The 72089-nt window shown below is 41.8% G+C and overlaps 1 protein-coding gene across 4 annotated transcripts; it reads left to right on the top strand.

The window, feature by feature from the left end:
- Positions 1-25256: 25256 nt before the first annotated feature.
- RBBP6 (RB binding protein 6, ubiquitin ligase) lies at positions 25257-58463 on the top strand. Of its 4 annotated transcripts, XM_030799592.1 has the most exons (19): positions 25916-26489; positions 31682-31781; positions 34474-34510; positions 39072-39116; positions 41169-41257; positions 41375-41471; positions 41857-41996; positions 43957-44070; positions 45071-45243; positions 47202-47305; positions 47423-47760; positions 48793-48889; positions 49016-49094; positions 49203-49257; positions 50368-50436; positions 52738-53100; positions 53384-53485; positions 54337-56088; positions 56475-58463. In XM_030799592.1, the coding sequence occupies exons 1-19, from the start codon at positions 26324-26326 to the stop codon at positions 58042-58044; spliced, it is 5490 nt and encodes a 1829-aa protein (XP_030655452.1). In that variant the 5' UTR covers positions 25916-26323; the 3' UTR covers positions 58045-58463. The 4 variants fall into 4 exon arrangements, with proteins under 4 accessions (XP_030655467.1, XP_030655472.1, XP_030655452.1 ...); XM_030799607.1 differs by lacking the exon at positions 43957-44070 and having other exon boundaries at positions 25257-26489; XM_030799597.1 differs by lacking the exon at positions 53384-53485.
- The last annotated feature ends 13626 nt before the right edge of the window (positions 58464-72089 follow it).

The following is a 72089-nucleotide window of genomic DNA, read 5'->3' as shown; positions in this document are numbered from 1 at the left end:
CTCGCTCTGTCGCCCAGGCTGGAGTGCAGTAGCACAATCTCAGCTCACTGCAAGCTCCACCTCCCGGGTTCACGCCATTCTCCTGCCTCAGCCTCCCGAGTAGTTGGGACTACAGGCGCCCACGACCACACCTGGCTAATTTTTTTATTTTTTATTTTTAGTACAGGCAGAGTTTCACCCTGTTAGCCAGGATGGTCTCAATCTCCTGACCTCGTGATCCGCCCACCTTGGCCTCTCAAAGTATTGGGATTACAGGTGTGAGCCACCGTGCCCGGCCAAGGGTTTCTTATGTACAGTTGATGGAGAAGGAGAGACCCCAAGCCAAGTTTATGCATGGGATGTCTCCTCTGTTGGTGAGAGCTGAAAATGTCCTGCTGCTACACTAGATTCCCAGGCAGGGGCAGCTTAGGAAGGCTGGACAAGCTTTAGATGGTATACCTGGCCATCGACTTTGTGAGAAGAGAGAAGTTGCCTGACATGAGCGTATATGCAGACTTCTTGGCAGTGGTGAATAGCTTAAATGGTTGGCAGGGAGCCTTGAAGGAGTGAGACTGGAAGACAGGAGAACCTGAAGCAGAAGTATGTAGATGGATTTGTGGGAGAGGTGCCAACCGTGTGGATCTTCAAGTCTCATGTCAATGCCCACCAGAGGGTATCTGCCAAAAGACAGCATTAAACAACTGAGTGGACAGGCTGACTGGTCCAGCGGAGGCCCGCCAGATTGTGTACCCAGCTGTAACTGTGTTGGCACAGTGGGTCCTTGAATAGACTAACCATGGTGGCACAGACAGAGGCTTGCTAAGAGCTCAACAATATGGGCTCCCTTTCACCAAGACTAATCTGCTGGCCGGGCGCAGTGGCTCATGCCTGCAATCCCAGCCCTTTGGGAGGCTGAGGAGGGCAGATTGCTTGAGCTCAGGAGCTCAAGACCAGCCCAGGTAACACAGCAAGATCCTGTCTCTAGTAAAAATAAAAATTAAAAAATCAGCTGGGCATGGTGACACATGCCTGTAGTCCCAGCTACTCAGGAGGCTGAAGTGGGAGGATCGCTTGAACCCAGGAAATCGAGGCTGTAGTAAGCTGTGATTGCACCACTGCACTCCAGCCTGGGCGACAGAGCGAGACTCCGTCTCAAAAAAAAAAAAAAAAAAAAAAAAAAAAAAAAAAAAGGCCATGAGTGGTGGCTCATGCCTGTAATCCCAGCACTTTAAGAGGCTGAGGCGGGCGTATCACCTGAGGTCAGGAATTCAAGACCAGCCTGGCCAACATGGTGAAACCCAGCCTCTACTAAAAATACAAAAATTAGCTGGGTATGGTGGCGCACACCTGTAATCCCAGCTACTCAGGAGGCTGAGGCAGGAGAATCAGTTGAACCCGGGAGGTGGAGTTTGCAGTGAGCCAAGATCACACCACTGCACTTCAGCCTGGGAGACAAAGCAAGACTCCATCTAAAAAAAAGGGGGGGGCAACTTGGCCCCCCAAGGGACCATAGGCAATGTGTGGAGATATTTTGGGTTGTCACAATGGGGGAAGGGATGCTACTGGCATCCAGTGTGTAAAGACCCAAGCATGTGGTTAAACATCCTACAACGCAAAGGACAGTCTCCCACAACAAAAGATTGTGCAGCCTCAAGGTTGAAGAACTATTAGACTAAAGCCTGTTGTGCCTTTTCTTTCTTTCTTTCTTTCTTTTTTTTTTTTGACAGAGTTTTGCTCTTGTCGCCCAGGCTGGAGTGCAACGGTGCAATCTCAGCTACTGCAACTTCTGCCTTCTGGGTCCAAGTGATTCTCCTGCCTCAGCCTCCCCAGTAGCTGGGATTACAGGCGCCCACCACCACACCCGGCTAATTTTTTTTGTATTTTTACTAGAAACAAGGTTTTACCGTGTTGGTCAGGCTGATCTTGAACTCCTGATCTCAGGTGATCCACCAGCCTCAGCCTCCCAAAGTGCTGGGATTACAGGCATGAGCTATCGCTCCCGGCTCTTTTTTTTTTTTTTTAAGACAGGGACTTGCTCTGTCACCCAGGCTGGAGTGCAGTGGTGTGATCATAGCTCACTGCAGCCTTGACCTCCTGGACTCAAGCAATCTTCCCATCTCAGCCTCCTGAGTAGCTGGGACTACAGGCACACGCCACCATTCCTGGCTAATTTTTTAATTTTTGTAGAGATGAGTCTCCCTATGTTGCTCAGGATAGTCTCGAACTCCTAGGCACAAGTGATCCTCCTGCTTCAGCCTTCCAGTGTGCTGGGATTTCAGGCGTGAGCCACCCCACCTGGTCCTGTTGTGCTTCTCTGATGGCCGGTCCAGCCTTGTAATCATAGCGGTGATATTGAAGGCAGATCTTCATCTTGTTCCCCGAGCGTGTGTCCATGCTGCGGGGATGAGAATGTCATTTATCTAAACTCTTGCCACACTGGGGAGTATTAATTCGTTTACCTTCTGCTGGAGGCCAGGTGCTGGTATCCAGCAGAGGTCCTCCCGCAGAAAAGAGCAGACCATGAAAACACAATCTCATGGGAGTCCACTAGGGGGCAGCCATCAACAGCCTCCACTTGCTAAAGTCGCTTCAAATCAAATGAAACGAAAGCTGGAAATCCACAGGCAGAAGGAAAACAGACCGTTATCTCACCCCTTATGCAAGAATGAACTCAAAAAACGGGATTAAAGATTTAAACATAAGATCTGAAACTGCAAAACCACTATAAGAAAATATAAGGGATAGAATGGAACAAAATTAGCCTGGTGCTGTAATCCCAGGACTTCGGGAGGCCGAGGAGGGTGGATCACTTAAGGTCGGCAGTTCGAGGCCAGCCTGGCCAACATGGTGAAACCTCTCTCTACTAAAAATGCAAAAATTAGCTGAACGTGCCAAGGTGCACGCCTTTAGTCCCAGCTACTCGGGAGGCTGAGGTGGAAGGATCACTTGAACCCAGGAGGTCAAGGCTGCAGTAAGCCGAGATCACCCCACTGCACTCCAGCCTGGGCAATAGAGCCAGACCCTGTCTCAAAAAAATAAACAAAACATAATTTATATACAGTTGACCCTTGGACAACATGAAGGTTTGGGGCACCAACCCTCCATGCAGTTGAAAATGCAAATATTAACTTTTGACTTCCCCAAAACTTAACTATTGATACTAATAGCCCACTGTTGACTGGAAATCTTATCAATAACATAGACAGTTGATGAATACATATTTTGTACGGTAAATATATCATATACTATATTTTTACAATATAGTAAGCTAGAGAAAAATATTATTAAGAAAATCAAGAAGAAGAGAAAAATTATTTATGATTCGTTAAGTGTAAGTGGATTATCATAAAGATCTCCATCCCTCCAAAAGTCTTTAAAAAAAAAGAAAAAAAATTGCCTCAGGTCTAGGAGTCTTGAAAAAGAATAATCTATTTAAAAAAAAAAGGATCTTCATGCTGAGTAGACTGAAGAGGAGGAGGAAAAGGAGGAGTTGGTCTTACTGTTTCAAGGGTATTTTATGGTAGTAAATGACAAAATAGGCTACCATCTACATATATTTCATGCATTCATGACATACCTATTTTTTAAATTTTTTTCGATATTTCTAGGCTATGCAGTCTGTCTGCAAATTTCTTTTTTCTTTTTTCTTTTTCTTTTTTGGAGGCAAGATCTCTGTCACCCAGCCTGGAGTGCAGTGGTGTGATCTCGGCTCACTACAACCTTCACCTCCTGGGCTCAAGTGATCCTCCCACCTCAGCCTCCCAAGTAGCTGGGACTACAGGCACACGCCACCATGCCCAGCTAATTATTTAATTTTTTGTAAAGACAGGGTCTCAGTTTATTGCCCAGGCTGGTCTTGAACTCCCAGCCTCAAGCAATTCTCCCACCTTGGCCTCCCAAAGTGCTGGGATTACAGACATGAGCCACCACACCTAGCCTAAGTTTTTTCAAATTATTGCAAATCTCCTAAACGTGTTCCAATATATTTACTGAAAAAAATCCATGGACTCAAGCAGTTCAAACCCATGTTGTTCAAAGGCCAACTGCAGGTAGACAGATGATAGATAGATAGATAGATAGATAGATAGATAGATAGATAGATAGATAGATATAATTTTGGTAGCATATCATACATTGGTTTTTACTGTGCTTTTCACTTATCTATATATATCTTGGACACCTTTCTACAACAGCAAATAGTATGCCATCTAATTCCTTTTTCTTTTTTTTTTGAGAGAGAGAGTTTTGCTCTTGTTGCCCAGGCTGGAGTGCAGTGGCGTGATCTCGCGTCACTGCAATCTCCACTTTCCGGGTTCCAGCAATTCTCCCACCTCAGCCTCTCAAGTAGCTGGGATTACAGTCGTGTGCTATCACGCTTGGCTGATTTTTGTATTTTTAGTAGAGACAAGGTTTCACCATGTTGGCCAGGCTGGTCTTAAACTCCTGACCTCAAGTGATCCACCTGCCTCAGCCCTCCCAAAGTGCTGGGATTACAGGCATGAGGCACTGTGCCTGGCCCATATATAGAACTGGGGTCTCCCCTTCCCTGGATCTCTCTTTTCCAGGATTCCCCCTGCCTCGATCTCCAGAGACTGTGTTTGTGCATACCCTGCCCTCTGGTTTTTCCACATAAAACCAGGTTTTCTTGCAGGGGTTAGGCTACTCCCAGACCTTGGCACAGACTTGCCCTGCCCTCAAAAACAAGGCACTCACCCAGCTTGTCCCAAGTGGCAGCACCACTCTAGCACCTGCCTGCTTGTGCTCACTCTTCAGTGCTTTCAGGTTTTCACATTTTTTCCAGAGTTTACAGTTGTTATCTGCACAGGGTTGATCCAGGATGGGAGTGAATTTTTGCCTCACTCTTTTTTTTTTTTTTTTTTTTTTTTTTTTTAGGAATGCGGTCTTGCTATGTTGCCCAAGCTGGTCTCCAACTCCTGGGCTCAAACAATCTTCCCACCTCAGCCTCCCAAAGCACTGGGATTACAGACGTGAGCCACCACACCCAGCTTGCCTCACTCTTCAACTGCCACATTTCACCTTCAGAAATGTCACAACCCAGCTGGGCGCGGTGGCTCACACCTGTAATCCCAGCTACTTGGGAGGCTGAGGCAGGAGAATTGTTTGAACCCAGAAGGTGGAGGTTGCAATGAGTTGGGATTGTGTCACTGCACTTCAGCCCAGGCGACAAGAGCAAAACTCCGTCAAAAAAACAACAACAAAAAAAAGAAAGGAAGGAAGGAAGAAAGGAAGGAAGGAAGAAAGGAAGGAAGGAGGGAGGGAGGGAGGAAGGAAGGAAGGAAAGAAAGAAACGAAGGAAGAGAAAGATCACAACTCTCCAACCCCCCTGTCTTCAGAGCAACGGGTGGTATGGGCCATCAGATCCCAGATCATTTGAGCAATTTGAGATGGAGTGTGGTTTTGGTTTTTGTGTGTGTTGACAAATAAAACACTGTCAGCATGACCTTGGAAGGGCTGCTTCACCTCAGTTCTCATTTATAAAACTGAATGTCAATGAGCCTTTCCTCACAGGCTGGTGCAGAAGTTCAATGAGATACCACAGTGATGGTCAATGTTTTTGTGGCACTTACAGTGTACAGGTACTGCTGCTCAGGTACCTTATTCCCAGCCACAGCCCATCAGTGAGGTCCTGTGATTATCAGCTCCATTTGATGGTGAGGACATGAAGGCACAGTGAGTTTACATGATTTGCTGAGTACCCTTCATGGAGTATGTGGTGGAGCTGGGATTTGAACCAAGGCCATGTGGTGCCTGCATCTGTGCACCTAATCATGTGGAACCTATAATGTGGGGTTTGTTTTTGTTTTGTTTTGAAGAGTCAGTGTCAGGCCAGGTGCAGTGGCTCATGCCTGTAATCCCAACACTTTGGAAGGCCAAGGAGGGCCAATAGCTGGAGCCCAGGAGTTCAAGACTAGCCTGGGCAACAAAGTGGGACTCCCTCTCTACTAAAAACACAAAAATATAGCCGGGCATGGTGGTGCACACCTGTGGTCTTAGCTACTTGGGAGGCTGAGGCAGGAGGATGACTTGAACCCAAGAGGTGGAGGTTGCGGGGAGCTGAGATCACACCTTTGTACTCCAGTCTGGGTGACAGAGCAAGACCCTGTCTCAAAAAAAAAAAAAAAAAAAAAAATTGCAAAGAGCCAGTGTCTTGCTCTGTTGACCAGACTAGAGTCCTGTGGTGCAATCATAGCTCACTGCAGCCTCAAACTCCTGGGCTGAAGCCATCCTCCTGCCTCAGCCTCCCAAGTAACTGGGACTACAGTCATGCAATACCACTCAGCCGAACGTGGTGCTTCTTCATCCTGGGTCTGCATCAGAATCACCTGGGCTTCCCTCAAAGACCTGCTGAGTCAGAATCTCCAGCCTCTGTATTTGGAAAAATCTCCATGCCTTGGCATTGCGTCAGTGCTAAAATATGAATGTCCTTACCTCCTGGTCTCCCTTTTCCTGATTCACAGGGGAGGATTGCTGCTGCCAGCCTCTTCTGGGCTCTCAACCAAGTTGCAGGCCTAGATTATTAGGGTAACCTCTGACCCATTCCTGATAAATCTATGTCACCAGCCTGAGCAACAGGTGGAACAGGTTCCAGGAGCTTCGGCAGGAAACGGCTGCCCCTGCCCCTTGGATCATCCTTACCCGCCTGGCTGAAGCTGTAACTCTGGTCATGTGGCCTCTGGCAAAGACACTGTGAGTCATGGTGTATGTCACCCAATCTCTACATTCTAAATAAACCACACCTGGCAACCCCATGTTCTCCTGAGCCCCTGCAAGTTCCTGGAACCTCCCAGGATGCTCTTGATGATAATTACAGTTCAGTTGTAACTTGAAGGACTTAGGAACCCATGGTACCAACCATACTGAGAATCCCGAACATTAAAATGGGAATGTCTTCAGTTCTCATACCCTTCTAGAACATTCCCTTCTCAAATCTAAATTCATTCACATGTCTTTTATGATCCTACACTATCTGACCCCTGCTCATCTGTCAAGCCTAAGCCCTACCACTCCCCACAGCCCCAACCCCAATAACCACACTTCATTCAGCCACATTGGCCTTTTGACTCTCCCCTCCCCCTCCCTTTTTTTTAGAGGCAGGGTCTTACTCTTTTACCCAGGCTGGAATGCAGTGGCATGATCAAAGCTCCTTGCAGCCTCGACCTCTGGGGCTCAAGTGATCCTCCCACCTCAGCCTCCCAAGTAGCTGAGACTACAGGCAAGCACTAACATGCTCAGTTAACTTTTTAGGTGTTGTTTTTTTTTTTTTTTTTTTTTTTTTTTTTGAGACAGAGTCTCGCTCTGTTGCCCAGGCTGGAGTTCAGTGGTGCAATCTCAGCTTACTGCAAGCTCCACCTCCCATGTTCACGCCATTCTCCTGCCTCAGCCTCCCAAGTAGCTGAGACTACAGGTGCCTGCCACCACGCCCAGCTAATTTTTTGTATTTTTAGTAGAGATGGGGTTTCACTGTGTTAGCCAAGATGGTCTCAATCTCCTGACTTCATGATCTGCCCACCTCGGCCTCCCAAAGTGCTGGGATTACAGGCATGAGCCACCACGCCCAGCCAGTTTTTATTTTATAGAGACAGGGTCTCACTATGTGCCCAGGCTGGCCTCAAACTCCTGAGCTCCAGTGATCCTCCCACCTCAGCCTCTCAAAGTGCCGGGATTACAGATGTGAGCCACTGTGCCTGCCTAAATTTCTCTTGATCAAACCTCAGGGCCTCAGCACTTGCTGTTCAACCTACCAAGAACTTTTTCCCCTAGAACTTCCCACGGCTAACTCTGTCTTGTCAATCAAATGTCAAGTCAAATGTCATCTCTTCACGGAGGCCTTTTCTGACCATCTAATGTTAAGTCACCCTTGCTCTCTGCCTCCCCGTCACTCTCCATCTCACTACCCTGCTTTATTGTCTTCCCAGCACTTATTGCATTCTAAAGCTGTTGCTGGCCAGGCACAGTGGCTCACGCCTATAATCCCATCACTTTGGGAGGCTGAGGTGGGCAGATCGCCTGAGGTCAGGACTTCCAAACCAGCCTGGCCAACTTGGTGAAACCCTGTCTCTACTAAAAATACACAAATTGGCCAGGTGTGGTGGCGTGTGCCTGTAATCCCAGCTATTCAGGAGCCGATGCAGGAGAATCGCTTGAACCTGGAAAGTGGAGGCCGCAGTGAGCTCAGATCACGACACTGTACTCCAGTCTGGGCGACAGAGGGAGACTCCATCTCAAAAAAGAAAAAAGAAAGAAGGTCCTTGAATAATACATTGTTTCGTTCAACATCAGTGGTTTCACCATAACTCAATCACCAGCCGGGGCCACTATCTGGAATTCGCACATTCTCCCTGCATCTGCGTGGGTTACCACATTAGATTTCCTCCGACATCGCAAAGCTGTGCCTGTTCGGAGAATCGGGCGTCTACATGGTCCCAATGTGAATGAGTGTGTCTGTGAGTGTGCCTTGTGATGGAATGTATCTTGCGGGGATGGGGTCGCATCACGCACCCTGAGCTGCCAGGACAGGCTCAGGCCACTAGAGACTCTGAACTGGAATAAACAGGAAAATAACAATCTTACATGTTTTTCTTAATCTTTCTTAAAAGTATGTATAGCTCACATTCATTTCAATGTTCGATAGGAGAAGTGTGTTTGTCTTTATTGAGAAGTTTGGTGATGTTTTTGTGACCAGAAATATGCCATAGGAATTTAACTCTTGTTAATATCAATAAACCTATGGTAAAACTGGTTTTGTTGTGTGTTGTTTCACTTAAAGTCACAATTTCCAATAACCTGTTAATGACATTAGGTGAGGATTTACTGTGCCTGAGATGGGCACTGGTGTGACAGATACCATTAGGAGCACCTAACAGGGAGGGCGAGCTCACCCCCTGAGTTTGAACCCCGACTCCATCAATACTAGTGGCGGCCCTGGACCCACCTCTGGGGTATATAACCTGAGGCTTCCTTCTGTGAGCCCGGGGTTTCTTCCTCTGTAAAACAGGGAGAAGAATCAGGCCTCCTTCACCAGGTCATCACAAGGATAAGTGAGATAGTACCTGTTAAGCCTGTAGTACAGCACCAGGCCTATAGGACCAGCAACCCCGATTGCAGAGTTGGGGAGAGGGGGGCGGGGCAGATATTAGCCGCAGCATCACTCACAAAGCCTGAGAGATGACCTAGGTAAGCAAAGGCTTCCCCGTGTGCACTTCATCCAGGGAGGCTCAGCAGTGCGAGGGGAGATTCCAGGCCAGCACTCTGCTTTAACCTATCAAGCTCGTCACTGCTGCAGAAGCCAGACAGAACCACTTATCAAGAGTCATTCTGGGGCCCCACAAATAATTCCCCAACCCCTGCCACAAGCTTAGGGAAGACACAGGTGAGGCAGACAAGGTCTGTGCCTTCTAGGAATCTTATCTCAAAGCTGAGACAAGATAAAAACAAAGATAATAGGAGACTCGCTGTCGCAAGGGGATGTGTTGGCCTGTTTACAGAGGGCCAGCTCTGCTCCTGCTCTCCACGGGAAAGGTTAGCCACACGCATTAAAATGGAGTCAGTGGAGTGGGGGAGACACTGCTCTCCCCAGCAAGACACATCCCGTTTTCTTGGAGGTTTTGATGTTGTTTTGTTTGTTTGTTTGTTTTAGACAGAGTCTCACTCTGTCACCCAGGCTAGAGTGCAGTGGCAAGATCACAGCTCATTGCAACCTCCACCTCCTGGGCTCAAGCGATCCTCCCACCTCCGCCTCCCGAGTAGCTGGGACTACAGACATGCACCAACACATCCAGCTAATTTTGTATTTTTTGTGGGAACGGGGTCTCACTGTTGCCCAGGCTGGTCTCAAACTCCTGGGCTCAAGCACTTTGGCTTCCCAAAGTGCTAGGAATACGGGTGTGAGCCACTGTGCCTGGCCTCTGGTTTAGTTTTGTTTTTATAACTTAACTTTTTGTTGTTGTTGTTGTTGTTACAGAGACAGCATCTCACCTTATTGCCCAGACTGGTCTTGAACTGATGTCAAGCAATCCTCCAACCTCAGCATCCCAAAGCACTGGTATTATAGGCATGAGCCACTGCATCCAGCTCACATCCATTTTAAATGATGGCTCCTGTGTGACCTCAACTCTCTGAACTTCATTGCATCATCTATAAAATGGGGATAATATTGGGATGGATTCACGTGTTGCTGGGAGGATTTAAGAATTCAATGCAGTAAAAAGTGTTTGACTCAGGGTATGGTGAACAGAAAATGCATGGTAAATGCAAGCAGTTGTTGTTTTGTTGGTGTTAGGTTTACCAAGTTGGAAGCACTTCAGAGAAACATGCCACATGAATTTATGTCCCAAACAACCCCCAAGTGGTGCTTGTGTACCAGGCACAGTCATTAAATTGCCTTAAAAACTCTATGAAGGACTGAGCACCGTGGCTCATGCCTGTAATCTCAGCACAGGTGGGAGGATAGCTTGAACTCAGGAGTTTGAAACCAGCCCGGGCAACATAGTGAGATCCCATCTTTACTAAAAAAAAAAATTAGCTGGGTGTGGTGGCATGAGTCTGTAGTCCCAGCTACTTGGGAGGCTGAGGTGGGAGGATCACCTGAGCCCAGGAGGTCAAGGCTGCAGTGTGCCGTGGTTGCACCACTATACTCCAGCCTGGATGACAGAACGAGATCTTGTCTCAAAAACAAAACAAAACAAAACAAAACAAAAACAGCTGTATGAGGAAGGTACTTTTGTTATCTTTCATATCATTTTTTTTACACATAACATAAAACTTATTCTCACAACCATTTTTAAGTGCACAGTTCAGTAGTATTAAGTATATTGACATTGTTGTGCAACAGATCTCTAGGACTTTTTTGTCTTGCAAAACTGAAACTCTGTATTTTTTGAATACCATTTCCCCATTTCCTTCTTCCCCACCCCACAGCCAATCCCTGGCAACCACCATTCTACTTTGTTTCTAGGAAGAGACTATTTTACCCGTTTCACAAGTCAAGAAACCAAATCCAAGGCCGGGCGCGGTGGCTCACGCTTGTAATCCCAGCACTTTGGGAGGCCGAGGTGGGCGGATCCTGAGGTCAGGAGATCGAGACCACGGTGAAACCCCGTCTCTACTAAAAATACAAAAAATTAGCCAGGCGTGGTGGCGGGCGCCTGTAGTCCCAGCTACTCGGAGAGGCTGAGGAGGAGAATGGCGTGAACCCGGGAGGCGGAGCTTGCAGTGAGCCGAGATCGCGCCACTGCACTCCAGTCTGGGCAAAAGGGCGAGACTCCGTCTCAAAAAAAAAAAAAAAAAAAAGGAACCAAATCCAGCTACATAACTTGAGGGACTCAGAGTAAAATAAAAACATGTTTAAATTTTTTTTTTTTTTCTGAGACAGAGTCTCACTCTGTCACCCAGACTGGAGTGCAGTGGTGCAATCTCAGCTCACTGCCACCTCCGCCTCCCAGGTTCATGCAATTCTCCTGCCTCAGCCTCCTGAGTAGCTGGGATTACAGGCGCATGCCACCACGCCTGGCTAATTTTTGTATTTTTAGTAGAGATGGGGGTTTCACCATGTTGGTCAGGCTGGTCTTGAACTCCAGACCTCAAGTGATCCGCTGGCCTTGGCCTCCCAAAGTGCTGAGATTACAGGCGTGAGCCACTGTACCCGGCCCCCAGTGTTTAAACTGCTCTAAAGAAGGTCAAGACAGCGACAGTAGAGCATTAACTGAAGCACAGAGCCTTTCTGAATAGTCACACAGGGCGGGTGAAGCCGACCCTGGAGAAAACCACGGGCCAGAGAAGTTGTATAACTTTCCCAAGGTCACCCAGCAAGTGTTGGAGCCAGGATTCAAGCCCAGGCTCTAAAATGATGCGACTCCCTTTACTTATTGAAAACTCCCTGCAGGCAGGGGCTTTGATCTGTTCACCACGGATTGCCTGGCTCCCTCTCAGGTCTTGTCACACATTGGCACTCATGACATATTTCATATTTGGAGGAATGAATGAGTAGGTCACATTCACCCAAGAGCCAAGCAGCTTCTCGGAGGTTCTTTTGTTTTGCCTTGGCTCTGGCACAAGTAACACTCCCATTTCTGCCCCTCCTTCATGTTTACTTAAAGCCTTGAATTCCTAGAAAAAGCAAGACTGGCGTGCCTGTCTACATGTAATGACCACACGCCGGACACTTTTATGAGGCTCCACCTTTCCAGAACATTCCGAGTCTCTGAGTCCCACTTTGATGGGGTGGAGTGAAGCTAGGGGACATGAGATAATGGAAGGTCACTGATGGCATACCTCACTCCAGGCCCCCACATCACCTGAAGTCTGATGGCCAAGTCCCTGGTCTGATCCTGATGCAAGGAAACTAGAACCAACTTATTAAAGCAGAAGCAAAAAATGGGTTTTATTTATGGTTATGGCATTAAGTGAAAAAACAGCTAATGCTGCCGGGCACAGTGGCTCAGGTCTGGAATCCCAGCACTTTGGGAAGCAGAGGCAGAAGGATCACTTGAGCCCAGGAGTTTGAGACCAGCCTGGGCAATATAGTGAGACTGCATCCCTACAAAAAATTTGAAAATTAGCCAGGAGTGGTGGCATGTGCCTGTGGTCCCAGCTACACAGGAGGCTGAGGCAGAAGGATCACTTGAGCCGAGGAGGTTGAGGCTGCAGAAAGCTGTGGTTGTGCCACTGCACTCCATCCTGGGCAACACAGCAAGACCCTGTCTCAAAAAACAAACAAACAAACACACACACACACACACCACCAGCTAATGCCATAACCGTAAATAACTAGGTCAGCCAAGATTAATTAATCTAATTAGAGTAATCTAATCTTAACTAGATTTAGGGAGCTAGCCTGATCATTGTTTCTTTGAAAGGAACTACATTTTTCTGTCTGAATGTTTATAAGATGCTTTGCAGGCAGTCGGTTCGGGGGGTGAGAGAAGGAAACTCAGGAAAACATAAATGAATTAATCATAATCCTAATGTCATAACATCTCATCATTATTGCTCTAGGCATGACTCTCTGTTAGTTTAATTATTTTTTCTTTCTTTATTTATGGTAAAATAATGAACACTTGTGAACTCACTCACTCACCCAAGAACATCATTACTAACAACTCACATCTCTGGGAGGGGACATGGAGAGAGCAGATGGTTTCCTCCTATCTCATCTTTCCATCTCAGAGGTAATCGCCAGCCTGAATTTTGTTTTTTTTTGGGGGAGGGGGTTGTTTGTTTGTTTGTTTGTTTTTCAGACATAGTTTCGCTCTTGTTGCCCAGGCTGGAGTGCAGTGGCATGATCTCAGCTCACCACAACCTCCGCCTCCTGGGGGGCTCAATGATTCTCCTGCCTCAGCCTTCCAAGTAGCTGGGATTGTAGGCATGGGCCACCATGCCCGGCTAATTTTGTATTTTTAGTAGAGATGGGGTTTCTCCATGTTGGTCAGGCTGGTCTTGAACTCCCGACCTCAGGTGATCTGCCTGCTTCGGCTTCCCAAAGTGCTGGGATTACAGGCATGAGCCACCACGCCCGGACTTTTTTTTTTTTTTATGCAGAGTCTCACTCTGTCACCCAGGCTGCAGTGCAGTGGTGCGATCTCAGCTCACTGCAGCCTCCGCCTTCTGGGTTCAAGCAATTCTCCTGCCTCAGCCTCCAGAGTAGCTGGGATTACAGGCAAGCGCCACCACACCCCACTGATTTTTGTATTTTCAAGAGAGACAGGGTTTCACTATTTTGGCCAGGCTGGTCTCAAACTCCTGACCTCTAGAGATTCGCCTGCCTCAGCCTCCCAATGAATGAAATTACATAGAGTATAGGAGTGTTCAAATTTGCTAGAAAATGCCAAATTGTTTCCCAAAGTGATTGTTCCAATATATATCCCATCAGTTCCAATATATATCCCATCACTGGGATACATCCCCCACCAGTGATGGGATGTATACTGGAATAATCACTTTGGGAAACAATTGGTCTGGTCTCCAACTCTCACACATGGTATTGTCAAACTTTTAAATTTTGCAAATTGAATGAGCTTTGAATTAAATGAATAGTGGGAAAACAACGGATTTTTCACATTAATTTTCAGAAAATCTGTTCATATCATGACTTAATTTATTACTTTACATTTCTACAAATTGAATTTTTTTTTTCTTTTAGGAGACAGGATCTCATTTAGACCTGGCGCAGTGACTCACGCCTGTAATCCCAGCACTTTGGGAGGCCAAGCAGGCAGAGCACTTCAGGTCAGGAGTTGGAGACCAGCCTGGCCAACATGGTGAAACCCCATGTCTACTAAAAATACAAAAATTAGCTTGGCATGGTGGCTCATGCATGTAATCCCAGCTACTCAGGACGCTGAGGCAGAAGAATTGCTTGAACCTGGGAGGCAGAGGTTGCAGTGAGCCAAGATCACACCACTGCACTCCAGCCTAGGCAACAGAGGGAAATTCCGTCTGAACAAAACAAAACAAAACAAAACAAAACAGTGTCTTGCTCTGTCTCCCAGGCTGGAGCAGAGTGGCAAGATCATAGTTCACTGCAACCTCAACCTCCTGGGCTCAAGTGATCCTCTCACCTTGGCCTCCCAAGTAGCTGGGACTGCAGGTGCACACCACCACGCCCTGCTGATTTTTTAATTTTTGGTAGAAATGGAGGTCTCCCTATGTTGCCAAGGCTGGTCTTGAACTCCTGAGCTCAAGCGATCCTCTCACCTCATCTTCCCAAAGTGCTGGGATGACAGGCTTGAGCCATCATACTTGCTGAACATTCTTTAAAAGGATGCTGAGAAGGCAAAACAAAAAGCAGTCAATTATAATATTGTAAAAATCTTCTAAAAACTAAAATCATCTCATCTGATTAAACCATCATAAAATATAGTAAAAAAATCAAACAAACTTTTGGTAAATGTTGTAAGTTCAGCTAGTCATTTATCAAACTGGAATGGCTGAAAAATATTTAGAAAAAGGGTCAGTAACTTTTACACTGTTGGTGGGACTATAAACTAGTTCAACCATTGTGGAAGTCAGTGCGGCGATTCCTCAGGGATCTAGAACTAGAAATACCATTTGACCCAGCCATCCCATTACTGGGTATATTCCCAAAGGACTATAAATCATGCTGCTATAAAGACACATGCACACGTATGTTTATTGCGGCACTATTCACAATAGCAAAGACTTGGAACCAATCCAAATGTCCAACAACGCTAGACTGGACTAAGAAAATGTGGTACATATACACCATGGAATAATATGCAGCCATAAAAAATGATGAGTTCATGTCCTTTGTAGGGACATGGATGAAACTGGAAAACATCATTCGCAGTAAACTATCGCAAGGACAAAAAACCAAACACCGCATGTTCTCACTCATAGGTGGGAATTGAACAATGAGAACACATGGACACAGGAAGGGGAACATCACACTCCGGGGGCTGTTGTGGGGTGGGGGGAGGGGGGAGGGACAGCATTAGGAGATAATACCTAATGCTAAATGACGAGTTAATGGGTGCAGCAACCAACATGGCACATGGATACATATGTAACAAACCTGCACATTGTGCACATGTACCCTAAAACTTAAAGTATAATAATAATAATAATAATAATAATAAAGAAAAAGGGTCAGTAAACTTTTTCTGTAAAGGGCTAAATAGGAAATATTTCACATTCCATGAACTATTATTCTTCTTTGCTTTTTTTTTTAACCCCTTTAAAATTTTAAGAAATGCCAGGAGTGGTGGCTCAATCCCAGCACTTTGGGAGGCTGAAGTTGGGAGATTGCTTGAGCCTAGGAGTTCAAGACTAACCTAGGCAACATAGCAAGACTCCTGTTGCTACAAAAAACACACACAAAAAAATTAGCCAGCCATGTTGGCACACGCCTGTAGTCCCAGCTACTAGGGAGGCTAAGGCAAGAGAATTGCTTGAGCTGAGTAGTTTGAATTTACAGTGAGCTATGGTTGAACCACTGCACTCTACCCTGGATGACAGAGAGAAACTCTCACAAAAAAAAAAATAAAATAAAATAAAACATGAAATTTGAAAATCAGTGCTATTGGAAGAATAGTACGTGTTACTTTTGGGGGAAATGATTTTCAGTGAATTATTATACTTTTTTATTATTATTATTTGGGACAGAGTCTCACTCTGTGGCCCAGGCTGGAGTGCAGTGGCATGATCTTGGCTCACTGCAAACTCTGCCTCCAAGGTTTAAGCAATTCTCATTCTTCAGCCTCCCAAGTAGCTGGAATTACAGGCATGTACCACCATGCCTGGCTAATTTTTGTATTTTTAGTAGAAACAGGTTTTGCCATGTTGCCCAGGCTGGACTTGAACTCCTGGCCTCAAGTGATCCACCTGCCTCAGCCTCCCAAAGTGCTGGGATTACAGGCATGAGCCACTATACCCAGCTGAATTATTATACTTTTAATCCAAAAAACACAGTTCACTATTTGGAGAAAAAAAAAATGTTAATCCATGAGAAAACAGAAGACTTATCAAATGACAGGTGCTGAGACATTTGGATATCCATATGCGGAAAGTAAAATGAAACAGAACCTACAGTTCATGCCATAAACCAAACTGAACTCAGCTAGACAAAAGAATTAAATATGAATGGTAAACTTAAAAGCTTTTAGAATAGACTAAATGCACTGCCTGTAAAGGAACATCTTTTAAATTTGACATTATACTTAAACATTTCTATTCATCAAAGTATATCTAAACTAACAACTAAAAAATTAAAAAGGAATGATGGACTTAGAAAAATCACTATTTTGCAACTGCCATAGTAATCATTGTTCAGGTAGGACTCTTCAATAAATGCTAGACTAATGAGTGAAAAGTTGATGAGGAACAAGGTCTTCAAATAGTCTCAAAGTATCTCCCCACAAATTACTTATTAACTACAAAGGGGTAACATCTGTAGAGTGGATAAAACCAGCAAAACAACCTTATTTGAAAATCAAAAATAGGTTGGGTGTGGTGGCTCATGCCTCATGCAAATGTAATGATCTAATTGCAATGCGTGGTCCAGGATTGGATCAAAGGCCAGAAAAAAAAAGAAGTAAATTACATTAGTGGGTGGCAAAATTCAAATCTGAACTGTGGATTGGATAATAGCTCTGTATCTCTGAATTTTGATAAATGTAATGTAATAAATAAATAATAATATAATAAATAAATGTAATGTGTAAGAGAAAATGTCTTTGTTCTCAAAATCCCAAGCTTTGAGGGGCCTAGGCAGGAGGATTGCATGAGTCCAAGAGTTTGAGATTGCAGTGAACTACAATTGTACCAGCCAGGGCAACAAAAGGAGACTCTGTCTCTGAAAAGAAAAAAATAAATAAAAATAACATCATCAATAATAAGTAGCCATCACGGACTCCCTGCTGCAATGATTCCCTGAGTAGGACACATCAATTCTGTGGTTTTTCTGCCAGGTATTCAAACCCTAAATCCAACTATGAGGCAACATTAAATCAAATCAAGAGACATAAATATACATAAATTATCCCGTACTCTTCAAAAATATCAAAAGACTACCGGGTGCAGTGGCTCATGCCTGTAATCCCAACACTGCAGGAGGCTGAAAAGGGAGGATTGCTTGAGGCTGAGGGTTCAAGACCAGTCTGGGCAACACAGCGAGACTCTTTGTCTCTACAAAGAAATTGAAAATTAGCCAGATGTGGTGGCACAAGCGTTAGTCCCAGCTACTTAGTCCCAGGCTAAGGAAGAAGGATCACTAGATCCAGGGAGTTTGAGGCTGCAGTGGTCACGCCACTGCACTCCAGCCTCAGTGACAGAGCAAGCCCCTGTCTCGGAAAACAAAAAAAAAAAATTCAGAAGACAAAGGCTAACGAAATGTTTCAGACTAAGGGAGGTTTGAGAGACATGGCAACTAATTGCAATGTGTGATCCAGGAATGGCTCAAAGACCAGAAAAAAAAAAAAAAAGAGATAAATTACATTAGTGGGTGGCAAAATTCGAATCGGAACTGCGGATTGGGTAATAGTTCTGTATCAATGTTACACCTCTGGATTTTGATAAGTGTAATGTGTAAGTTATGCCTTTGTTCTCAAGAAATATACATGGATTTTTTTAGGGATAAAGAGGCGTGGTGTCTGCAAAATCCTTTCAGAGACATCCAGATATACCTATATGAAGAAGAGCAGGGGACAAATGGTTAACTAAAAAAAAAAAATGGGGCCAGGCACGGTGGCTCACACCTATAATCCCAACACTTTGGGAGGCCAAGGGGTGGGGGTGGGGGACCAGATCACTTGAGGTTAGGAGTTTGAGACCAGCCTGGTCAACATGGCAAAACCTCTTTTCTACTAAAAATACAAAAAATTAGCTGGACATGGTGGCTCATACCTGTAGTCCCAGCTGCTTGGAAGGCTGAGACATGAGAATCGCTTGAACCTGGGAGGTGGAGGTTGCAGTGAGCCGAGATGGCGCCTTTGCACTCCAGCCTAGGTGACATAGTGAGACTCTCTCAAAAACAAAAAAAAAAGGACTGGGACAAGACGGGGCACTTTTGGAGGCTGATCGGGGAGGATCACTTGAGCCCAGGAGTTTGAAACCAGCCTGGGCTACATAGTGAGATCCCATCTCTAAAAAAAAAAAAAAAAAAAAAAAAAATTACCTGGGTGTGGTGGCTGGAGCCTGTAGTCCCAGCTACTCCAGAGGCTGAAGTGGGAGGATTGCTTGAGCCCAGGAGGTCAAGACTGCAGTGAGCTATGATTGTGCCATTGCACTCCAGCCTGGGTGACAGAGCGAGATTCTGCCTCTAAAAAAAAAAAAAAAAAAAGGAAAGAAAAACCAGAATGGGAAAAAATGTAAACAATTGCTGAATCTGAGTAAAGGGTACATAGAGGTTTCTTATGTTCTTGCTGCTTATCCATAAGTGTGAAACACTCCAATTTGAAAAGGCTGTATGACTTCATCTATGATTCCAACTATATGACATTCTAGAAAAGGCAAAACTGTGGAGACAGTAAAGAAATCAATGATTGCTTGGGGTCTGGGGTGGAAGGGAGGGTTGGGGAAACAGTAGCATAGGAGAGCCAGGGTAACACCTTATTTATTTATTTATTTATTTATTTATTTATTTATTTATTGAGACAGAGTTTCACCCTTGTCACCCAGGCTGGAGTGCAATGGCACGATCCCAGCTCACTGCAACCTCTGCCTCCCAGATTCAAGTGATTCTCCTGCTTCAGCCTCCTGAGTAGCTGGGATTACAGGTCCATACCACCATGCCCGGCTAATCTTTGTATTTTTTGTAGAGATGGAGTTTCACCATGTTGGCCAGGCTGGTCTTCAACTCCTGACCTCAGGTGATCCACCTGCCTCAGCCTCCCAAAGTGCTGCAATTACAGGCATGAGCCACTGCGTCCGGCCAGTGTCACCATTTTAAAACAGACTCCATCTTAAAACTAGCAAGGCACATTCCTTGCTGGTCACAGCTCATGGTCATAAGATGTTTACAACTGAAGAAACAGCTTAGTAATGCCTGCAAGGACAAACTCTTCCAACAACAAAATGTCCAGATGTCCCGATCTTTCATAACAATATATGCTTTTACAAGCATTATAGTCATGCTTTTTGATATACTTATGCACTAAAATGCCAAGGATAACTTTCTTTCAATCAACAAGGTAATAAATTTTGTTATGCTGCCAGCCTACTATCACATAGACACAGCTTTGCTTTTACATAGATAAGACCCCTGTATTAGAAGAGTTTAAAATAAAGACAGTGCATTCCTCCTGTTGCTTTCTGAGGATGCCCTACTCTGCAAAGAAGTAGCTTTCAATACACTATCTCTTCTCACTGCACTCTGAGACTCATCCTTAATTCTTTCCTGTGCCAGATCCAAGAACCCTCTCTTGAGGTCTGGATGGGGATCCCTTTGTCAGCAACAGGAAGGAGGGATGACTAGGAAGGACACAGGGGAATTTTTATATGTCACTATACATTTGCCAAAATCCACAGAATGTACAACACAAAGGGTGACCCCTAATACGAACTGTGGACTTTAGTTAATAATGTATCAATACTGACTCATCAATCATAACAAATATATGACATCAGTGCAAAATGTTAATAATAGTGGAAACTGTATGAGGGGAGACGGGCATTTGGGAACCCTATACTTTCCACTCAATTTTTCTATGAACCTGAAACTGCTCTAAAAAAGAGTATATTATGTACTGACAAAAATTAAACATTAAAAAAATTAAAATAAGGCTGGGCACGGTGACTCATACCTGTAATCCCAGCACTTTGGGAGGCCGAGGCAGGCGGATCACTTGAGGTCAGGAGTTTGAGACCAGCCTGGCCAACATGGTGAAACCCCGTCGCTACTAAAAATACAAAAATTAGCCAGGCATGATGGCAGGCGCCTGCACTCCCAGTTACTTGGGAGTCTGAGGCAGGAGAATGGCTTGAACCTAGAAGGCGGAGATTGCAGTGAGCCGAGATTGTGTCACTGTACTCCAGCCTGGACAACAGAGCAAGATATATATTTTGTCCCTTTTCTACATTTATTTATTTTTGATACAGGGTCTCACTCTGTCACCCAGGCTGGAGTGCAGTGGCACACAATCACGGTTCATTGTAGCCTCAACCTTCCAGGCTCAAGCAATCCTCCCCCACCTCAGTCTCCTGAGTAGCTAGTACTATAGGCATGCGACAACACGCCTGATTAAGTTATTAATTTTTTGTAGAGATGGGTTTTCGCCATATTGCCCAGGCTGGTCTCAAACTCCTGGGCTCAAGTGATTTTCCTACCTTGGCCTCCCAAAGTGCTAAGATTACAGGTGTGAGCCACCACTCATGGACTCTTTATAAACAATATACTTCACAATGAAAAAGGGAATACAATGATCTTCGTTCTATATTATACCCTATACAACAAAAAAAATCAAATTGATTACGGAGATTAAAATCATGAAGCTATGTATAAACTAGAAGGAAATATAGCAAAAAAATATCTAAGGTGAGTGCTGAGTGGGCTACAAGCCATTTCTCAAAGCAAAAGCAAAAACAAAAACCATAAAGAGAAAAAGGTCAATGGACTTTGTTTGGAGACAGATTCTCCCTTTGTTGCTTAGGCTGGAGTGCAGTGGCACGATCATAGCTCACTGCTGCCTCAAACTCCCCGGCTCAAGCTATCCTCCCACCTCAGCCTCCCAAAGTACTGGTATTACAGACATGAGCCACAGCACCCTGCCTGTCGATGGACTGTATTACATAAACTGCAAAAAAAAAAAAAATTCCCCAACAACTGTAGGCTGAAATATTAAATAAAATAGAAAGGCAACATAAAAGCAATCAACTATCTGGAGAAAATACAGTGTGATGTAAGGGACGTATCTACCTTCTGTGAATTAGACTGACAACACAGAGGCTTAGAACTTTTTCTTTTTTTTTTTTTTTTTGAGATGGAGTCTCGCTCTGTTGCCCAGGCTGAAGTGCCGTGGCAAGATCTCGGCTCACCACAACCTCCGCCTCCTGGGTTCAAGTGATTTTCCTGCCTCAGCCTCCCCAGTAGCTGGGATTACAGGTGTGCACCAGTGCGCCAGGCTGTTTTTTGTATTTTTAGTAGAGACAGGGTTTCACCGTGTTGATGAGGCTGGTCTTGAACTCCTAACCTCAGATGATCCACCCACCTCGGCCTCCCAAAGTAATGGGATTATAGGCGTGAGCCACCATGCCTGGCCTTGTTGGTGCATTTTTAAGATTACATTCAATATACAAGCATAGAACAGCTTCCATGGGACCAGGCACAAGCTCAGGCCTGTAATCCCAGCACTTTGGGAGGCCAAGGCGGGAGGATTGCTTGAGGCCATGAGTTTGAGACCAGCGTGGGCAGCATAGTGAGGCTCTGACACTGCTGAAAAAACTAAAAATTAGCCAAGCATGTTGGCACAAGCCTGTAGTCCCAGCTACTCAGGAGCCTGAAGCAGGAGGATTGCTTGATCCCAGGAGTTCAAAGTTAAAGTGAACTATGATTGCACCACTGCACTCCAGCCTGGGTGACAGAACAAGACCTGGACTCCAAAATAATACTACTAATAATTAAACAAACAAAAAGAGAACAGCCTCCATGAAACAGATCTCATTCCAACTTCCTGAGCTTGAGTAGTTCACTACAGACAGCAGGCAGGCAGAGCTCCTTGGATCTCCCAATTCCGCTTGCTGCAACTGAACTTTTGACATAAGAAAATAAGTTAAGGGGTTTACTAACTGTCTGTGGTCAGTGGTATGAGGCTATACTGGGTTTGAGAATGACAAAGGTTTGAAATCCTGGGACATGGGAGCTCCAGAATTGTTACATTATGAGAAGCTTAGACAGGAATGCTTCATTCACTGTAGGATAGTACAAAAGGCTTTTTCAGGGCTTACAAAAATATGGTAGGGGAGAGAAGCGGCAGGGAGAACAGCTCCCTATTACCCAAAGAAAACGACAAAATTTACAGTTCAGCTCACTGAAGAAAAAAGAAAATAAAAAGTTTTTTTTTTTTTTTTTTAAAGAAAACTAGGCCGGGCGCGGTGGCTCAAGCCTGTAATCCCAGCACTTTGGGAGGCCGAGGCGGGCGGATCACGAGGTCAGGAGATCCAGACCATCCTGACTAACACGGTGAAACCCCGTCTCTACTAAAAATACAAAAAATTAGCCAGGCGAGGTGGCGGGCGCCTGTAGTCCCAGCTACGCTGGAGGCTGAGGCAGGAGAATGGCGTGAACCCAGGGGAGTGGAGCCTGCAGTGAGCCGAGATGGCGCCACTGAACTTCAGCCTGGGCAACAGAGCGAGACTCCGTCTCAAAAACAAAAAAAAAAAAGAAAACTGCAAAATGAAGATTAGTAAAGGAATTCAGTGAAATGGACAAAATGTAGCATTGTGTCAATTAGTCAGGTAACTCAAGTCATAGGCTTATTGGGGGTGGTGAATGCATTTTGACCTGTTTGATGTGATATGAAGTGAGGCCTCTGCAAATGAGAATATCAAGGTTGAACAAAGTTTTCGGCGGATGAGAACAGTTGGACCAATCGACAACATTCTTTCCAAGGACATCCCCCCCCACCCAGATTAGGTTATGAGCCACTCTGTCATATCCTGAGGGTGTGGCTCCCTTTGAGATCCATGATGCACTGGGCTGATTAAATTTGGCATTCAGTATATAGGGGTCGGCCAAAGACGGGCGAGAGGAACAGATTCATCGCTTCGGAGTGAATTCCACGATGGTTCGCAATTTTCTCGTCGAGTTTTTCTTTCACTAGAGAACAGTTGGACCAATCGACAACATCCTTTCCAAGGACATCCCCCCCTCAGATTAGGTTATGATCCACTCTGTCATATCCTGAGGGTGTGGCCCCCTTTGAGATCCATGATGCACCGGGCTGATTAAATTAGGCATTCAGTATATAAAGGGGTCAGCCATAGACGGGCGAAAGGAACAGATCCACCGCTTCGGAGTGAATTCCACGATGGTTTGCAATTTTCTCGTCGAGTTTTTCTTTCACTAGAGATAGCCCTCGCCCGCTCATTCATACAGAGGCTTTTAAGAAAAAGCAACCAACCTGAAGAGGACCTGGCAGCAATAAGTTTTTCGTGAGTTAACAAAGAGGTAAAAGTGGAAGAAACTTGTTATATATGAAAAGTACTGATGTGTGTGGTTGAGTTAAATTGTAATGGTATCTCTAGAGCTGCCCTTGACTATGGCCAAAATTTTATTGCCACGACATCTCTATGGATCACGTAAAAATGTATCCAGTTATTCAGCACGTATTTATTGAGCACCTACTATGTTCTAAGAGCTGAGGATACAGCAAATACAAATATAAAGATAAGATCCCTATTGTCAGCTGAAGGTAGGGGTTGGGGGAGATAGATAATTAAAAAGTAAATGTACAACTGTCAACTATCTGTAAGTGCTAGGAAGAAAAGACTAAAGGGATAGAGAAAGATCGCCATCTTATTTTAAAAAGATGGCCTTAGGAAGGCTTTTCTGGCAGGATGATGATTAATTTTAAATCAGGTTCAGTAAGAATTTGGAGTGTGCTTGCAGGAAGTCCCTGGGAAACTCTGCTACTTCTTGGCTATAGGATCTTATTCTCAGTTGCCTAAATTCACTGAGCCCAGCCTGTAAAATTCAGAGAGGATGAGGAACATGGATTGTAAACGATAATGACTATCGCTTATGAATGTAATTTTATTATATTATGATTTTTTCTTAATGTAATAACATCCCCATGCCCAAAGGAAAAGAAAATTCCAATCTACTGAGGGGGTTCTTGTCACTGTTTCTGGCATTTGTGCTTAGGAATGGAATTGGGACCCTGCCACTGAGCAGGCATCCCCTTCTGCAAATTCAGAAAGTATGTGATTGCTAGCTTCAGTTCCATCATCTATAAATCGCAAATAATGTCATGTTGACCACGTAGGGTTTTTGTTGTTAAATTGACATTTATTGAGCTACAGCTATTAATATTTCGGTGCATTGAGCCATGTCAATGCACCGGCATGGGCTTAGACTATGGATTTATGTGCATTTATTTAATCCATAACAACCAAGTAAACCAAGTACTATTTTTAATGGCATTTTACAGCCAAGGAAACCCAGGCACAGACAGGTTAAATCTAGAGCCCCACAGCTAGGGATCCAACCCAGACAACGTGGCTGCTGAGCCTGGCAATGTTATTATGCGATTAGCCCTGTGCCTAGCACATAGTAAGCGCTCAATAAATCTGTATGGTGCTAGTGGCTGTTATCAGTTCTCGGCAGCAGCTGCTCCACGATTTCCACTTGTGAAGAGTATAGGGTAGCCAGTTTACTGGAAGCAGCACCTAGGGAGAGCTTGCATAGCAACCACAGTTTTCTGCTTAGCAACCATAATGCTCACTTAAATTGGGAGGCTTAGAAGAGCCGACAGGGCCTGTGGGGAAGGGGGAGTTAGCCGGCCACCCCTAGGCAAGCCACTTTGCAGCGGAAACTGCACGCTGCCCCTGCAAGGCGAGCTCTCCCCACCGAGCCTCCCTGTGAGCCGTTCCTCCTGACGCGCAACCCCCCTCCCTTTTGAAGCAGATGGTTCCTCCCGTTGTCCCTGCTCTTTCAGTTTCCGCGCTCTGGAGTCACAAAGCGCGGGGTCACGTGGGCGGGCCGTGCGCTTTGTGACGTCAGCCGCCCCGCCTCTCGGCCCGCCTATCCGCGCACGCCAGCCCCGCCTCGCGCGCGCCGCCCGTGCAATCCCTGCTTAAGAGACCCCGCAGTGGGGCGCTCGTCCGAAGCCAGGCCGCGTCCGCCATAGTGCCTGGCTTGGAGGTTTCGCCGCCGCTCAGTGAGGGCCCCCCGAGCGGCAGGGGGCAACACAAAAAGGGAGCCGGAGAAGCCTTAGCCGCTGCCCGGCAGCTTGCGGGCGTGTTCTCGCGGTTCCGGGCCTCAAGGCGACGGAAACGAAAGGCGAGCGAAGCGCGGAGGATCCGGCGAGAGGAAGCGTCAGGGAACCTCGGCGGTGTCCCCGGGGTCCGCCGAAGCCACCCGGCCGCCGGCTGGGGCCCGGGGTGGTGAGGAAGTGCTCCGAGGCCTCGCCGAGGCCTAGCGCCAGCTTTGTGTCCGAGGCGGCAGCGGCGGCGGCGGCGGGGGGAGGCGGAGCCGGGGGCGGCCTGCGGGAAGGCCTCTCCTCCGCCGACCGCGCGTTTTCGGCCTAGGCCGCGGGGCCGCTCGTGGCCTCCGGGGAGCAGGCGCCAGGGGTTTGTGTGCGGTGGGGGCCTGGGCCTGGGCCTGGGCAAGCTGACGCCGGTCGTCCGGAAGCCAGGAGGAGGCGTGAGGCCGCTCGTGGACTCCGGGCCTAGGCCCTCTCCCCTCAACCTTCTCCCGGGGCCTGGGTCACCCCAATCCACGGAGAGAGAGACCCGCCGGGAGGTGCGGCCGCGCTATGGACCCCTGACCCCGTGGGGTCGCTCGGACTCTTAACGTGTGGACTGACCGCTACTGACTGCACCGCCTACCCCCCCGTCTCTGCCGGCCCCTTAGCATGAGCGAGGGGGACCCAGCCGGGTGACATTGTGCCCGTTGGCGGATTCTCGATTTCCCCTCTTCCCCGTCCTCGTCCTCCTCCTCCCCCATGAAGTGATTCTGAGTATCGGGAGGGCTCTGGATTATTGTTCTGACGAACCCCTGCTTGTGGTTGGGGGGTATTTAATCTGAGGCCTTAGGGTCCTTCGGTGTCTTTGAGTGTTTTGTGTGTACATATTTTGCTCTTAAAGTTTATAAATATACGTATATTGAGAGTGTCCACGTCTCCTCGCTGAACCTTAGGAATCCCTTGGCACCATGTCCTGTGTGCATTATAAATTTTCCTCTAAACTCAACTATGATACCGTCACCTTTGATGGGCTCCACATCTCCCTCTGCGACTTAAAGAAGCAGATTATGGGGAGAGAGAAGCTGAAAGCTGCCGACTGCGACCTGCAGATCACCAATGCGCAGACGAAAGAAGGTAAGGGCCGCTTGGTCTTAAGATATTTGGTGGCTGGCGAGACATACTAGCTAGAAGGTGCCTGGCAGGAAGCTAACCGCCATTATGTCTCTAGTGGGACTGTTCGTTCTAGTACTTTGGATACAACTTTCATTGATAGCCAAGGTTTGCAGCAGCTGGCCTTGGAGTTTCACTGTTTATTTTATTTCTGCATACTTGGGTCATCTGTAACAGGCTAACCCAAAACGTGGAAGCCTGATTATTATTCTCGCTGTTTTTTAAAATGAGAGAGGGAGGAGAGGGGGATAGCTATCTAGACTGAGTGCTTGTCTTAGGGCGTTTTCTAACTTACTTTCCATCAGGAGGGCAGGAGAGCCTGTGCAAGGCTTGTTTGTTCAATCAGCAAAAAAAAAAAAAAAAAAAAAAAACTACAATTTTCTAGCCTAACAACGTTGTGGAGTTTGATGGCAAATTTTATATCCTGCCTTCCTCCCTCCCCGCATTTTTTTATTTGGAGTTGCTTGCCTGTGTTGTGGAGAAGGGATCTGAACTTTAATATTTTTGAGGATTTAATCAGTATTGGAATTGTTTTTGGATCTTGAAATGTTCTGATGTCACCGCTCTTGTCTTACGTTTCAATTCCAGAATTAGTAATACGGCAACTAAGTAGTTAAACTCCCAGTTCATCACATTACTCTTAAGATTTATCAATTCGGTGAAGATCAAAAGTACTGATTTTTTTTAAAAGTAGTAGTTGCTAGATTTTACATGACTGTTGATACTAAGGTACTGAAAAATAGGCTGCTACCATAGAGTACAAATAAGCCACTGATAAGAATAGTTAGATTCTTTCTCCTTTTCAAAAGTATTTTATAATATTGGGAACTTAATAGTAGATAAATGTGACAAGCAGTCTTTCCTGACTCTGAACTTGTTTTGGTTTCTTTTTCTCAGATCAGTAATGCTGATGTGTATTTTTTAGCAGTTCGGTGTTCTAAAAGTTACTGATGGGATGAGAAGAAGTGAAGTTACAATTAGGTTAGGATATTTTTTTAGTCACTAAATTTTTATCACACTTAAGGTGTGACATGGATTCTTTTAGTTGAAATGGGAGGTCCCCCACCTCCAGCCTGTAGTTAAGGTAGAGTAAATCTTGTCATGTAGAAGACCAGTTTTCCATTTACAATGCAGACCTAAGTATAATTGTATTAGGTTAAGGAACAGCAGTGCTGGCATATCATGACTCAAAAATATTAAGGAAGAATTTATTTGCTCTAATGATATTATATGAAAATACTGTCTGCTTCCCCACCTTTTAAAAACAAGTGTCATACCCTTTGATAATTGGAGCTATGTGTAATCCTCTGCCTAAGGAGAGGAAAAACTGGTGGTGGTCATGAACAGTTGAGAAATAGCTTTATTTAAGTGCCTCACAAGCATCCCTTAACTACAACAGTCACATTTCACAGAACAGATGGGTTTATAAGAAGTTTGGGCCATCTTGATATATTGAGTATTTATGAATGAGAGGAGAGACAATATGAATGGAATTAAAGGATATTAAAGGCAATTTTAATTGTCATATATTCAGGTTTCATATTTTACTGGAGTATTACACAATTGAATCATTAGGGCTAGGCGTTATCCATCTTTTCGACCCAACAATTGAATGCAACTTTTTTTTTTTTTTTTTCCTGAGACAGAGTCTTACTCTGTCACCTAGGCTGGAGTGCAGTGGCACCGTCTCAGCTCACTGCAACCTCCACCTCCGTGGTTTGAGCGATTCTCATGCCTCAGCCTCCCAAGTAGCTGGGACTACAGGCTTGCGCCACTACACCCAGCTAATTTTTGTATTTTTAGTAGAGATGGGGTTTTGCCTTGCTGGCCAGGCTGGTCTTGAACTCTTGGCCTCAAGTGATCCACCCACCTGGGTCTCCCAAAGTGCTGGGATTACAGACATGTGAATGCAATTTTAGACTGGGTAAGTTATAGTTGAAAGAATCCTGTCCAGAAATTTGAGAGTTTTGTGACTTTGTGTAACCAATTTTTTTTTCCTAGTCCAGGAAATAAATGATACGTAATTCAAACCCAGAAAGCCAGGAATGTGTTTTTGCCCAGCACATTTTCTTTTTTATATTTATGTGAACTGCCCTTTATTGGAGAAAGCTTTGATGTTCGGTTTGTTAAGAAAAGGGAGCTTTGAGGGAGAAAATGTGTATTTTATGCAGTCCTCAGATTAAGAGAGAAAGAGATATTGATGGTAGCTACTTAATCTGCCATGTTTCTATAAAACATTTCCTTACAGTTTTGGAATTCTGTCCATGTTTAGGTCCCTTAAATTCCTTTTTTTTTGGGGGGGAGGGGGGGGACACATCCTCACAGGCTAGAGTATAATGGCACAATTTCGGCTCACTGCAGCTTCAACCTACCAGGCTCAGGTGATCCTCCCACCTCAGCCTCCCAAGTAGCTGGGACTACAGCCACACACCACCATGCCCGGCTAATTTATTGTAATTTTTTTTTTTTTTTTTTTGGTAGAGATGGGGGTTTTGCCATGTTGCCCAGGCTGGTCTCCTGAGCCCTAGTGTTCTCCTGCCTTGGCCTCCCAAAGTGCTGGGATTATAGGCTTGAGCCACTGTGCCTGGCCTAGGACCCTTAAATCTTGATAAGACTAAAATGCTTGGGTCAGAATTCCATGGATTTTAGACAAGAATCCTGCTTGTTTCTAGACTATATTTCAAAAAGAATCTCAAGTAATCTTTGTTATATATGAAAAACTTTTCTACTTTTCTGCACACCGACCCCTAAAAAACAAAACATCCTTCGTTCTGAAATTAAAGTGTGAGGTTTGGAAGCTGAATATGAAGTGTTTATAAATGACCCTTATTATCTTTCTTACTCTCCATTTCTCGGATTCATTCTGTTTTTCATTTCATCCATGCCTTTCATGTCTGGGGTCAAAAAAACTGGCAAGCAGAAAGGGTCTTTTGAAGCCAACAGACTACTTGTTAAGGAGGTATTTTAAATGAAATACCCCCCAAAGTGTCTTTATTACCCCTAGAAAGATACTTTGAGGGGTAAGAAATCATTGTAATTCAGGTATTTTAAAAGTCAGAACATCTGTTTTGAAGGGCATTGAGGCACCTTTTAGTTTGACACAGTACAGTGCTAATCAAATTAATAAGCTGTCTTGGAAAGCTCTTGTGAGTGCATTGAGTTGTTACATATTCAGAAACTTCCTGTCAGGTGTTTGACACTAAGTTTTATTTCTAGAATTAGCTTTTAAAAAAATCTAGTCACCCCATGCTCTCAGTTTTTCTGACTCAAAGCTTCCTTGGAATTTGGGACTATCATGAACTGTCCAAGATAAAGATTATAGTCCTACATTGGCATGCCTAAATCTAGGAAATTGCCTACCTCTAGTTGAATACCTGTGAGATAGCACCTTCTACTTGAAGTATATAGAAAATAACCCTTGCCTGAACAATGTCATTTATAACAAGGAATACTATTAGCATTATGACTAAAAATAATTAATATTCATTAAAAGCCGAATATGCCTACATATGTGGTAAGCGTAATAATCGGAAGAACAGAGATAGTCATTTTGTGCAGACTAACTTTAAGTGAAGCAAGTAAACTTAATGACAATAAAAAGGCCTGGTTGTGTGATTAAAGGAGATACATTTTTGTATCTCTAGGTAATTTTTCTTTTTGGTAATTTTACAGATTCATTCTTTAGCAAATCTTTTTACCATAGTTAAGGTCCAGTTTCTTAATTTCATTCTTATAAAAGTATTGCAGATAGCCCAAGGAGTATAAAAATAGGATCCATTCATCTCCCTCTTGGTTTTCCCAGAAGGTGACATCACTGTTTATCTGGTGACTGAAGCCAGGAACCCAGGGATTCCTCTGGCCTGATCTCTCTTTCTCCTTCATCTCCCCCATATTCGGTCCATCAGCAAGCTTTGTCAATCCTACCTGAAAACATTCTGTCCTTATTTCTCGCTCACATCATAACACAGGTCATCATTCTCTCTACCTGGATTGTTTAGTCGCCTGGTTTTTAGTCCCCTGGTTTCTACTCTTGTTCTCCTACAGTTGGTGCTCCACATTGATGCCACAGTAGTCTTTTTTTGAGACGGAGTCTCGCTCTGTCTGTCGCCAGGCTGGAGTGCAGTGGCGCGATCTCGGCTCACTGCAACCTCTGCCTCCGAGGTTCACGCCATTCTCCTGCCTCAGCCTCCCAAGTAGCTGGGACTACAGGCGCCTGCCACCAAGCCTGCCTAATTTTTTTGTATTTTTAGTAGAGATGGGGTTTCACCGTGTTAGCCAGGATGGTCTTGATCTCCTGACGTCGTGATCTGCCCCCCTCAGCCTCTCAAAATGATGGGATTACAGGCGTGAGCCACCGCGCCTGGCCAGTAGTCTTTTTTTCTTTAACAAAAAGCAAATAATCACTTTGCTTAAAATCCTTCAGTGTCTTCCTGTTGCACTTCAAAACAAAATATAAATCTGTATGGTCTATACCTCTCTGTCATTCTTCTCTTTTATTTTCTTAGACTCTTCAAGCCGTTTCGTGTCATTTTTCCACATGCTTTTTTAATCCTCTGCCTGAAATAGTCCTCAATCAGTTTTTTTCCCATATCTGGCTGGGTTCTCAGTCTTTAAGTATCCAGTAGAAGTTCCTCCAAGGGGCTTTCTTGGAATCAACATTCTATCTGAAGTTGTATTCCACTGTTCATTCCTTATTAGAAAACCATTTTCTCTTTATTCATAACGTCATAATTTAATTTTTAGTCTGTCTTCCTCAGTAATAATTTCTGTGAGTGCAGGGATTGTAATACTCAACTAATGTTTAGGGACTAGGAGAGACAGAATATCTTCATTCTGAATAACAGCTTTTTCTCCATTCACATGTTCAGCATTTCGGACTAAACTAAAGAATGACAGTGTTACTGAGATTTGGAGTTCCACAAAAGTAGAGGTGCTAGAGCCAAGAACCTGCTAATGATATTTGTTGTCCTTTGAAAAGAAGCCCTCTTAGGGCTTTGGATGTTTGTTCTGACAATATCAGTAATCTAGTTGCAAGGAACTTGTAGTTAACTGTATTTAAGTTCATTTCCCATGAAATTTATATTTGAAGTTTTCTAATTCTTGGGTACTCACCCAAATCCCCAAATGGAAATTCGATTCTGTCTTTTTATTTACAGAATATACTGATGATAATGCTCTGATTCCTAAGAATTCGTCTGTAATTGTTAGAAGAATTCCTATTGGAGGTGTTAAATCTACAAGCAAGACATATGTTATGTAAGTATCAAATCTCATGTATTTCTCAAAATAGACTTGTTTTTTAGTTTTTTTTAATTTTGTGAGAAAAAACTGTATTTTAGAACTGAACTCATTACTTTAACCTTAATGAATACATCTTCTCAAGACTGTGAGGATAGTAGGTTTCTTTGTTCGTTTGTTTTTGATTTCCTCCCCCAGTTAAATTGACTTAGCCTGTGGTGAGAGGGCCATTATTAGGAAAAATTTTTCTCCATATGGCCAGTATTTACAAATACAAGAAAGTGATATTCAAATTATTTCTGTGCCTTTCTTTGACTACTTTTTTGTGGGGGTTCCTTCAGTTTTCTTCACCACAAAAATTTAGTGTTGTAGACATCGGTCCTAAATATTTTGACAGCATCAAGAGTATTCAGTAATGCTAACGTTTACTCTTTATCAATAAGGGGCTTTGGCTGAGAGGCATAAAGTATATAGGATTTATAATCATAGGCACTGAAATCAGGCTTAGATTTGACTCCATTTACTGCTTCATACCAGTTGTGTGACTTTGGACCTTGGGTAAGTCTCTGTGCCTCAGATTTCCTCAAAAATAAAATAGGGACGTGAGTACTTAACTCTAGAGGGTTGTAAGAATTAAATAGTGTCTGGTACATGCTAAATGCACATTATTGGAGTAGGAAGAGAGCAGTCTCACAACTAGTCCAGAGCTGATATTCACTAACCTGGGGCAGGATTAAAACCTTATATCCTTAACTTTCTCTGCTTTCTTGCAATTTCAGTAGTGATAGCAGAACTATAATATGTGAAAAGGGCAGCAACATAGGTTATTTAAAGAGTAGGGATTTTCACTTAGAATTAGGTAGTATTGTTTGAAATTGGAACAAATTATTTTGAGTCAATGAAAAATTCTAGAATTTGCCAGTGCTAGGGAATGGAAAGTGTTCTTGAAATTAAGGTAAAAATAAAGTCATTTCTTGGAGCTTTACCTCATGTGGACAAGTATTCTAAGATTTTTCTCATTAGTTTGTTGTAAAGTTATATTCCATATCTTAACACTTAGAGGTCCTTTTGTGCAGTATCTTCCATATAGTAGCTACTTTAAAAAGCTGAATACTTTCCTTGTTGTTAATTGCCAAGTGAACTTTTAATGGTATGTGTTCTTAACTTTAAGTGATTCTAAGAATTTTATGTGTGTGTGTGTGTGTGTGTGTGTGTGTGTGTATTTTTTTTTTTTTTTTCCTGAGATGGAGTCTCACTTGTTGCCCAGGCTGGAGTGCAGTGCTGCAATCTTGGCTCACTGTAGCCTCCGGGCTCAAGCGATTCTCCTGCCTCAGCCTCCCAAGTAGCCAGGATTACAGGTGCCCACCACCAAGCCTGGCTAATTTTTGTATTTTTAGTAGATAGTGGGTTTCACCATGTTGGCCTGGCTGGTTTCAAACTCCTGACCTCAGGTGATCCACCTGTCTTGGCCTCCCAAAGTACTGAGATTACAGGCGTGAGCCACTGCACCCAGCCTAAGAATTACAAACTTATGGGGAGAATTAATTCCTACAATCCAGTGTGAAATTTTACTTTAATTTACCAAGTGCTTTTTAAAAAATGGCAAACATTTTCTTTAGATTTTTTGATAGAAACTCAAGAATTATTTGAAGTACATAGCAAAATAAGTTGCCTTTTACACAGAATTTTATATGTTAATATACAATATATAGGATTCTGTTTGTAATAAATTTGCCTCATAAAACGCATCTCAGTTTTTTTTTTTGAGCAAATACTAGAAAATCAAAGCTCAGTTTTTTTTTTTATCTCAAATTCCAAATTATACACACACCTAGAAACTCCTGTTAGATGCTAACATTTCTCTATAGTCAAGATACCTTAAACTTTAAGCATTAAAAGGCTATAGTCTAGCAACTCAACTCCTTCCTTTTTCCTGTGTGGATTAAAATAATTTCTTTTGGGGTTTATGTTTTTTAAACATCAAATTGTCCAGTTCTACACAGCCATTTAAGTTAGTTCTTTTAATTAAAATACTCTGATATATATTGTGTTTTTCTGGGAGTGAGAATTTTTGTGCAGTTTTTTTTTTTTTTTTCTTTTTTTAAGAGATGGGATCACTATGTTACAGCCCAGGCTAATCTCAAACTCCTGGGCTCAAGTGATCCTCTCACCTTGGCCTCTTGTTCAATCCTTGATTATTGTTTTGAGACATTTGAAAAATGAAAATAGCTATCAGCCTGGCCCTCCAGATTTGAAAATTAGTTTTGGGAGCACAGCAATTTCTCAGGGATCCAAATTACAAATGTTAACAACAGTGGTCTTCCTGATGTGTGAAAATTTATGCATTCAGAAACTGGGAAATTATATAATTTAAATTTTTCAGTTTATTAAGAATAAACTACATTTCTAAACATAAAATCCCTATACTACCTTTGAGAAAACATTTGTTTTAAGTGGCAAGGTACACCTATTTTCGAATTCCCTAGTATGGAATTTTTTTCCAAACCACAAATCTATCTTAAAACTGCTCAAAGGTGGTAAAGATTAATCAGAGTAATTTATTCATTCAGAAATTGGCTGTTGTTAAATATTTATACCAAAGGAAAATTAGGTTCCTAAAAATGTATCATTGAAGATAATGTGTTAAAATTTATTAGCACAAAAATTCACAAATAGCTAATTTAATTTTTGTTTTTATTTTGTGTTTTAGAAGTCGAACTGAACCAGCGATGGCAACTACAAAAGCAGTATGTAAAAACACAATCTCACACTTTTTCTACACATTGCTTTTACCTTTATAATGTAGCAGTGAAGTAAATCATTTTAGAACTTAATATCCAACTGATCATAGTACATATTGTAAATAAAATGTATTTTGATGACAGCTCAGTTGAATATGGATATATGTGGCATCACTTGCACACTTATTTTGTAGAAATGGGTAATTTGTGCCCGTAACACTGTTTCATATTAAATATGATAGCATTCTCCCTGTATGACACTGTGTTGTACAGTTAATGTATGATCCTTTTTAGATGGTTTAGGTTTTACACTAAGGAACATGATGACATGTTCTACATTTGTCTGTCTATAGTTAGTATTTTGTATGTATGTACAGGCTGTTGTGTGCTTTTTGTTTCTTGCAATAAAAAATGTTTGGAGTGTATATTTTGCCATTTTCACGTTGTATCACTTAGTTTTTGTTAGTTTTTTTTTTCCTGCCTGATTTATGGCTTCCAAAAACGCATTAGCAACATGCAAAGCTTATATTAAAGTTTGATGCTTTCTCCAAGTTCAAACACATCATAGAAAAGAGCTTTCCAGGGACCATTGATGCAGCTTTATGATTTAGTCTTGCTTTATTTGGCATTTTGAGCTCCTTCTTTTGTTTACATCTGTACTATAAAGTGAAACCTGAACCTGGGGCCCCCTATGAATATATAAATGTCTTAGTGATTTTGAGTTTATATAAATTGATTATATTGTTTTCAAAGTTTAATGAGATCTTCCACTTCTATCTAGTTAGTGCAGATGTCCAAATTAAAATATTTCCCTCTCATAAGATACTAAAATGCTGCGTTAATTGTAGGCCATTGAAAGCTGTACCTTATCAGAGGTAACTCCCTTAACCAGGATAACTGGTTTGAAGAAAGTTAAGCTTAATTTTTGTAATCACAGATTAACTTAATTTGTGATACCATTTTAACTTTGAGCTCTTAAGTAAAAAGTAGCAGCATTCCTAAGTTGTGGGGTGAAGCATCTGTTTCATAACACAAGTCTATCATAATTGGGTTCTGTAAATGTAATGGTTCTCTAAACATTTTAATGCCCAGGCTTGATATTGTACACAATACAAGATGTCTAAAATCTTCATTTAGAATTCAAGGGTATTGCTTGCTATTTCACATTATATACTTTTTAAATACTATTGCTCTTTGTATATGAGGCATTTCACTAACCTTGGATCATTGGATCTTAAACATGATAATATAGAATATCTGAACATTGGACTTGTTCTTTAGAGTATATGGCCTTTAGTTCTTGTGGAACTAAATACAGTGATTCTAAGATCAAAAGTCTTAGTGTTTGGGGTTTTTTTTCCTCTTTTTGGATATGGGGTTTTTTTTTGTTGTTTTTTTTTTTGTTTTTTTTTTGTTTTTTAAAGCATAATGCTGTAAAAACTGTCCAAGCTTATGTTTTGCTGGTGATTGGTTTAAAACTGATTTTTATGTATCCAAATGCTAGCATAAATTAGATTGACTATCCTGGTGACTGTAGTAGTTAATGTAACACATTTTGTATAAAGTACAGTTTATATAGTATTTAAACTAATTCAGTTAAAGTTTTATTTCTTGGAAACAGTTATTTCCTTTTTGTTTATTAGCATGTGTATAAACACAAATCACATGTTCATAAATAAAGTTAACATTCTTTTAGCCTTGTGTGTTCCGGCATGTCTGTATTACATTTATAAGAAGCAGTTTATTTAAGCTTATTTAGGTTTCTCTTTTCTTTTCTTTTTTTTAATACTTCAAAAGTGGCTTTAATTTTTAGATAGAATTATCTGAAATAGAGATACTAGATACCTTGTTGTCCCCATCATTTATTTGCTTGGGGTACATTTGCTGGCATTTAGGATGAGAATATATTCATCAAGCATAATTAGTGCCCATCTTAGAAGATTTAGAGTCACGTGGATTGTACACATTCACAAAAGCAAAGTAAATTAGAGGCACTAAGCCAAATTTTTCTTATCCTGATTAGTAAAGTAAATGTATAGTTTTGGTAATGGAAGCGAACTCTAATCAAGGATGGATGGCTGTTTCCATATTCCCCATTCTTGTTTTTAGTCATCCATCCATGTTGATACCCCAAAGCTGGATGTTCTTCTTGCTAACTAAATATCAGAGTTGCATTTTACAGGATTCTTTAACTTCAAAAAGCTAGTATAATTGGCATAAAAGATTTTAGAACCTTGCTCCCCAAAACAAGACCCCTAATTAGGTACAGGGAGGTGGGTTAATTTTAATGTCTACAGTCTGCATCAGTCAGTTTTGTGAGGACTTTAAGTGGCAGATTTTTTTTTTACCATTAGTATCTTACCAAGAGTCACTATTTTTATTGATGTTTAGTAATACAAATTCCTAATCATTTTTAAACCATTCTTTGTCAACATTTTTTGCTCATTTCTTAACACCTTGCTATATGTAGAAAACATTTGTTTGCTTTTCTAAATTTGAGGTAAATTTGACTTCTTTGTAGACTATAAGATATTTAGGGGCAATAGTCATTATTTGGTGGTAAAAAGGTGATTTAGGTGCATCCAGTTGCATATCTAAAACCACTTCAAAGTCAATAAATATATAATACTAATAAGTTGGCAGAAAGCTTAAAAGCACACAAAAGCCCAGCATGAAAACAAAAAGGATACTATATCCTGAGTGTTAGGAGTGGGAAAATTTTTTTTTTGTTCTTAAGTTTTTTAGTTCCAGTGGTAAGGAAGTTAATATAATTGTTTTATTTCCAAGGAAATCATCAGTATTTATATTCTATTCTAGATAGTAATGGGCTATTTTTAAAGACTATTTGTTTTATGGGTTAGAAATGTAGTATAGATGATGGTTAACAGCAATTTGTCTAGTCCTTGTTACTTAAAATGAAATAACTCCTGGTTGGTATAAAATCTTTAAAATAGATTGAGTAGGTCAGGACTTATTTCAGATAAAAAGAGATAGGTATTATTTAGAGGTTTTTTTCTACTTAACCACTTGAGATTAGTTCTTAAAGGAAAAAATTACTTCAAAGCTGGACAAAAATGATAACCCATTGGAAAATTATGTAATTATGCATTAAGTTATGGGGTTAGTGCATCGTGAACTCTTTTATAGTCAGTTCCTTAGTGTGGGGCAATTTTTGTCTGAATAAACATCCCAGTAATATCTATCAAACTAACTTTTAAAACCCTAAGATATTTGTGAGATGTGTCTTATATTTAGCCAACATTATTTTTTATTTACATTTATTGAATCCCTACTGTGTGGGCGTTGGCTAAGAACTTCATATTGAGACCGGTTACATTTGTCTTTGGGGATCTTAAGTCATGTTGCTTTTATTTTAAAACTTTAGTTCTCTGGAACATAGAATACCTGATGAAGACTTTTTTCTTTGATCCAGACATCTTGTTACATTCTCCATTTTAAATGAAGAGTTCTGACCTTACGACATGTTAACTAAGCAACCCACTTACTACATAGGAAGCTGTAGGGAAATCATATCTTCAGGATTGTTTGCTAAAGATTTTTTTAAAAACTGATATTAAAATCATTTCAGAGGATCAAATAAAAAAATTAGTGTTCAATTTAAAATACATTTTTATTTTTATTTTATTTTGAAAGAGAAATGTTTTATTCCTCTTTGCACAGAACAATTTATGAAGGTGGCTCTCTCCTGACTCCATACATCTTTTACACAAAGATGCCTCTTCAAATATGCCCAGTTATCTCCCCCACTTCAGTGTTGGAGAATTGGCAGTTAGTGAGTGGGACAGAATGCTTAAGACTCATTAAAATACATTTTTAAAGCCCTCTTATATCCTTTATATGTACACTTGCTCTGTGTGATTAAATTAACTTTCTTCAAATATTAGAGTCCATCATAAGTGACAGCTCTGTTGGCCTTCTCCTCAGGGTGCCGTTGTTTTCCTTTTTTTTGACTTAACACCTTTGCCCTGATAAAGCTGTGGTTTCTTTGACAAGAAGATATTCTTACTCTTTGTATGAGAGAATAAACAAACTTACTCAGACTGAAGAGTATGTTTTCAAAAATTAAAGAAGTAGCAATTATATGGGAGCTGTTATTCATTAAAGCAATTATCTGAGCCCTTAAAGGGCTGTTTGTTTTTACAATGTTATATAATGGCCTTGCAGGAAAATTAGATTTCTTATTCTCTCTTCCAGTGTACATTGTCTTGAGTATTGTCACATTTAGAGACCGTAGAGAGACATGGGACTCCTAGTATTCAGTCAACACTCTGAACAGATTTTCTGTGTGATACATTTTTTTCCCCATTTTTTCATTTTAATTGAGTCCCCTCTTCCTCCCCTCCAACTGATAGCTTTTTATAACTGTGTGAAATATCTAGAGAATAATGAAGTAGGCTGAGCTACATTTTCAAGCTTAACATAACATTCTTTAGAAAACTAAGAAAATGCCCAATGTTTCAACATTAAGTGTCAATAGGGGCTAAATGATCACTTTAAGATGTTTTCAGTTTGGAACTTGAATGTGTGTTTAATTTTTTGTGAACAGATTGATGACTCTTCCGCGTCTATTTCTCTGGCCCAGCTTACAAAGGTATATATATTCTTGAAAATATAAGTTTTTTTCTAACATCATATTTTTCTATGTGGAACGGTTTTTTAAGAGGGGTTGGGGGAGGATATATTTTGCAAAAGCATTGTACATATTATTACTATCCTGTAAAGAGTAGTTGCTGTTTTGAGAAGATAGGGGAATACTTTGTCAGCCTCAGCGTATTGGAGTATTGTTCATCTTCAAGACAGAAGAAACACTTGAAGCTACACTTAATTATTTTTTTTCCCTCATACATTTTGTTTAATTATACATTGGAAACTAACAAGGTTCTGGAGGAATTTCCTGGTTTTGGCTATAAATTATGTGGACCTTTTTTAAGCAGCCAAAACAGAAGATTTCCTTTACACGGACGATTGCATGGTTATTTCTTGAATATTTGACTTGATCCCATGAAGGTCAATATTTTAAATGTGATGCAGTTGTTTCTTTATGCTATAGACTTGTAGTCTGTCTGCATTAGAAAAAGTTTTGAACAACCTAATTTGTTTGAACACAGACTACATGAATTGTGTAAGTGTGTAAAGCTGTTTGCAGGAATATACCAATGTGTATGTTTGGCAGAGGGGCAAATTGTTACCCTCTGAATCACTGTATATGCCATGTTTTGCGATAAGATTGCTTGCATATTCTGCTGAACAATGTGTATCTTCTGTTTGGGAAAGCACTAGTGATGGATTACTTTTTAAAGCAATACATTTAGCTTGCAAATTGTGCCTTTAAAAAAAAATAGGCAGACTTTTGAGGGCCAAGAAGGAAGCTGTCCAGTTTTCCAAAAATCCTTTTTCCCTGCTATCAGAAATGTGAAACCAAATTTAGCAACCAAGATTAATGAAAAGATGGGTTTTCCATTAGTGCTGTCCCTATCTTGTTCTTGGCTTTGTTATGTCCTTTCCCCTAGACTGTATCCCGACAAAATGTCCTAGTAACAAATTGCTTTTTAAGCTCCTGTTCTGGGAAAACTAAGCATTAAAATTGATTATTCTAAAACATAAAGTGGACTAAAGCCATCCTATTTTATAATTTTCTAATGCAAAGTGGTTTAGTATAGAGTTAACACTTAGAAGTTTATAGTTTACTGTTTTTATTCTTATGTACTGTAAGGGCCATATTTGAGTTTTTGGTCTATTCCTACCATTGTTTCTTTGTGGGGAGGAGTTGGGGAGGTTTGGGGGATTGGTTTTTTTTTTTTTATTGTTTTTTTAAACTACAGGTATTTGTAAAACAATGTTTGGGTTCAAACAAATTAGTTGTTAAACATCTGTAATCCAGTTTTCTGTAAATGTTGCTGTTGTTCTAAGCTCTGTTAATGTTAAGCATTCTTTGTATATAAAATTACAATAAAATGTTAAAACTGGTTGCTTGTTTTGTGGATGAATGTAAAGACAAACCCCAATGAATGGCTGATACGAGTGCTAAATGCCTGAAGATTCAACTTACTAGAAATCACTCCCTTAGACCCTGCTTATATCTGGACTTTGTATATCATACCTCAAAGATGAAATTCATAAAACTTACCTGAAGAGTTTAATTTAAAATTATAATGCTCAATGCACATCTTTTGCACTTGATTTGAAACTAACATCACTACCTAAAGAGCCTTCTACTTCTAATATCTGCTGCATAATATGTTCAGTCATTCTACCCCCATCCCTACCTCCACATTGTAAGTATAAATTACAGTCTTAATGCTCTGACACTTGAATTATTTTTAAAACATCAAGTGTTTCTATTCTAACTTACTATCAGTCTTTAACTTGTAGAAAAGTAGTATGCAAGTCTTAATGTAAGGTACAAACAGGGTCTAAGGTTTGAGTGCCCCCAGAATGACTTTCTTCAGCCTTGCAAACACCCAAACGTCATGTAATTACCTAAGGAATTCCCAAGTGCCTCTTCCAGGTTATACATGTAAATAGCTGTTTTTATGCAAGGTTAGTTAGATACTGCTCTTTACAGGATGAGTGGTGTTGTCTTTGGCTGTGTGGTCTTAAATGTGTTTCTAATGTGTGTGTCAAATAATTACCTGTTAAACAGACTGCCAATCTGGCTGAAGCCAATGCTTCTGAAGAAGATAAAATTAAAGCAATGATGTCGCAATCTGGCCATGAATACGACCCAATCAAGTAAGTTCATAAATATTTTATACTAATAGGAACTTTTGGGGTGGGTTTTCCCCCCAATCAAAAGCACTATTTTTTCAAAGTCCTCGTATACATGTAATTTTTTTTTCCCCCTTTTAGTTACATGAAGAAACCTCTAGGTCCACCACCTCCATCTTACACGTGTTTCCGTTGTGGTAAACCTGGACATTATATTAAGAATTGCCCAACAAATGGGGTAAGTTCAAAGCAGAAACTATGGTAAACCTTACTTTTTTTCCTTTGGAATTGTTTCTTAGCTATCTTATTTTTCTTGGTTAATACTGCCTTCTGTAGACAATGGCAAATGAGCATGGTCTCTGGAGCCAAATTTGCCAGGCTTCAAATCTTGGTTCTGCCAATTAGCTGAGTTTGGGCAAGTTACTTGATCTCTATAAGCCTGTTTTTTCTTCTCTAAAATGAGAAGAAAAAATAGTACGTACTTCACATAGCAGTTACAAGGATTAAATGAGATCACATATGTAAAGCACTACAAGTAATATAGTAAGCACTGTATAACAGCTAATTTATTAAGTGTAACTGCTTTTTCTCTTCTTCCTCCTCTTCCTTTTTCCTCTGAATAGGATAAAAACTTTGAATCTGGTCCTAGGATTAAAAAGAGCACTGGAATTCCCAGAAGTTTCATGATGGAAGTGAAAGATCCTAATATGAAAGGTGCAATGCTTACCAACACTGGAAAATATGCAATACCAACTATAGATGCGTAAGTATGCAAATTAGGTATGACCTGTGGCGACTCCAGTCAGTCCCAGGGTATAGTGTTTTAATCTTGGGCTTGTAACTTTGCTACTTGGATTCTTTGAGAACTTTGTATACCAAGGCCATTAGTCTCTACATCTTGCATTTCTGTGAGGCTGCAGTCTGCTCCATTTAAAGCAAATTTAAAATGGATTTGGGGATTTTTTGTTATCAGTGAGTGCCACTTCCCTTGTAGTCTTCTAATTTTTTCTTTTTCTGTCATTCCCTGCTTTCTTCCTCATTCACATACATACTCCCACATAATCTTACTATATATGCTACTTGCATTTTTAAGTGAACAAAACAGATTGTAATCATTTTGAGAAACAGGAGGCTTAAGAATAAAAGCTCTGCATGATGCTGAGGCAAATTTAAGTGTCAGGCATAAAAAATACTGAAGTAGCTTGAATAAGTTTGGGTATGCCATGTGAGTCTTAAGATTCTCAAGTAAGGTTTATTTTATAAACCACTAGTTCAAATCAACTATAGCTCTATAAAATACCTTAATGCCTTTTTTTGTGGGGGGGGCCGAGTCTCACTCTGTCCCTCAGGCTGAAGTGCAGTGGCACAATCTCAGCTCACTGCAAGCTCCACCTCCCAGGTTCACACCATTTTCCTGCCTCAGCCTCCCGAGAAGCTGGGACTACAGATGCCCGCCACCACGCCCGGCTAATTTTTTGTATTTTTTTTAGTAGAGACGGAGTTTCACCGTGTTAGCCTGACCTTGTGATCCACCTGCCTCAGCCTCTCAAAGTGCTGGGATTACAGGCGTGAGCCACCAAGTCCAGCCCTTAATGCCCATTTTTAATGTGTATTCAGATTTTATATTATGAACCAGTTTTTAATGAAATGGACAGACATGAAAATTCAGTGGCAGGGTTCAACTAGATAACCTCTCATTTTATCTGTTTTTATTAATGTAGTCAGTTACTTTTTTGATTACCTTCAACAGTTGTGAACTCACATACTATGCAACACAATATTAAGTGTACTTTGGACTGTCGTTTTCTAACTTTGTTGAGCATAAGAATTTCCTACAAAAGTATGTTAAAAGACTGGCCAGGTAGAGTGACCTTGGGCAAAAAAAAAAAATCCTGGTTGCTCTGCCCCCGATTTTGATTTAGAAGTTATGTGATAAGACCCTGATTCTACATTTTTACCAGGTTGTCCAGGAGATTGTGAAGTTAGGGGATCCTCAGGGCATCAATTTACAGAATAGGTGTTCATGTTTTCAGTGAAAAAAATATATACATATATAAGAACAGTTTTCCTCAGCTTCATGCTAGAAATATTATTGAAGTGTAGTGTAGTGAGCAGGTGGGGATGATGATGAAAATAGCTATGCCATAGAATGATATTGAAAAGATCTTGTGTTTTTGAATATATACTTTAGCAAATAGTGTTTTCGTTCACAGATAAGAATGTTTTCCTAAACCCCCAACCCTGCTCACTTCCTCAGCTTCACCCCCATTTTTTATCAGTCACCATCCTGTGTTTTTGTGGTTCATCATTGAACAGTCTGTTGTTATGCCGTTTCTAATTCAGAGACATTTCATAGATGTTTCCAAACAACTTTAGCTTGAAATTGATTATTTTTACAGACACAATTAAGAGCAGACCGCTTCATCTATATTATGTAAAATTTTTAGATAAAAATTTGTGTTGGAAAAATTAATATCACCTGTAAACCCTAACTAATAATTAACTTCATTGCTTTTGAATGCTGAAATACAAATGCGCAATTGTGCCAGACACACAGCAAATACTGGGGAAAGATGGGAATCTAAATATTTTAAATGAAACTTTCACCCTCTTCACTAACACCACTGATAAGCAACTCAGACTCTTCTTCTGTTTCTTTTTCTATCCTCTGTTCTCCTCTTTTTTTCTTTTTTTTTTTTTTCTTTTTTCTCTCTTTTGGGCAGTGGGAGACTCCTCTTTCACAAATTGGGAACAATGGGGCATAAGCAAATTGATACTTATTTCTGGAATCGTGGTGATGTCTATGGAGCAACTGCAACACAAATAACACACCTAAGGTACCCTACTCTGTACAGCCGAGATTCTTTCATTTTCAGCATTGAGATAAACACACTCTGTTCCTGAATGAAATAGAAAGGGTTTCTCTAGGGATTCCTGTGTTTTGCAAATTTGCCTGATTACAGAGAAGATGGGGGTGTAGTAGCAGTGGTGACAAGTCTGAGAATAGCTATTTTTATTTTTTAATACTATATTTAATGCCCAACATTTCTGCAAAATGCATTTCTACAAAAAACTGGACCTAGAATGTCTAATGAGGTGTTACTTTACATTTTTGTAACACAGATTTTGATCATTTAAGTCACTAATGCTTCTTAATTGACTATAAATTGATTAACCTCTCTTAAAATAGTAATAAGTAGATCATGGGTTTTGGTATCTCATTTTATTAATTATTTGTGTGGTAATGACGTAATATTTCCCTTGAACTATCTTTCCTTAATTGTATAATGTCAGTACTAATTTTAATTTCCCATCTTGTGGCATTTACTCCAATACCTTCACAGGTTTGAGAGACTTTTGGGATATGGAGAAGGGGAGATTTTTTGGGAAAAAATTAAATTTTTTGGGGGGGGGGAAATGAAAAAAATAAAAATTTTCATTTTTATTTTTTTCAAGAAACTTGATAGAGTAGGAAAAATTGTGATTATGGTGTTGTCTAAATTCAAGTCTTGTCTTTGTCACTTAAATAGAACTTTATGGCACAGAACATGTTGCTTTATTTCTGGCCATCAGTTCTTAAGAGTTATGGGTTCTAAGATCCTTTTATTGTTTTTATAGCATTTCTTTGCTTCTTTTTGTTATGCTTGTGTAGACTTTTGTGTCTTTGTTTAGGGTGAGGTTGTACATAATTATTCCCTTATTTTAGAAGATATGGTGCTTGTCTAAACTAATTTGGCATTGTGCTGAATTATGTGTTCCCCTTATGTTATAGTAGAACATGTAACATGAGTACTCTGCCTTCTTAACAATGGTAAAACATGAAACTTTCTCTTACAGAGAAGCATATGCAATTGGGAAGAAAGAGAAACCTCCCTTCTTACCAGAGGAGCCATCTTCTTCCTCAGAAGAAGATGATCCTATCCCAGATGAATTGTTGTGTCTCATCTGCAAGGATATTATGACTGATGCTGTTGTGATTCCCTGCTGTGGAAACAGTTACTGTGATGAATGTAAGAAATGCTGAATCTTGGAAGATGTGTATTTTAGAATATTTGTATTTACTTGGAACGGCTCTTCCCAACCTCATATATTTTAATAATAAAATAAATAATGTTGATGACAAGTGTTGATCAATGAGCATTAAGTAGTGAGAAGTCTGTTTTTGTTGCTGTATCTTTTTTAAACAATAACTTCTTTGTCCTTTTAAATTCTAGAATTGACCACTTTCTGTACCTTCGTCAGGGTGACTATACTGAGGTGTTTTTCTTAATATAGACTTTTTGTTTCCTGTATGTTTTAAGTGGTATCCAGAATTTTAAAACTTTTTTTGGGCCTTAGATAATTCTGGAAATATTTTTAAGTGGTATCTAAATCCTTTTCCTGGATTGTGAATAGCGTATCCTAATATTTCTAAGTGTATTAAGACCTGATTCCTGTAGACAGTTTTTTTTTTTTTGAGACGGAGTCTCGCTGTCTCCCAGGCTGGAGTGCAGTGGTGCAATCTTGGCTCACTGTAAGCTCTGCCTTCTGGGGGTTCACGCCATTCTGCCTCAGCCTCCCAAGTAGCTGGGACTAGAGGCGCCCGCCAGCACACCCAGCTAATTTTTTGTATTTTTAGTAGAGACGGGGTTTCACCATGTTAGCCAGGATGGTCTCGATCTCCTGACCTCGTGATCCACCCACCTCGGCCTCCCCAAGTGCTAGGGTTACAGGCGTGAGCCACCGTGCCTGGCCTCTGTAGACATATTTATTACCCAGCATTTACCATGCAGTTGTGACTTTTTAAATCACTTATATTAGCACTTAGTTGTTTCCTGCCACTTATCCTAAGTTTGTGCCTTCTTACACAGAAGAAATCAGTGTTACCTGAAAATTTGCTCAAGCCTGCTCTGGCCTTTTTCATTTTTAAAGGTAGTTTTGAAATATACAGTCCTCATACACATGGTTCTGCATCTGCAGATTCAAAACCACAGATCATAAATATTTGGGAGGAAGAAAACAGTAAAAAATAATATAATAGTAAAGACTAATACAGATTTGAAAATAAGAGTATAACAACTATTTACATAGCATTTATATTGCAGCAGGTATTACAAGCAATCGAGATTATTTAAAGTATACTGGAGGATGTATATAATATTATATGCAAATACTATGCCTTTGGGGCAGTTGAGAGACTTGAGCATCTACAGATGTTATCTTCAGAGGGTCCTGGAACCCATCCCCTTTGGATACCTGTAAATCTTTATTTTTTGACCTCTTCAGTGAAGACCAAGGTCAAGAAGAGGTTGCTAAAGACTTGTTTCAGATTATATCTTAGATTTAACATACCACTTGGTATTACTGGAGTTTTACTACATTGAAGCTTAATCTTCGTATCTGTAATTCAGTGTTGCTCCCACGTACTGTGCTGTAGGTCTCTCACTTCCTTGCCTGAATAAAAACCCCAAGTTAGCCATGTAAAATTTTTGTCTTTCTAGACTATCTTATATTTCTCTTTTGTTTTCTACAATATTCCAATTACTAGCTAAACAAAGAATAGTCTTTGAGAAAGAGTGCTTTTGCTCTCAATTCAGACATTTGTTTAAATGTGTCCTTTGTTAAAAAAAAAAAAAAAAAAAAAAAAGATGGAGTGGGGGATCCTTGCTATTTTGCCCCAGGCTGACCTTAAACTTCTAGGCTCAAGTGATTCTCCTGTCTCAGCCTCCCCAGGAGCGGGGATTACAGGCACCTGACAGCGCACCCAGCTGTGACTTCTTTTTAGCATAGCATAGGTCATATAGAAAAGAGCAGAGGAGTACCGTAAGACGAGAGATTTTACTTAAGTTTCTTAATCTAAGAAATGATTAGCACAACATGCTTGGAAAATGGTAATGTAACTGAACAAATGTGGACCATCCTTTTAATTCATTTCGTAAACACTGAGTTCCTACTATGCTTTTATTAATATTTGAAATCTTATACATAGGTATAAGAACAGCACTCCTGGAATCAGATGAGCATACATGTCCAACGTGTCATCAAAATGATGTTTCTCCTGATGCTTTAATTGCCAATAAATTTTTACGACAGGTAACTATCTTTGTATCCATTTTATGAAAAAATTCTTTTTAATCTTTAACTGATTTAACTGTACTTCAGTGAATACTGCATAACATTTTTCTGCATTATTATGCTTGTTATCTGTAGGCTGTTAACAACTTCAAAAATGAAACTGGCTATACAAAAAGACTACGAAGACAGTTACCTCCTCCACCACCGCCAATACCACCTCCGAGACCACTGATTCAGAGGAACCTACAACCCCTGATGAGATCTCCAATATCAAGACAACAAGATCCTCTTATGATTCCAGTGACATCTTCATCAACTCACCCAGCTCCGTCTATATCTTCATTAACTTCTAATCAGTCTTCCTTGGCCCCTCCTGTGTCTGGAAATCCATCTTCTGCTCCAGCTCCTGTACCTGATATAACTGCAACAGTATCCATATCAGTTCATTCAGAAAAATCAGATGGACCTTTTCGGTAAGCCTGTGTATTTTTCACTGTTAGAAACCAAATGAGGTCAATGATGTAGTGTTTTGTTGTTGGTTATCACTTTAACAGCTTTCTTAGGGGACCACTGTGCTCAGTAATGTGGGATGACTTCTAAGAAATGACTTAGTCTTATTGGGGGAAGAGGAAAACAAAGGTGATTGATTTGGCAAATGAGGATTAAGCATCCTGAGGTCAAATACTACACAGGTTGCCAACCAGCCCCTATTAAACGTTGAGTGTTCCATATACCATAACAGCTCTGAACTTAACAGAAGTGGGAGAATTCACTTGTGATCATAATGATAGTTTTGGATAGGAGTAGTTTTGAGTAGAACTAAGAACAGTTTGGATAGGTAGAGAAGAGGGGGTAAAAACACAGGTAAGTAGAGAAGTCAGGAATAGTGATTGTTTTGGAGCATAATTATTATGTAGGAGAATAGTGAAAACTCACAGCCTACCACTTCAGAAATGAGACTTTTGTCCATGTAGTTTAATGTCTCATAAATTCTTTAAAAAAAAAAAGGTATAAGAGGCCCATTTCAGACACACTGAAGCAAAATCTTTAGGATGAGACCTTTACATTTACATTTAAGAAATTCCACTGATCTGGTGGAATTTATTTGGTTGATAGTGGAAATAGGCCCAGAGAGTTCTATGGCTGACCCAGGATTATCCTTTCAGTTTAGTGGTAGAACTAGAGCTAAAACTTAACTCCTAATCCTAGGGGGATTTTTGTCTTCATAGGCCACACTTTGATTTTCTTTAAGTTTTACTATTCTTGCAACTGATTTCTGTCATAACTATCGTATCTTCTTAAGGAGGGTCCTCCATTTTACTTTTCCACTTACATATAGAGAACTCTTCAAAGTTTCAGCCTTCTCTCACTTTCCTCAGAAGTATTCATCATCTTTGACTTAACTCATCTTACTGCAGGTGATGGGTAAACAGCAGCAAACTTTTTTACTCTTAATTGTCCATTTCTGGTGATTTTTAATGTATTATAATTTATGTTTTTTTAAGGGATTCTGATAATAAAATATTGCCAGCTGTAGCACTTGCATCAGAGCACTCAAAGGGAACCTCCTCAATTGCAATTACTGCTCTTATGGAAGAGAAGGTAAATTTTACTGGTGCTTTAATTTGGGATTTTTTTACAGCAGGGTTTTGTTTTTCTGGTTTTGTTTTTACTTTTTTTTTTTTTTTTTTTCTAACTATTTCTGTTTATTTGTGGTTGTTTCTAAAGGGTTACCAGGTGCCTGTTCTTGGAACCCCATCTTTGCTTGGACAGTCATTATTGCATGGACAGTTGATCCCCACAACTGGTGAGTAAGAGCACTTTGGTTTAGACTTTTTTCCCTTTAAAAAATAATTTTAGCTTGATTTAATGTGCAATTTTATATTTACGTACTGCTTTTATTTTTTGTTTCTAGGTCCAGTAAGAATAAATACTGCTCGTCCAGGTGGTGGTCGACCAGGCTGGGAACAGTGAGTAGATGTTTACAATAACCTTCAGATGATTGCCTGCAAACTAGATAATGGAAGGTCCAAACTAGGCAGCGGGTCACTGCTCCTTATTGTGACCTTTCATGTGCTAGATTAACATTTTTTATGTAAAATGTCAAAATTCAAGCTTATATGAGGGTTTTTTTAAATGAGCAAATATTTTCTAAAATACAAAATTTTAAAAGTTTTTTTCTACTTTCATATCCAGCAAATGGGGATCTTGACAGGACTTCAGTTTAATGAATAGATAAGAATTACTTGAAAATTTATTTTAAATATGGTGTCAGTTATTTTCCTAGTAGGTTTAACTTTTTCTATCCTTAATTTGGATGATCAAAGTTTGACTTGAGTACATAAATACATAATAAGATTAACATCTACCGAACAAAAATTTTTTGTCTGAAATCTAGTTGTTCTACAGGATATGTTTTTTCCACCCTAAAATACAAAGAACTTTGATTTTCTCTGTGGGATGTTTTATGGCATTGAAAATCAGCAGACTTGCTTAACGTATTTTTAGTTACATAATTATTTCTGTTTATATAATCCAATTGAAAACTGATATATTCTTAAAAGTATGAGTTACTAGCAGGATATATCGGTAGAAGGAACATAGGATTTAGAAACAGGTAGACTTGGGTTTGAATCCCATCTCCTTCATTTCCAAGCTGCATGACAGTGGTCTTGTGGTTTTACTTCCTAACATCCTTTCCTCGTTTGGATTTGGAATGACACTACCTACCTCAACATGTAAAATGACTTCATTGTGCCCAGCAGACAAAAGGGCTCTTTTCCTTGTATATAACAATAAGTTCACAGAGTAATTTATAGAGTGCTAATTAAAATATAATACTACATAAAGTATTTTGAGGTCTAGTTATTGTTATGATACAGTTAATTGGTGGGGGAAAGTTAGTTTTAAGTAAATATAATATTTACTCAGCTCTCTATCTGAAACAAGTTTAAGAATTGGGGAGTAGGAAAAAGTTTTCAGAGTAGTTAAAATTGGTGTCTTAACATCTATGCATGGAAAGGTCATGTATTATACCCATGGAGAAATACTTGAGCCTATTTTTTTTTTCTCCCACACAGTTCCAACAAACTCGGCTATCTGGTTTCTCCACCACAACAAATTAGAAGAGGGGAGAGGAGCTGCTACAGGTAGGCATGCTAAAAATCTTGGAAAATAATCATCTTATTTTTTATATATATATCTCACCGAAGAAATTAAAGCACAGCAGTGGCAGGAAGGAAGGGGGTCATTTGTTTGTATTGTGCTTATCCCTCTTAAGTCCTGGGTAGTTGTCCTTAAAGAGGGCTAGAAAAGAATAAATCATATATAGTATCTTAAATGATGGTTTTTAAGACATTTTTAATATTCCTTCCCAGTGATTACTTTCTCCCTGTCAGCAAACAGCAGAGTATTGGCTTGCATTTACCCCCTTGGAAGTAGAAGAAAGTCATTAAGGCTCAGACAATATCTAAGATACCAATTTAATTTAAGATGAAAGTTAACAAGCTCAGCTCCCAACTGTGAATAAGAATTGCAGCTATTTGTCTTCTAGACTCCACTGTCCCAATCATCTCCCACCCTCTCTTTTCCAAAAGAAGAGACAGGAGATTGTTAGAGGCTCCTGCCCTAGTGGGCGGGTACAAGCAATATTAATCTAAGAAGTAAGAATCTTACTGTCTAGGTCAGGGGTCCCCAACCCTGGGCCACAGACCAGTACCCATCCTTGGCCTCTTAGGAACTGGGCAGCACAGCAGGAGGTGTGAACAGCAGGTGAGCGAGCATTACCACCTGAGCTCCACCTCTTGTCAGATCAGCGGTGGCATTAAGATTCTCATAGGAGCATGAACACTTTTGTGAACTGTGCGTGAGAAGGATCTGGGTTGCACGCTCCTTAGGAGAATCTAATGCCTGATCATCTAAGGTGGAACAGTTCCATCCCGAAACCATCCCCCTACCCCCCTGCCCCTGTCCATGGAAAAATTGTCTTCCACAAAACAGCTCCCTGGTGCCAAAAAGGTTGAGAACTGCTAGTCTAGGTCATAATCACCACCAGGATAAAGGAGCCTCCAAAACTTCATATCAAGAGTTTTGGCCAGGCATAATGGCTCATGCTGGTAATTTTAGAGCTTTGGGAGGCTAATGGGGAGGATTGCTTGAGGCCCGAAGTTCAAGATTAGCCTGGGCAACATAGCAAGACTCTCTACCAAAAAAAATAAAATAACCAGACATGGTGGCATGCACCTGTGGTCCCAGCTACCTGGGAGGCTGAGGCAGGAGGATCACTTGAGCTTAGGAAGTCAAGGCTGCAGTGAGCTATAACCACATCACTGCACTTTAGCCTGGGGGACAGAGTGAGACCCTGTCTCCAAAAAGAAGGAAATTTGGGATATCTTCTAGTGCTTCATTGCTAAACTTACGAAAGTTTACTATGTCATTACTGGATCACATTTTAAAAGAAGGTAATACTTATTAATTCATGGGTCTCTGAAAAGATGCTTAAAATCTAAACCCCTGCTGTTGCTGTTGTGTACCAATTATTTATAATTTAAAGCACCTCTAGTTTAACAGAAATAACCCATTCTGTTTGGTGAGGCACAAATTAGAAACTTTAGCCAGCACTGTTATTTTTACTTAAGCCTTTGAGAGAAGGCATTGATATTTTCATTGTTAATTATAGAAGTTAAAACCAGAATTTATTCTGCTTTGTATGATCTTCACCCACTTCCTCCCTCAAAAAAGAGGTTACAGGAGGTGGTTTTCCTTCATTTAAAACTTTTGGGGCCGGGTGTGGTGGCTCTACCTGTAATCCCAGCACTTTGTGCAGATCACCTGAGGTCAGGAGTTTGAGACCAGCCTGCCCAACATGGTGAAACCCTGTCTCTCCTAAAAATACAAAAATTAGCTGGGCATGGTGGTACACGTCTGTAGTCCCAGCTACTTGGGAGGCTGACATAGGAGAATTCGCTTGAACCCAGGAGGGGGAGGTTGTAGTGAGCCAAGATTGCACCACTGTAGTCCAGCCTGGATGACAGAGTGAGACTCTGTCTTAAAAAATAAAAAATAAATGAATAAGTAAGCTTTTGGAGAGAGCTAGGTCATAGCAGCATTAACCTGTCAGTTCCTTCAAAAGACAGTTTAGGATGTAACAGGTAGTAATTAGTGGAGTGATAATCAGTCTGAACTTCATAAAAGAGAACTTTTAAATACAATATTTCTGTGTAGAGAAGGTCCTATAAACTTGCATCATCTCAGTCGATACATGGCCTTAAAAATTATGTTGTAGAGTTATTTTTACAAATAAATTGTACTAATGTTTCTATACTAGTTGAATAGTTGGTTCTATTCCACTGTTTTTATGTTTGAAAATAATTATGGATAGAAAAGATAAACTTACTTGTCTCAGATGACTTTAGTTTGAAGAAGTAATATGTTGGAATTTATTTCTCCAGAAGTATAAACCGTGGGCGACACCACAGCGAAAGATCACAGAGGACTCAAGGCCCGTCACTACCAGCAACTCCAGTCTTTGTACCTGTTCCACCACCTCCTTTGTATCCGCCTCCTCCCCACACACTTCCTCTCCCTCCGGGTGTTCCTCCTCCACAGTTTTCTCCTCAATTTCCTCCTGGCCAGCCACCACCCGCTGGGTATAGTGTCCCTCCTCCAGGGTTTCCTCCAGCTCCTACCAATTTATCAACACCTTGGGTATCATCAGGAGTGCAGACAGCTCATTCAAATACCATCCCAACAACACAAGCACCACCTTTGTCCAGGGAAGAATTCTATAGAGAGCAGCGACGACTAAAAGAAGAGTATGTATTCTAATTTGAAATTATTATACACTTTTTTCATTTTCTGATAACATTAAATAGGTGTCTGGAAACGTTTTCCAGTGTTTCCAGTTAGTATGAGAAATTCACCTAAAATTTAAACCAAAGCCATACAAGCAACTTCTCAGGGATTCCTAGTTTATAGTTTTAAAGTGGAAAACTAATGGCAATTTCATTCATTTCATTCATGATCTAATTACATTTGTCTTGTTAGTTTTCTTAAATGGTTTTTGTTAACTTTCACTCTTTAACTTTATTTTACTAGGGAAAAGAAAAAGTCCAAGCTAGATGAGTTTACAAATGATTTTGCTAAGGAATTGATGGAATACAAAAAGATTCAAAAGGAGCGTAGGCGCTCATTTTCCAGGTTAGTGTTTTGCAAGCCTTCACAACAGAATTACAAACGGGACTTTGAATATCCAGGGATTAGCTATGGATATAAAGAACATTGCACTTAGGAATTTTTCTGATTCGGTCTAGGTGTATAGAAGTGAAGATGTAGCTTATTTCCCAATATCTGTTCATTGAAATAATGTCTCAGTGTAAATTCTATTGTGTAGAACTAACAGTTGTGGGGATTAAATTGCCCTTGTCCCTTGAAGTTATTTGTAGTATCAAATAATTGGGAAATGTTTTTGGAAGGAAAGAAATAGGGGAATAGCCAAAAAACAGTTCTCAGGACCCTTTTACCATAAGGCTACAGCTTCTTGCTGGAACATTAACCTGTGTAATTATGAAGTAGTAGTAGAATACAAATTGCTTTATTGATAGAAAAAGTGAATTATAAAAATTCCCTGGAAGTTTGTTTAAAAGACTTTATTTTTTAGCCTTACACTTGAAATGTGGTTTCTTTTAAAACTAGGCTGTTAGCCAGTATAGGACAAAAAACAGACTCCTACTTCAATATTCAGATAGGAAGTGAAATTTAAAATTAATTGACATTTTGTTTAATGTTAGTTAGCTCATATAACTCACGGTACATTAATGCACTTCACTCTAATTGTTAAGACTTCACTTTTGTTTTGTAACAAGTGATTGCTCTGATTTGTGTACTTTATTCCATTCCAGTAGAGGTCACTGTGCCTCTTTAATCATCTAAGATGAAATTTGGTATAAAGACAGATGAAACCGTGAGGAAAGAATGCTAGAATCTGAGAGTCTGTGTTTTATTTTGTGTGTATTTCTCAACTATCAACTATTGTTTTGTTTTGTTTTTAGGTCTAAATCTCCCTATAGTGGTTCTTCGTATTCAAGAAGTTCATATACTTACTCTAAATCAAGATCTGGTTCAACACGTTCACGCTCTTATTCTCGATCATTCAGCCGCTCACATTCTCGTTCCTATTCACGGTCACCTCCATACCCCAGAAGAGGCAGAGGCAAGAGCCGCAATTACCGTTCACGGTCTAGATCTCATGGATATCATCGATCTAGGTCAAGGTCACCCCCTTATAGACGCTATCATTCACGATCAAGATCTCCTCAAGCATTTAGGGGACAGTCTCCTAATAAACGTAATGTACCTCAAGGGGAAACAGAACGTGAATATTTTAATAGATACAGAGAAGTTCCACCACCATATGACATGAAAGCATATTATGGGAGAAGTGTTGACTTTAGAGACCCATTTGAAAAAGAACGCTACCGAGAATGGGAGAGAAAATATAGAGAGTGGTATGAAAAATATTATAAAGGTTATGCTGCTGGAGCACAGCCTAGACCCTCAGCAAATAGAGAGAACTTTTCTCCAGAAAGATTTTTACCACTTAACATCAGGAATTCTCCCTTCACAAGAGGCCGCAGAGAAGACTTTGTTGGTGGGCAAAGTCATAGAAGTCGAAACATAGGTAGCAACTATCCAGAAAAGCTTTCAGCAAGAGATGGTCACAATCAGAAGGATAATACAAAGTCAAAAGAGAAGGAGAGTGAAAACGCTGCAGGAGATGCTAAAGGAAATAAGCATAAGAAACACAGAAAAAGAAGAAAAGGAGAGGAAAGTGAGGGTTTTCTGAACCCAGAGTTATTAGAGACTTCTAGGAAATCAAGAGAATCTACAGGTGTTGAAGAAAATAAAACAGACTCATTGTTTGTTCTCCCAAGTAGAGATGATGCCACACCTGTTAGAGATGAACCAATGGATGCAGAATCAATCACGTTTAAATCAGTGTCTGAAAAAGACAAGAGAGAAAGGGATAAACCAAAAGCAAAGGGTGATAAAACCAAACGGAAGAATGATGGATCTGCTGTGTCAAAAAAAGAAAATATTGTAAAACCGGCTAAAGGACCCCAAGAAAAAGTAGATGGAGAACGTGAGAAATCTCCTCGATCTGAACCTCCACTTAAAAAAGCCAAAGAGGAGACTCCAAAGACTGACAACGCTAAATCATCATCTTCCTCTCAGAAGGATGAAAAAATCACTGGAACCCCCAGAAAAGCTCACTCTAAATCAGCAAAAGAACACCAAGAAACAAAACCAGTCAAAGAGGAAAAAGTGAAGAAGGACTATTCCAAAGATGTCAAATCAGAAAAGCTAACAACTAAGGAAGAAAAGGCCAAGAAGCCTAATGAGAAAAACAAACCACTTGATAATAAGGGAGAAAAAAGAAAAAGAAAAACTGAAGAAAAAGGTGTAGATAAAGATTTTGAGTCGTCTTCAATGAAAATCTCGAAACTAGAAGTGACTGAAATAGTGAAACCATCACCAAAGCGCAAAATGGAACCTGATACTGAAAAAATGGATAGGACCCCTGAAAAGGACAAAATTTCTTCAGCACCAGCCAAAAAAATCAAGCTCAACAGAGAAACTGGGAAGAAAATTGGAAGTACAGAAAATATATCAAACACAAAAGAACCCTCTGAAAAATTGGAGTCAACATCTAGCAAAGTTAAACAAGAAAAAGTCAAAGGAAAGGTCAGACGAAAAGTGACTGGGACTGAAGGATCTAGCTCAACTCTGGTGGATTATACCAGGTAGCTGAGTGTAGGGGGTGGGTGTGGAAGTTTGTTGGGAGAAGGAGTTTCTTCAGTTTTATCCATGCTTGTGCTTTTTATATTAATTATGAATGCTGATCTAGGGAAGTAGGCTGGTTTTATGTAGTCTTTTGTTGTCTTTGAAGAAGGGAATTGCCAAAGACAAGGTTGTAAGTAGATTTTGGGGGTGAGCCACATTTGTGTTTATACAATCATAATCTTAAATTGTGTGTCTTCCTTAGGGCAGAATAAGTTTTTTGTTTTTTGTTTTTTTTTTAAATGTTAAAAGGACATTTGTGTTTAAGTTAGCATTTTTATGTTTATCAGTGTTTTACAATTAATAGTAAATTCTTCATTAATTAAAAATATTTTGTTATTCTTTTTAGTACGAGCTCAACTGGAGGCAGTCCTGTGCGGAAATCTGAAGAAAAAACAGATACAAAGCGAACTGTGATTAAAACGATGGAAGAATATAATAATGACAATACGGCGCCAGCTGAAGATGTTATCATTATGATTCAGGTTCCTCAATCCAAATGGGATAAAGATGACTTTGAATCTGAAGAAGAAGATGTTAAATCCACACAGCCTATATCAAGTGTAGGAAAACCTGCTAGTGTTATAAAAAATGTTAGTACAAAGCCATCAAATATAGTCAAGTATCCTGAGAAAGAAAGTGAGCCATCAGAGAAAATTCAGAAATTCACCAAGGACGTGAGCCATGAAATCATACAACACGAGGTTAAAAGTTCAAAAAACTCTGCATCTAGTGAAAAAGGGAAAACCAAAGATCGAGATTATTCAGTGTTGGAAAAGGAAAACCCTGAAAAGAAGAAGAACAGCACTCAGCCAGAGAAAGAGAGTAATTTGGACCGTCTGAATGAACAAGGAAATTTTAAAAGTCTGTCTCAATCTTCCAAAGAGGCTAGAACGTCAGATAAACATGATTCCACTCGTACTTCCTCAAATAAAGACTTCACTCCCAATAGAGACAAAAAAACTGACTATGACACCAGAGAGTATTCAAGTTCCAAACGTAGAGATGAAAAGAATGAATTAACAAGAAGAAAAGACTCTCCTTCTCGGAATAAAGATTCTGCATCTGGACAGAAAAATAAGCCAAGGGAAGAGAGAGATTTGCCTAAAAAAGGAACAGGAGATTCCAAAAAAAGTAATTCTAGTCCCTCAAGAGACAGAAAACCTCATGATCACAAAGCCACTTACGATACTAAACGCCCAAATGAAGAGACAAAATCTGTAGATAAAAATCCTTGTAAGGATCGTGAGAAGCATGTATTAGAAGCAAGGAACAATAAAGAGTCAAGTGGCAATAAACTAATTTATATACTTAACCCACCAGAGACACAGGTTGAAAAAGAGCAAATTACTGGGCAAATTGACAAGAATACTGTCAAGCCTAAACCCCAGTTAAGTCATTCCTCTAGACTTTCCTCTGACTTAACTAGAGAAACTGATGAAGCTGCTTTTGAACCAGACTATAATGAAAGTGACAGTGAAAGTAATGTTTCTGTAAAAGAAGAGGAAACTTCAGGAAACATTTCTAAGGACCTGAAAGATAAAATAGTGGAGAAAGCGAAAGAGAGCCTGGACACAGCAGCAGTCGTCCAGGTGGGCATAAGCAGGAACCAGAGCCACAGCAGCCCCAGCGTCAGCCCCAGCAGAAGCCACAGTCCTTCTGGAAGCCAGACCCGAAGCCACAGTAGCAGTGCCAGCTCAGCAGAAAGTCAGGACAGCAAGAAGAAGAAGAAAAAGAAGGAAAAGAAAAAACACAAGAAACATAAAAAGCATAAGAAGCATAAGAAACATGCAGGCACTGAAGTGGAATTGGAAAAAAGCCAAAAACACAAACACAAGAAAAAGAAGTCAAAGAAGAACAAAGATAAAGAGAAGGAGAAGGAGAAAGATGACCAAAAAGTGAAATCTGTCACTGTGTAAAAAGACAGATTTTTAAAATTGACTTAATTACTAAGTCATCTGTATTAAATTTTGTTATAATGTAAAGAGATTCAAGCGTTGTAAATAATGACATGGAAGACCCTGTGCTGCACTTAAAATATTGCTGCTTGATTATTTGATTTTTACATCAGAGCTTTATAACACGAACTTTTGTACAGAATTGTGAGTTGTGACCATGTAACATGAGAGGTTTTGCTAGGGCCTATTATTTTTAACCACCATTAATTAGTTGGGGTGGAGTTTACTGTAATGTGAAATTTTCACATTTGAATTTTTTTAATTGCCTGGCAAAAGCTGATATAAGTTCTAAAATATCAGCAGAATGATTTGCTGAATTCATTACAACCCCGTTATGTCACTTTTTGATTACAATAAAAGTTTTCAGTAAACTTTTCAAATGTTGAGTATTTGCATTATTTACAGAAAGTAGTGCCATATCTGTATACTTAACCCACCAGACGCAGGTTGTATGTGTGTCTCCATTTCCCTATTTTAAAATTCTTAGTTTTTAATACAAGCTGAACTGAATATACAGAATTCTAAATTAAACACTGAAGATACATTTCATAGGTGGGCGGGTGGTAGAGGCCAGAAATGAATCAGGATTAACTGGAGATGTGGTTAAATAAATCTAGGAGAGTCTTGAATTACATAGAAATTCGAAGTTTGAACTTTCAAAATGGTTTGGATTTGAATATTAGAGATGCAGAATTGTGACTCGTTTATGGCCACGTATTTTTCTGGAAACCCTGATAAATAAGTATTAAATTCCTTGATAAAGCAGAATGCAGCTAAACCAGTGAGTGCTTGTGGCCTACCCAATATGCCCAGTTGACAAGCAAGTGGTAATTACTTATGATGAGTTTCCTTTATTGTTGTGGTTCAGGAAGTGTACCTGGGGACAGTGAAAAGATACTGAAAGGATGTGGGGAATGAGGGAGAGTAGGAATGGCACTTTAGAAACATAGTGGTATAAGTAGGGATTGAGATAATCTTTTTTTTTTTTTCTTATTTGAGACAGAGTCTCACTCTTAACCAGGCAGGAGTGCAGTGGCACGATCTCGGCTCACTGCAACCTCTGCCTCCTGGGTTCAAGTGGATTCTCCTGCCTCAGCCTCCCGAATAGCTGGGGTTACAGGCGCCGGCCACCACGCCCAGCTAGTTTTTGTATTTTCAGAGACAGGGTTTCACCATGTTGGCCAGGCTCGTCTTGAACTCCTGACCTCAGGTGATCCGCCTGCCTCAGCCTCCCAAAGTGCTGGCATTACAGGCGTGAGTCACTGCACCGGCCAGTCATCGATTTTAAGTGGTATACAGACATAACCTTTTTTAAATGTGTTTTTTAAGTGCAATACTTAAAAATATTAAGTGATTTTAAAATTTTAGAATGTTGTATTTCTATAGGTGACAGGCAAGTACTGTAAAGATCATGAAAGCTGTTCAGAACTGAATTAGGGAAATGCTGCCTCTGAATCAAATTAACTTTCTTCTAAAGGACCCTCCTTTTGTTGTGATGCTTAGATTACATTTGTTTATTCCCAGACACCCCTGTTGCCCGGGATGGGATGTTTGGCCTAACCATTCCAACTCTACCCCATCCCACACACAACACACACTGCTATTTCGACTTTAAAATAATCCAGCTAGATTTACTGTTAATTCTTGCTAATCTGGACCAAAAATGTGGATGAGATCTCTCACGTTCATAGGATCTGGCACCCAGAACTGACTTTTTTTTATCATACATTCCATCATCTGAGGTCGGTTTTGTTACCTAAGCTCATTGTTCCTTACATTAAACTGACCTTTTCTTTAACTGCAGTCCACTCCTATGACAATTTTCTAGTTACTCAGCACCTGTGGCATTTCCACTCTTGGAGGAACACTGGAGTTAAGCTCTAATGTTTCATCCACGACTTGGTCTTCCAGCTCCATCCTTTGTTGGTCTTATTTGGGGCTGAAGTTTCAACTCATTCCCCAGTCTCTCTTTCTACTCTTTACCTTCCCTAGTATCCTATGCCCTGTTGTTTCAGCCACATGCTAACATCCCCATAACCTGCTACTCCTTACCCATCTTGCTGCACCCAAACAGCTAACCTTCAAACCTGGATTAAGATGCTAAACACTGCTTAACAAAACTAGTCTTTGAAGACAATTTAAGAAGTAACTTATTTGCAAGGCACTGTGCCAGGTGCTTGGACTTCATTTAATCCTTAAAAATTCCAGTGGCGCTTGATGTCTTGTTAAGCAGGAAAGTCCACTGCCAGTGAAGGCTCAGTCCAGCCTTGGATATTCAAGCTAGCTCCTAACTAATCCAACTCGCCCCTACCATGTGGAAGAGTAAGCCAGCAAGTAAGACTCCACCTCTTGCGGATCCCCAAAAAACCATGTCATGTCTCCCTATCTTTTGCACTCAGCTGTTTCATCTGGCTGGAATTTCCTTCCTCCTTTGCCTGCTTCATAATTTCCTACTCATTGTTGAAGAGTTAGGTTGCTCTTGCCAGGCGCGGTGGCTCACGCCAGCACTTTGGGAGGCCGAGGCGGGCAGATGAAGTCAGGAGATCGAGACCATCCTGGCTAACACGAAGAAACCCCGTCTCTACTAAAAATACAAAAATTAGCCGGGCGTGGTGGTGGGCGCCTGTAGTCCCAGCCACTCGGGAGGCTGAGGCAGGAGAATGGCGTGAACCCGGGAGGCGGAGCTTGCAGTGAGCCGAGATCGCGCCACTGCACTCCAGCCTGGGTGACAGAGCGAAACTGTCTCAAAAAAAAAAAAAAGTTGCTGTTTCGGAATTATTCCCTCACACTGCCCGCCCGCCCCCATACACGCCTGAGGTGCGGTAGCATCCCTGGATATGCTGTAGTAACACCTTCCAAATTGTTTTCTGTGGGCTGTGTTTGGTTATCTCACTCACTGGACTGAGCATGACTTCCACAAAAAGTCTAGTTTATATTCCGGAAGTGAAACCATGCCTTGCACATAGTAATAAATGTTCAAAATAATGAAATTACCTTGTTTTAAACTTTGAGATTATGTTTTGCCAAGCGAGTTAATTCTTACCCACACACTGGCCTAAAGAAATATGTGTAGAAGCTAGTAATAAGAGCAGACTTCACAGACAACCGGTGACGTGTCCGTTTCTCGAGGGATTAATTTTTGGCCTACTGCAGGTTTGAAAAGTAGTATCCTTCAAGGACCTAGGTGTTTCTGTGTGGCAAGAATACTCCAGAGTATTAAAATCAGGAGCTTAAAAATCACTCCTTTGCTAGTGTCAGCATGGCAAATGAAGAGAGCAAAACCCACTCTAAAATATTTAAGCCAGGATTTCAAAGGGGCAAAAAGCTACTTAATAAACTTAATAGTTTATTCATCCCAGTCTATGCAAGTGTCTCCGTGTACTTGTCCACCTGCCTGCCTTTCAGCGCCTTTAATGAATGCTGTTCTTACTGTATAAAGCTAGACAGAACAAAACCTCTGATTTGAAACATGTCCTTTCTGAGAGTTTGTATACCACTGCTCATTTACTTTAGCTTCAGCAGTTGTCTTGTTTTTAACTAGAAAAAAGCCTCCTATATAGAGTATGTATATATATACGTATAGATATGCGTGTATATATAAAATATAGAGAGCGAGTGTGTACCCTGCATTTTCTTTATATCATAAACACATCCTTTGACATTAAATTTTTCCACAAACATTTTTAATTTTGAGAATTGGAATGGCCAGGAAAGAATAGACTTAAGGTCACCTACTTAAATCCTTGAGAAAGTGTACCATGGAGCTGCTGTATGTGAATAACTTCAGCATACAGATCTGAAAGAAATAGGGTTAATAGGAATATTCAAAGACTTCAGGCAAATTCTTTCAGTTTGGATCTAAAGTATAAACAGCTTATCAAGGCTCCTCTTTGATAAAAGCCTTTGAGATTATTTTTGGGATCATGTTAAAAGGACTTTTTAAAAATAACTATTGCTAATTCCTTTATGCACTTTACCTTTTATTAAACTTAATGAAGGGTGAACAGTGATCTCATATTAAAGCCAACACTAGCATGAATCTTGCTTTTCCACTTTGCTTGAAATGTGGCTCTTTTGTAATTTACTATGAAGTTGGTTTGGCCAGTGTGAATGTTTTCAATTTAGGTTTCTATTTTAAAGTCTTTTTTGGTAAGATTTTCATATGAGAATGGACAAACATTTAGAATTTAAAATCTTCTTTGGTAGAAATAACTGGAACCTTAATTTTTTGGGGGGTTTGGGGGGTTTGTTTTTGTTTTTGTTTAGAAACAGAGTCTCTCTCTCTCTGTTGCCCAGGCTGGAGTGCAGTGGCACAATCATAGCTCACTGCTTCCCCAGCCTCCTGGACTCAAGCAATCTTCCCGCCTCAGCATTATGAGTAGCTGGAACTACAGGTGTGTGCCACCACACCTGGCTAATTTTTAAAAAAAGGAAAAAAAAAGTTTTTTTTTTTTGTAGAGATAGGTCTTGCTGTGTTGCCCAGACTGGTCTCAAACTCTTGGCCTCAAGAAATCCTCCTGCCTGGGCCTCCCAAAGTGCTGGGGTTACAGGGATAAGCCACCGCACCTGACCCATTAACAAAATTTTGATAATTGTTAAAATATGTTTTTACCTAGCTTAATGATATATAAAGCTGGTAGACTGATTCTTTTTGTATCCTAAAAACTAAAACCAATAAAAACAAATATGAAAAATGAAGCCAGGGAAAACTGTATTAGTGCTAGAAACTCAGGAAAAGACAGAAGGGGCAGACATAGCTAAAAATATGGCATTTCTGCCATAGCACCACATCTTAAAAGTTTTTTGTTGTTAATGGAGAGAAGGTGAAATAAAGACAACTGACAGTTCTCTCCTTGAGAAGGCAGATGGCCTCTTGGGAAGCTTGAATATAAGATCTTGGGTATTAGGAACACACCATCATCTGCAGAAACAGGAATGGGCCATGGAGCAAATGAAGATAATTTCCTTTGAAGTCACTTTGAATATGATGAAAATTGCACAAAGGAAACCTAAGCGTAGGCTACCATGTTGATGGGGATGGAAGAAGATTCTGTCCAGAGACAGATTTGTTATAGCCGGTCTTGTTGCCAGGAAGGAGGCCGGACCACGCAGCCCTCATTCCCCTGGCTATTATGGGGGCTGACGGGGGAAAATATGCAATTTTCAAAGCATTATGGCACTGGTGCCAGAAGAGGCAGACAAGTCAGTGGAATTTAATACAACATGATAAATTGGCCTAAATATAATACACAACAGTTTCAGCATAAGTAAATGTGAAAAAGGATGGATTTTTTTTATTAATTTTTTTGCACACAAAACAAACATTTTCTAAAAATACATAAAAACAAAAAGATGCATATCAAACATATTAGGAAGGTTGCATATGGGAAGATGGGGAATAGAAATGGGGAGTGGGAATTAAAGAAAATAAATGAGAGAGGGACTTTGTATGGATCAATGATAATAACTCAATCCTCTATTTGACAAAGAAGAAGGAGAAGGAAGAGGAAGAAAAAGAAAGTGGGATAAAGGATCAGAAAGGGAGGAAAATAGAAAAATTAGAGTATGACTCCAGGGTAGACCTGTTTTGTTGTCGCTGGGTTGGTTGGTTGGTTTGTCTGTTGTATTTTCCATATGTTTCGCCATGTTGGCCAGACTGGTCTCGAACTCCTAGCCTGAAGTGATCAACCCACCTCGGCCTCCCAGATTGCTGGGACTACAGGCGTGAGCCACCACGTCCAGCCCCCACATTGCTTCTGGCCTCCGTGGTAGACCTCCCAGACGGGGCGGTCGGGCAGACACCCTCCTCACTTCCCAGACGGGGTGGCCAGGCAGAGGCGCTCCTCACTTCCCAGATGATGGGTGGCCGGGCAGAGGCGCTCCTCACTTCCCAGATGGATGGGCGGCCGGGCAGAGGCGCTTCTCACTTCCCAGACGATGGGTGGCCGGGCAGAGGCGCTCCTCACTTCCCAGACGATGGGCGGCCAGGCAGAGGCGCTCCTCGCTTCCCAGAAGGGCGGCCGGGCAGAGGCGCCTCGCTTCCCAGACGATGGGTGGCCAGGCAGAGGTGCTCCTCACTTCCCAGACGGGGCGGCCGGCAAGGCGCTCCTCACTTCCCAGACGATGGGCGGCCGGCAGAGGCATTCCTCACTTCCCAGACGGGGCGGCCGGGCAGAGGCGCTCCTCGCTTCCCAGACGATGGGCGGCCAGGCAGAGGTGCTCCTCACTTCCCAGACGGGGCGGCTGGGCAAAGGCGCTCCTCACTTCCCAGACGGGGTGGCCGGGCAGAGGCATTCCTCACTTCCCAGACAGGGCGGCCGGGCAGAGGCACTCCTCACTTCCCAGACGATGGGCGGCCGGGCAGAGGCGCTACTCACTTCCCAGACGATGGGCAGCCGGGCAGAGGTGCTCCTCACTTCTTCCCAGACGGGGCGGCCGGGCAGAGGCGCTCCTCACTTCTTCCCAGACGGGGCGGCCGGGCAGAAGCGCTCGTCACTTCCCAGACGATGGGTGGCCGGGCAGAGACGCTCCTCACTTCCCAGACGGTGGGTGGCCGGGCAGAGTCGATCCTCATTTCTTCCCAGACGGGGCGGCCGGGCAGAGGTGCTCCTCTCTTCCCAGACGATGGGCGGCCGGGCAGAGGCGCTCCTCACTTCTTCCCAGACGGGGCGGCCGGGCAGAGGCGCTCCTCACTTCCCAGACGATGGGCGGCCGGGCAGAGGCGCTCCTCACTTCCCAGACGATGGGCGGCCGGGCAGAGGCACTCGTCACTTCCCAGACGATGGGTGGCCGGGCAGAGGCGCTCGTCACTTCCCAGACGATGGGTGGCCGGGCAGAGGCGCTCCTCACTTCCCAGACGATGGGCTGCCGGGCAGAGGCGCTCCTCACTTCTTCCCAGACGGGGCGGCCGGGCAGAGGCGCTCGTCACTTCCCAGACGATGGGCGCTGGGCAGAGGCGCTCCTCACTTCCCAGACGGGCGGCCGGCAGAGGCGCTCCTCACTTCCCAGACGATGGGCGGCCGGGCAGAGGCGCTCCTCACTTCCCAGACGGGGTGGCCGGCAGAGGCGCTCCTCACTTCCCAGATGATGGGCGGCCGGCAGAGGCGCTCGTCACTTCCCAGACGATGGGCGGCCGGGCAGAGGCGCTCCTCACTTCCCAGACGATGGGTGGCCGGGCAGAGGCGCTCGTCACGTCCCAGACGATGGGTGGTCGGGCAGAGGCGCTCCTCACTTCGCAGACGATGGGCGGCCGGGCAGAGGCACTCCTCACTTCCCAGACGGGGCGGCCGGGCAGAGGCGCTCCTCACTTCCCAGACGGGGCAGTCCGCAGAGGCGCTCCTCACTTCTTCCCAGACGGGCGGCCGGGCAGAGGCGCTCCTCACTTCCCAGAAGGGGCGGCCGGGCAGAGGCGCTCCTCACTTCCCAGACGGGGCGGCCGGGCAGAGGCGCTCCTCACTTCCAGAAGGGGCGGCGGGCAGAGGCGCTCACTTCCCAGACGGGGCGGCGGGCAGAGGCGCTCCTCACTTCCCAGACGATGGGCGGCCGGGCAGAGGCGCTCCTCACTTCCCAGACGATGGGCAGCCGGGCAGAGGCACTCGTCACTTCCCAGACGATGGGTGGCCGGGCAGAGGCGCTCGTCACTTCCCAGACGATGGGTGGCCGGGCAGAGGCGCTCCTCACTTCCCAGACGATGGGCTGCCGGGCAGAGGCGCTCCTCACTTCTTCCCAGACGGGGCGGCCGGGCAGAGGCGCTCGTCACTTCCCAGACGATGGGCGGCCGGGCAGAGGCGCTCCTCACTTCCCAGACGGGGCGGCCGGGCAGAGGTGCTCCTCACTTCCCAGATGATGGGCGGCCGGGCAGAGGCGCTCCTCACTTCCCAGACGATGGGTGGCCGGGCAGAGGCTCTCGTCACGTCCCAGACGATGGGTGGCCGGGCAGAGGCGCTCGTCACGTCCCAGACGATGGGTGGTCGGGCAGAGGCGCTCGTCACGTCCCAGACGATGGGTGGTCGGGCAGAGGCGCTCCTCACTTCGCAGACGATGGGCGGCCGGGCAGAGGCGCTCCTCACTTCCCAGACGGGGCGGCCGGGCAGAGGCGCTCCTCACTTCCCAGACGGGGCAGTCCGCAGAGGCGCTCCTCACTTCTTCCCAGACGGGGCGGCCGGGCAGAGGCGCTCCTCACTTCCCAGAAGGGGCGGCCGGGCAGAGGCGCTCCTCACTTCCCAGAAGGGGCGGCCGGGCAGAGGCGCTCCTCACTTCCCAGACGGGGCGGCCGGGCAGAGGCGCTCCTCACTTCCCAGACGATGGGTGGCAGGGCAGAGGCTCTCCTCACTTCCCAGATGATGGGTGGCCGGGCAGAGGCGCTCCTCACTTCCCAGACGGGGCGGCGGCCGGGCAGGGGCTGCAATCCCAGCAGCCTGGGAGGCCACGGCAGGCGGCTGGGAGGCGGAGGCTGCAGCGAGCCAAGACCACGCCACGGCACTCCAGCCCGGGCAACACCGAGCACCGAGTGAGCGAGACTCCGTCTTCAGTCCCAGCACCTCGGGAGGCTGAGGCGGGCAGAGCAGTCGGGGTCAGGAGCTGGAGACCAGCCTGGCCAACTTGGCGAAACCGCGCCTCCAGCCAAATGAGAAAAAGCAGGCAGCGGTGGTGGCGCGCGCCGGCAATCCCAGGCAGCCCGCAGGCCGGGGCAGGAGAATCACGGGAGCCGGAGGCAGGGAGTCTGCAGCGAGCCGACTAGATTCCAGCCTGGGCCACAGAGGGGAGAAAAGAAAAAGAAGAGGGGAGGGGAGGGGAGGGGGAGGGGAGGGGAGGAAGGAAGGAAGGAGGAATTTTTCAATAAGTTTTGAGTGAACTGGTTAACCACTTGGAGAAAAAAAAAATCACATCTTAAAATTCTAGACTATTGTTTATCCAAAATTTTATATATTTAGGATTCAAAATATTCTTTTGTACAAATTTTGGTACCAAAATAAAATGTCGATAATTGTGTGTTTTGACCTATCAAATTCCTGGATTATATTCTTCCCATCTTCTAGGATGACCATTTTTTAATAGGCTAGGAATTTATTATTTCAACTGGCCAGTCAACTGGAAGCCCAGGAGCTTCCCCGATATTTTTGATGATGGTTATATGAGATCTGGTTTATCCTGGTTTGCTCCTTTTTAATTTTCTGATGTCTCTTCCTCGTGCTGATTTTTCTCTTCGGAGCTTCTCATTATGGTAGAGTCTCAATCTTTATACATTTTGTGACATTTCTGCCTATTTTCTGAGAACACATCACATCCTCTCATCTTCCTGTGCACACCATCGTCCCTTCTTTTCTGTTCTACATCATAGTTTCTTCATCTCTGAAACTGAAATTAGCCATTATTTTTCTGAACCAAGGATGAATTATGCCATTAGAGGGCAGAAGAAGCTGCTTGTTCTTTAAACTAGCAACTCTTTCCCCCTCTGCAATTTTTTAAAATTAACAATCTCAACTATTACCAAATAAACAGCTGAAAAATTTAAATGCCACTAGCAGCCGGGTGCGGTGGCTCATGCCTGTAATCCCAGCACTTTGGGAGGCTGCGGTGGGCGGATCACTTGAGGCCAGGAGTTCAAGACCAGCCTGGCCAACATGGTGAAACCCCATCTCTACTAAAAATAAAAAAATAAAAAAAAAAAAAAATTAGCTGGGCATGGTGGTGCACACCTGTAATCTCAGCTACTAGGGAGGCTGAGAATCGCTCCAACCCCAGAGGTGGAGATTGTGGTGAGCCACTGCACTCCAGCTTGGGTGACACAGTGAGACCCTGTCAAAAAAAAAAAAAAAGCCACTAGCAATAAAACAGAAATGCCAACAAAACAAAATTCTGGTGCCTTCAGGCATTTAGAGTTACCTTTAAGACCAAAACCAGTGTGATTCTCCATCTTCCCCCTCCCCGCACCGATATTGACGTTTCTACTAGGATATGTCTGTGGTAGTTAGCATTTTCATTAAATTTGCCCAGATCATAATACATTCTCAATTTTGCAGGCTTTAAGAATTTTTTAATTTTTCTATCAAAGTTGTACATTGTTTAAAAAGTCATAAAGTTCTTCAAGACTCACAACAGGCTGGGCGTGATGGCTCACGCCTGTAATCCCAGCACTCTGGAAGGCCGAGGTGGGCAGATCATCTGAGGTCAGAAGTTCAAGACCAGCCTGGCCATGGTGAAACCCCGTCTCTACTAAAAATACAAAAAATTAGCTGGGCATGGTGGTGCACGCGTGTAATCCCAGCTACTCAGGAGGCTGAGGGAGGAGAATCACTTGAACCCAGGAGGCAGAGGTTGCAGTGAGCCAAGTTCATGCCATTGCACTCCAGCCTGAGCAACAAGAGCGAAACTCCGTCTCAAAAAAAAAAAAAAAAAAAAACAACTTACAACAAAAACTTCATTCTCCTGCTCTAATTAATTATACTCTGACTAATTCTTTAGAGGCCATTTCAACTCTGCTAGTTCTTTCTTTAAAAAAGAAATATATCCTTATATATTTTTACTCTTATATCCTGAGGATGTGTGTGTGTGTGTGCATGCGTGTGCATGTGTATATATATGTGTGTGTATATATATATCTTTATCCTTACACTAGTACCACACTGTATTTTTATAGTAAGTTTTGAAATCAGGAATGTGAGTCCTCCAACGTTGTTCTTTTTAAAGATTGTTTTGGCTATTCTAGGTTCCTTGCATATCCATATGAATTTTCAGATCAGCTTGTCCGTTTCTCAAATTCTAAAAAAAAAAAAGCAACTGTAATTATTATTATATTTTTAGAGACAGAGTCCTGCTCTGTCCCCCAGGTTGGAGTGCGGTGTCCTGATCTCAACTCACTGCAACTTCCGCCTCCAAGATTCAAGCGATTCTCTTGCCTCAGCCTCCCAAGTAGCTGGGATTTCAGGCACCCGCCACCAGGCCTGGATAATATTTTTGGATTTTTTGAAGAGACAGGGTTTTGCCACGTTGGCCAGGCTGGTCTCAAACTCCTGACCTCAAGTGATCCACCTGCCTCGGCCTCCCAAAGTGCTGGGATTACAGGCATGAGCCACTGTACCCGGCTGCAACTGTGATTTTGATAAGAATAGCATTGAATCTGTAGATTGCTTTAGGTAGTATTGTCCTTTTAATAATAATAAATCTTTAATTATTTAGAAGAATTTATTCAGATCTTCTTTAACTTCTTTCAGCAGTACTTTGTTTTCTGTGTTTTCAGTGTACAAGTTTTATACATTCCTGGTTAAATTTATTCTTACATATTTTATTCTTTTTGATGCTATTATAAATTGAATGGCTTTCTTAATTTTATTTTTGGTTGTTCATTACTAAGGGATGGAAATACAGTGGATGTTTGCATATTGATCTCGTATTCTGCAACTTCGCTAAACTTGCTTATTTTGTCTGGTAGTTTTTTTTTGTGGATTCCTTGGGATTTCTGTAGATAAGTTCATGTCATCTAGAAATAGTGTATTTCCTCCTTTCCAGTCTAGATACCTTTTTTTTTTTCTTGCCTAATTTTTCTGGCTAGAACCCTAAATACAATATTCAATAGAAGTAGCAGGGGAAGAAGTTCTTGTCTTATTCCTGATTTTAGAGGAAAAGCATTTAGTCTTTCATGATTAAGTAGCACTTTTTCCACAAATGACTTTTCTCAGGCTGAGGAAGTTTCTTTCTGTTCCTAGTGTGTTGAGTGGTTTTATCAGGAAAGGGTGTTGAAATTGGTGAAATGCTTTTTCCGCATCTATTGATATTATCATGTGGGTTTTACTCATTTTATTAATATGACATATTACATTGGTTTCTTTTCTATGTTAAGCCAACTTCACATTCCCGGAATAAATTTCACTTGGTCATGGTGTATAATTCTTTTTATATGTTACTGAATTCAGTTTGCTAGTATTTTATTTAGGATTTTCTTCATGTATACGAGATACTGATCTATTGGGTTTCTTTTATTATAATGTCTTTTTTTTTTTTTTTTTTTGAGATAGGGACTCAGTCTGTTGCCCAGGCTGGAGTACAGTGGTATGAAAACAGCTCACTGCAGACTCAATCTCCTAGGCTCAAGTGATCCTCCTGTCTCAGCCTCTTGAGTAGCTGGGGCTGCAGGGGTGCACCACCACACCCAGCTAATAAGAAAAAAAAATTTTTTTTTTTTGTACAGATGGAGTCTTGCCATGTTGCCCGGGCTGGTCTCAAACTCCTGGCCTCAAATGATCCTCCCGCTTTGGTCTCCCAAAATACCGGGATTGCAGGCATGAGCCACTGTGCCTGGCCTCTAATAAGGTCTTTGCCTGGTTTTAGTATCAGAGTAATATTGGTCTCATAACATGAGTTTGGAAGTGTTCCTATAATCAATTTTGAGTTAATTTTTGCATAATGGATTTAAGTTTTGGGGTTTTTTGGCATATGTATATGAATTGTTTAGTACCATTTCTTGAAAAAGACTATACTTTCTCCACTGATTTCCTTCACAATTGTGTTAGGAATCAATTGATGATATTTGTGTGGGTCTATTTCTGTACTTTCTATTCTGTTCCTTTATTTTTGTATCTATCTGTCCACCAATACCACACTACCTTGATTACTGTAGCTTTTTCCTTCAATGTCAGTCTTATTCAAAGTTTTGAACACAAAAATTAGCCAAGTGTGGTGCACATGCCTGTACTCCCAGCTACTTGGGAGGCTGAGGTGGGAGGATTGATTGAACCCAAGAGGTCAAGCCTGCAGTGACCTGTAATCACGCCACTGCACTCCAGCCTGGGTGACAGAGCAAGACCCGGCCTAAAAAAAAAAAAAGGTTTTTCCTCCCACTATTCTACATCCTCTACATTTTCATGAATTTTAGAATCAACTTCTCAAATTCTATGTTTTTTTTTTTTTTTTTTTTTTTTTTGAGACAGAGTCTCGCTCTGTCGCCCAGGCTGGAGTGCAGTGGCGCAATCTCGGCTCACTGCAAGCTCCGCTTCCCGGGTTCACGCCATTCTCCTGCCTCAGCCTCTCCGAGTAGCTGGGACTACAGGCGCCCGCCACCACACCTGGCTAATTTTTTTTTTTGTATTTTTAGTAGAGACGGAGTTTCACCGTGGTCTCGATCTCCTGACCTCGTGATCCACCCGCCTCGGCCTCCCAAAGTGCTGGGATTACAAGCGTGAGCCACCGCGCCTGGCCCAATTTCTCCATTTTTACAGAAAAAAATGCCAGCTGGGATTTTGACTGGGATTGTATTGAGTCGGTAGATCAATTTGGTAGAGAATTGACATCTTAATCCTGAGCCTTCCAACACGTAAACCCATGTCTCTTTCCATTTACTTAGATATTCTTTCATTTCTCTCAATGATGTTTTGTAGTTTTCAGTGTACATGTCTGACACATTTTTTTGTCAGATTTATCCTCAAGTTTTTCATGCTATTGTAAAGGGTATTTCTTAAGATTTTTATTTCTGACTGTTGCTAGCATAGAGAAATACAGTAGAATTTGGAAACTGGGTTATATCCTGAAACCTCACTAAACTCACATATTAACTCTTTCATAGGATTTTCTACATAAATGATCATATCACCTGCAAATACAATCTTGCTTCTTTCTTTCTAAACTGAATGCCTTTTATTTGCTGTTTTCCCTTACCTAATGGCCCTAGCTAGAACCTACAGTACAATGTTGAATAGCATTGGTGAGAGCAGACATTGTTCCTTGTCTTGTTCCTGATCTTAGGGGGAGAGCTTTCAGTCTTTTACCATTAAATATGATGTTAGCTGTATATAATTTTTATAAATGCCCTTTATCAGGTTGAGGAAGTTCCCTTCTATTCCCAGTTTGTTAAGAGTTATTATCAGAAATGAATGTTTGATTTTGCCAATTTTTTCAGCATCTATTGAGATATTTATGTGGTTTTTCTTTACTAGTTTATTATTATGTGTATTACATTAATTGAACATTAAACCAACCCTATTTGCTGGGCAAATTCCGCTTGGCCATTGTGC

The sequence above is a fragment of the Nomascus leucogenys genome, chromosome 2 (genome assembly GCF_006542625.1).
Source record: "Nomascus leucogenys isolate Asia chromosome 2, Asia_NLE_v1, whole genome shotgun sequence".
Taxonomy (NCBI): Eukaryota; Metazoa; Chordata; class Mammalia; order Primates; family Hylobatidae; genus Nomascus; species Nomascus leucogenys.
The sequence above is the reverse complement of the archived record's forward strand: the minus strand, read 5'-3'. Positions and strand labels throughout refer to the sequence as shown.

What these genes read in the sequence shown, in the direction of transcription:
- RBBP6 (XM_030799592.1), top strand. Translation starts at nt 26,324, where the DNA reads ATGTCCTGTGTGCATTATAAATTTTCCTCTAAACTCAACTATGATACC. An exon ending in GGTCGACCAGGCTGGGAACA is followed by an intron (nt 49,258 to 50,367) that starts GTGAGTAGATGT and finishes TCTCCCACACAG; the next exon opens with TTCCAACAAACTCGGCTATC. An exon ending in CAGCGACGACTAAAAGAAGA is followed by an intron (nt 53,101 to 53,383) that starts GTATGTATTCTA and finishes TTATTTTACTAG; the next exon opens with GGAAAAGAAAAAGTCCAAGC.